Genomic DNA, 72,089 nt, shown 5'->3' with positions numbered 1-72,089 from the left:
AGGAAATGTCTGTTCATTTTTTCTCTTCATTTTTGGATGGGGTTAAATTATTTTTCTTTTTAATTTCTATCAGTGCCTTTTATATTTAAGATATTATCCTCTTTATCTGATGTGTATTGTGTGGAAACTTTCTCCCATTTTATCAGTAGTCTTTGTATTTTAGTCACTATTTCTTTTTTGGTGCAGAAATTCTCAATTTAATGTAGAACTATTTGTTTATCTTTGCTTCCACTTGCATGGTCAGTAGTGTTTCATCCTTTAAGATGCTTTTATCTTCACTGTCATGAAGCATTCTGACAATGTTTTCCTCTATGTACCTTATGCTTTTAGCTCTGATATCAAGGCCTTTAATCTATTTTGATTTGACCTTTGTGCAAGGTGCTAATGAGAGTTCAGAGTTAATTTTTTTTTTGCATGTAGCTGACCAGTTTACCAATACCACTTGTTGAAGAGACTTCCCTTGTTCCACTTTGCATTTCTTGCTACTTTACCAAATATTAATTGATCATAAACCTGTGAGTCTATCTCTAGATATTCAAGTCTATTCCATTGATCTAAAGGTCTATGTATATTCCAGTACCATGTTGTTTAATAACTACTGCTTTATATTACAGTTTAAAGTAGGAGAAAATTATTCCTCCCATCTTTTTTTTTTGCCAGCAATTGCTTTAACTATTCATGAATATTTATTTCTCCATATGAATTTCAGGCTTATTTGCTACTTTTCTTTGAAAAATGCCATGGGTATTCTCATAGGAATTGCATTAAATCTGTTCAATGTGTTAGGAAATATTGTCATTTTAATGATGTTAATCTTCTGATCCATATCCGTGCGTTCTCTTTTATTTCTTGAAACAGTTTTTTTGTAGTTTTGTTTATATAGATCTTTTACTTCTTTAGTTAATTTGACTCCAAGGTACTTGATTTTCTGAGGCACAATTGTGAATAAGATTTCTTTAAAATAACTTTTTCTTCTTTTAATTATTTGCCAGACACATACCTGTTATTGAGTAACACTGGGACCACTGTGAATGATACTGTGTGTGAATAGGGTGGTGGAATCCTATTCAGGACCTTATGTATATATTCTACCATTTGAGCTCTCTTACCTGGACTCACACTTTCTTCTGGTCTTCTAAAATATAGTTTTGTTTATTGAGTAGTATAATTCAGAATATTATCTTCCATAAATTACCCAAGCAAAACTATACTCTTAAATTGATGCCCAAAGAGTTGGTTAATATGAGATAGAATTCTCTAAGAGTTCTTGGGCTGTACTGGGAAGTGGCAGTATAAATTCAGAGTGGGACTGACTGGGCAGTACAGAAAGGGAAGTGGAGGGGGCATCTAAATCTTTTAACAAGAAGTCAGCTGATGTATTATGAATATGAAAAAGCCTCCTCCTCTTTGAACTGCCATGAATCTATGCATATTTCTGCTTTATGAATATAAAGCTGAAAATCTTTTTTATTTTTTTTTGGGCCACACCCGGTAATGCTCAGGGGCTACTCCTGGCTATGTGCTCAGAAATTGCTCCTGGCTTGGGGGACCATATGGGACACCGGGGGATCGAACCGCGGTCCGTCCAAGGCTAGCGCAGGCAAGGCAGGCACCTTACCTTTAGCGCCACCGCCCGGCCCCAATTATTGAAAATCTTTAAAGCTGGAGTTTTTAAAGCCTAGAAACACTTTTCCAATAAGTATCTTATATTTATAGATAATATTTTATATACATATTTATACTATAAAATCACATATAAATTATGGTAAATACTGTAAGGTTCTAAAGGTGATTTAAATTCTGTATGGTCAGAGATACATTCTCTCCCAAGACCTTTTACTTTCTCAAAACTGACATAGTGATCTATCAGGAAATTAGTAGTAACAAAGATAAAAGGTTTACCCAGACCTGAACCATGTATATTATTTTGCAACTCAAAATTTTACTAAGCCTGTGCTTTGTGTTTATGCTTCTGAGTTTGGTTCTATCCGATCACTTTGATCATAGGCATTTTAATGGTCTCATTGTCCAATGAAATCACACAGATGTTGAGTGTTTTTCAGATAACAATTTGTGAATGCTGGCTAGACAGTGTGGGCTATATTGTGACTTTGATTGAGAATATTCCCTATATTACATAAGGAAATTTTGAGAATAAAGTTATTATTTTTTAGATATTGATAAATGAGATATGATTATGGATATTTTCTTGACTTATTTATAAAATTTGTCTTGAATTAAAAAATTAGTGTGCCTAAAATGGGACTGAATTTAAATAAATAAAACTATTTACTCAATAAATAAAGTAAATATAAATAAGTAAAATTATTCACAATGCAAACAGTGCACTAATACAAAAAAGTCATCTACTCTCACAGGAAACAATTACTAATTGTCAAACCAGAGACTTGTTTGCTTATTAGTAAGCTCAGGTATCTTAACACTCTGAAATTTTATTTTAATTAATTGTGGAGGATTAAAATAGAAAATTTACATAAAATTCTTAACATATTATGCATAAAATAAGCATCATGACCAATGGCAACAGTACTATTAATTAAGTACTTTTTGTTTTTGGATCATATCCAGTGATTATCAGTGGTTCCTCCTAACAGAGCCAGAAATTACACTTGGCAGGTTCAGGAGTCCATATGGAATGCCATGGATCAATCACTGGTCAGCCTCATGCACGTGTTATAACTCCAGTCCCACAACAGTTTGTAAAATGACTTTTGTCTTTCAGTTTTAGGATCTTGCTCTTCCATGTATGTGTTTTATTAAATCTTGATGGATTCTGAAAAATTTATATTTTTACTATGCTTTTTATTAGTTAGAGATAATATACTTTCCTTTTCAATATATACATAGTTTCCCCTCAATTTATTTTACTTTTTTAATGTTTTTTCTTTATTTAAATATCTTGATTACAAATATGATTGTGATTAGGTTTCAGTCATGTAAAGAACATCCCCCTTCACCAGTGCAACATTCCCACCACCAATGTCCCAAATCTCCCTCCATCCCACCCCACCCCCACCTGTACTACAGACAGGCTTTTCAGTTCCCTCATTCATTCACATGATTATGGTAGTTCTCAGTGTAGTTATATCTATAACTGCACTCACCACTCTTTGTGGTGAGCTTCATGAAGTGAGCTGGAAGTTTCAGACCTCCTCTCATTGCCTCTAAGGATTGTTGCAAAAATGACTTTTATTTTTCTTAAATCCAAAGATGAATGAGACTATTCTGCATCTCTCTCTCCCTCTGACTTATTTCACTCAGCATGATAGACTCCATGTATATCCATATATAGGAAAATTTCATGACTTCATCTCTCCTGATGGCTGCATAATATTCCATTGTGTATATGCACCACAATTTTTTTTAACCATTCGTCTGTTTAAGGGCATCTTGGTTGTTTCCAGAACCTGGCTACTGTGAATAGTGCTGCAATAAATATAGGTGTGAGGAAGGGGTTTTTGTATTGTATTCTTGTATTCCTAGGGTATATCCCAAGTAGTGGAATAGCTGGGTTGAATGGGAGCTCAATTTCCAGATTTTGGAGGAATCTCCATATTGCTTTCCATAGAGGTTGAACTAGACGGCATTCCCACCAGCAGTGGATAAGAGTTCCTTTCTCTCCACATTCCTGCCAGCACTGATTGTTCTCATTCTTTGTGATGTATGCCAATCTCTGTGGTGTGAGATGGTATTTCATCATTGTTTTGATTTGCATCTCCCTGATGATTAGTGATGAGGAGCATTTTTTCATGTGCCTTTTGGCCATTTGTATTTCTTTTTTAGCAAAGTGTCTGTTCATATTTCTTCTCCCCATTTTTTGATGAGATTATATTTTTCTTTTTGTAAAATTCTGTCACTGCCCTTTATATTTTGGATCTTAACCCCTTATCTGATGAGTCTTGGGTGAATAGTTTCTCCCATATGATGGGTGGCTCTTGTATCCTGAGCACTATTTCTTTTGAGGCGCAGAAGCTTCTCAGCTTAATGTATACCCATCTGTTGATGTCTGCTTCCACTTGTTTGGAAAGTGCAGTTTCCTCCTTGAAGATGCCTTTAGTCTCAATGTCATGGAGTATTTTACCGATGTGTTATTCTATATACCTTATGGTATCAGGTCTGATATCAAGGTCTTTAATCCATTTGGATTTTAACTTTGTACATGATGTTAACTGGGGGTCGATGTTTGCTTTTTTGCAAGTGGCTAACCAGTTCTGCCAGCACCACTTGTTGAAGAAGTTTTCCCTAATCCACTTAGGATTTCTTGCTCCTTTGTTAAAAATTAGGTCATTGTATGTTTGGGGGACAATGACTGAGAGCTCACGCCTATTCCACTGATCTGAGGGTCTGTCTTTATTCCATTACCATGCTGTTTTGATAATTATTGCTTTGTAGTACAGTTTAAAGTTGGGGAAAGTAATGCCTCCCATTTTCCTTTTCCCTAGGAATGCTTTAGCTATTCAAGGGTGTTTATTGTTCCAGATGAACTTTATAAGTGTTTGTCCACTTCTTTGAAGAATGTCATGGGTATTTTTAAGGGAATCGCATTAAATCTGTATAATGCTTTGGGGAGTATTGCCATTTTAATGATGTTAATCCTGCCAATCCATGAGCAGGATATGTGTTTCCATTTCCGTGTGTCCTCTCTTATTTCTTGGAGCAGGGCTTTATAGTTTCTTTGTATTGGTCCTTCACGTCTTTGGTCAAGTTGACTCCAAGATATTTGAGTTTGTGTGGCACTAATGTGAATGAAATTGCCTTCTTGACGTTTTCCTCTTCCCTATCATTATTGGTGTATAAAAAGGCCATTGATTTCTGTGTATTAATTTTGTAGCCTGCCACCTTGCTATATGAGTCTATTGTTTCTAGAAGCTTTTTGGTATAGTCTTTAGGGCTTTCTAAGTAGAGTATCATGTCATCTGCAAACAATGAGAGCTTGACTTCTTCCTTTTCTATCTGGACTCCCTTGATATCTTCTTCTTGCCTGATCACTATAGCAAGCACTTCCAGTACTATATTGAAGAGGAGTGGTGAGAGCCGACAGCCTTGTCTTGTACCCAAATTTAGAAGAAAGGCTTTTAGTTTTTCTGCATTGAGGATAATATTTGCCATTGGCTTGTGGTAGATGGTTCAACTAGATTGAGAAAGGTTCCTTTCATTCCCATCTTGCTGAAATTTTTATCAAGAATGAGTGTTGGACATTATCAAATGCTTTCTCTGAGTCTATTGATATGATCATGTGATTTTATTCATCTTCTTGTTGATGTTGTGCATGATTCTGATAGATTTACAGATGTTAAACCATCCTTTATTCCTGGGATGAAACCTACTTGGTCGTAGTGCATGATCTTCTTGATGATGCATTGGATGGATCATATTTGCCAGAATTTTGTTGAAGATCTTTGCATCTGCATTCAGCAGGGATATTGTTCTGTAATTTTCTTTTTTGGCAGCATCTCTGTCTGGTTTTGGTATCAAGGCAATGTTGGCTTCATAAAAGCTATTGGGAGTGTTCCCGTTTTTTCAATTTCATGGAAGAGCCTGGCTAGGATAGGTATTAGCTCCTCTTGAAAGATTTAAAAGAATTCATTAGGAAATCCACCTGGTCCTGGGTTTTTCTTTTTTGGGAAGATGTTTGATTACAGTTTCAATTTCCTCAGTAGTGATGGGGGTGTTTAGATATGCTACATCGTCCTTACTTAACTGTGGAAGGTTATAAGTGTCAAAGAATTTTTTCATTTCTTCTAGGTTCTCATGTTTAGTAGCATAAAGTTTCTCAAAGTAGTCTCCGATTACCCTTTGAATCTCTGCAATATCTGTCGTCATCTCCCCCTTTTCATTTCTAATATTGGTTGTCCAGTACTCCAATTCTCTCTCAGCTGCTGTTATCCTACTGGCGAGGCCATCTATTGAGGTTTTCAGTTGAGCTACCTTGTTTTTCAGATCTGTTATTTCAGTTTGGAGTTTTCTGATTTCTGTCTTTGTGTTCTGTTCAGATCAATCTATGCTTTCTTTGAGTTCTACAGACATCTTCCATATTTCTATTTTAAATTCCTTATTTGAGAGGTTAATTAGATGGTTGGAATTTTTTAGGTCATCCGAGCTATTGTCTTCATTCTCTGTGAATGGTGTTTGCCTGCGAGGTTTCCCCATTGTCACGCTTGTAGTGTGGTTTTTCCTGCATGTTGTGCTGGGGTTCATTGGTTAGAAAGAGTGCGGGGTTGCAAAGCAAAGCGGAGTGGCCACACTCTTCTGCTGCCTCTAATTGACAGTTTTTTGGGGGTGCGCTCCCTATGCCTCTGACGAGACCTTCAGGTATTCAAGGAACACAGACAGGGACAGGAGAGATTTCCCTTGAAATCCTCAGAGGCTCCCTTCAATTTATTAACTCAGAAAGTATTTAATTGAACAGTAGTAAAATGATCCACAGTCTGAATAAAAATATTTCAGAATATCTGACCTCTTGTGGGTGTGTTGAAAATTATAAACTCAAATAATACTTAATAAGGCATCTAGTTAAAAATAGAGACCGAACAGATGCTTCCCTTTAGGGCTGCACATGCACATTTTTTTCTTTAATTCCTGCTTCAAAACACTTGAAATTATCTTTCAAATTACTTGAGTGTCCATGATGTCTTTTAGTTTGCATAGGTAGTTAAGGTATAACCAAGAATTAAGGATCAATAATTTGAATAAAAGTAATTGCTCTGTTGTGAAAACTCACAGAATGAATACAATATGAGATATAAAAAATAATTGAGGTCAGGAAAATAGTACAGTAGGTAGGTCAATTGCCTTGCACGTAGCTAATGCAGATTCCATACCTGGCATGCCATATGATTTCCTAGGCCCATCCAGGATTGATCCTTGATCATATTACCAGAGTAAATCCTGAAAAGCAGAGGGTGCATCCCCAAAACAAAGCAAAAATATAATTAAGTTTGTTTTGTTTTGAGATGGTGGTGCTCAGAGCTTACTCATGGCTTTGCACTCAGTGATCACTCTTAATGGGCTCAGCTGACCACTTAGGATGCTGAGGCCTGAATCAGATCAGTACATGCAAAGTAAGCACTTTACCCACTATTCTTTCTCACATACCTTAATTGAGTAATCTTTTTATATGCATCTTTTTCTGAGCAATACCCAACCAGTTTAAACTATCGTTTCTTGAAATAAATATCTGTTTATATTTTAATGTTATCAATAAGAGGATAATGAATACAAGCATGATGAGAATAAAGATTTAGATTATGCCAAATATTCTATAGATCATAAACCATGGGAAAAGGTACTAAGCAGTAAAGTAACGCTAATCAGTGAAGATTTTTTGTAATATATTTTATGTTAATTTGTAGCATTTAGAAATATGACATTATTCATTATTGATTAGGAATAGACATATATCCAACAAATATGACATAACAACATGAATTAAAACATTTTAAAACTAACAGTTATATCCTTTTTATAGACTGTGAATTCATTGTACTGGTGATTGCCAATTTCCTAATTAATGAAGGAAAAAGAAAATGAGAGAATAAAATGAAAGTTCAAGATGAGATAACTGTAAGTATAATCTCCAGCTGATAGTCAACTACAGTTAGCCTTTTGTGTTTGATCCCTGAAATCAAATAATCGAATGTATATATTTTTTTTTTGTTTTTTGTTTTTTTTGTTTTGGGGCCATATCCGGCTGTGCTCAGGGGTTACTCCTGGCTGTCTGCTCAGAAATAGCTCCTGGCAGGCACGGGAGACCATCTGGGACGCTGGGATTTGAACAAACCATCTTAGGCCCTGGGTCAGCTGCTTGCAAGGCAAAGGCCGCTGTGTTATCTCTCAGGCTCAAATGTATATATTTAAGTGAGTGAGAGATTATCTAGAAATTAATTACTAATGGTACATTAGTTAAGCATTAACTAGGTTTAACCAAGTAAGTCAACACTGTAGGGCACAAATGCATTCAGGTAGAGGAGAAGCAGATATTGGAAAAAGTTTGGGAATCTTTAATCATTCAAGGATACACAAATAAAATTGATGAAGAAGATAAAGGGATATATATTGACTTAAGTGAGATGAGATTCGTTGAAATCCGAATTAGCCTGGGAAGGCTGTTAAACCTAATTTGTTATAAGCAATAACAGACAGTATAGATTATATTTTAATTCAGAGTTACATTGTTATTTTTTTATTTTAACTGTAATGGAAGAAAAAAGTAAAAAGATTTTCAGTCCTAGGGTAGTTTAGTACTAGAATTTTATTAGGATTTCTTTGCAGAAGCTATCATAAAAACTTTGCATAGTAAGATCATAGAAATGTTTTGGGTCTGTGAAAGAGGATGGTAGAAAAAAAAAGAAACCTCTATCTCTATTTTTTCCCCTTGCTTGGTTATTTCTTCTAACAGAAAGGTGGAGATTGTAATAAACATCTATTGCTTTTTTATTGTTAGCCTAAAAATTAGGACTGTTTTATCAGCTTCCCCATAATCATGGATGTGACAGTAAAACTCAAATTTCCCATTGTGAGTATAGTATAATAGCTAGAAAGAAGATTTCAAAACCATTAAGGGCTATTTGTAACTACAAATAAATGGATGAATGAATTCATCAGGCTGGGGCAATTTTACAGTAGGTAGGGTATTTACCTTGCAAGTGGCTGACTGGGATTCAATTCTTTGCATTTCATATGGTTCCACGAAGAGTACCAGGAGTAATTATTGAGTGAAGATCCAGGAATAATCCCTGAGCATCCTCTGGTGTGACCTAAACAAAAAAACAAAACAAAGCAATTTATTGCTGTACAGGTCTCATTTTATGCCTACTGAGTATGTGATTTTGGTCCCCTACTAGTATGATTTTTATGAAGATTGCATTATTCTTTTACTGCTTTACCTACTTTCATCTTTACTTTTACAATCAGCAACTGAGATTTCATTTTTCAGAGATTGGAGAAGTATGCTATAATATGCAGATAAATAACTGGGGCCTGAGTGATAGCACAGCCAGTAGGACATCTGCCTAAAATGGGGCTGACCTGGGTTTGAGTCCTGGCATCCCATATTTTCCCCTGAGCCTGCCAGGAGTAATTTCTTATCACAGAACCAAAAAGTAACCCCTGAACATCTTCGCTGGTGTGGTTCAAGCCCAACTTAAAAAATAAAACACTGATCTATACACAGAAATACTGTATTTAACATGATTTTATTAAAGAAAGATGTTCAGTCTGATAGCATATTCTTGCTCTAAGATTTTATTTTACTTTCTTAAAAAATTAGTTTTGATTCATAATGCAAATATTTTCTCCTCAAAAGTGAATGTGTTGAATTATTTACATGGTATATCCTTTAAAATTGTAAATATAAATTAAGAGGTTTTGAAATTCAACCCATATTCAAATATACAAATTATTAAATACATCTGGTACCCAGGAGTGGGAAATATGAAAAACTTGTATTTAAATTTTTCTTTTTTTTTTTTTTTTTTTTTTAATTTTTTTTTTATTTAAACACCTTGATTACATACATGATTGTGTTTGGGTTTCAGTCATAAAAGGAACACCACCCATCACCAGTGCAACATTCCCATCACCCAAGTCCCAAATCACCCTCCTCCCCACCCAACCCCCGCCTGTACCCTAAACAGGCTCTACATTTCCCACATACATTCTCAATATTAGGACAGTTCAAAATGTAGTTATTTCTCTAACTAAACTCATCACTCTTTGTGGTGAGCTTCCTGAGGTGAGCTGGAACTTCCAGCTCTTTTCTCTTTTGTGTCTGAAAATTATTATTACAAGGGTGTCTTTCATTTTTCTTAAAACCCATAGATGAGTGAGACCATTCTGCGTTTTTCTCTCTCTCTCTGACTTATTTCACTCAGCATAATAGATTCCATGTACATCCATGTATAGGAAAATTTCATGACTTCATCTCTCCTGACAGCTGCATAATATTCCATTGTGTATATGTACCACAGTTTCTTTAGCCATTCATCTGTTGAAGGGCATCTTGGTTGTTTCCAGAGTCTTGCTATGGTAAATAGAGCTGCAATGAATATAGGTGTAAGGAAGGGGTTTTTGTATTGTATTTTTGTGTTCCTAGGGTATATTCCTAGGAGTGGTATAGCTGGATCGTATGGGAGCTCGATTTCCAGTTTTTGGAGGAATCTCCATATCGCTTTCCATAAAGGTTGAACTAGACAGCATTCCCACCAGCAGTGGATAAGAGTTCCTTTCTCTCCACATCCCCGCCAACACTGTTTATTCTCATTCTTTGTGATGTGTGCCATTCTCTGGGGTGTGAGGTGGTATCTCATCGTTGTTTTGATTTGCATCTCCCTGATGATTAGTGATGTGGAACATTTTTTCATGTGTCTTTTGGCCATGCGTATTTCTTCTTTGTCAAAGTGTCTGTTCATTTCTTCTCCCCATTTTTTGATGGGGTTAGATGTTTTTTTCTTGTAAAGTTCTGTCAGTGCCTTGTAGATTTTGGAGATTAGCCCCTTATCTGATGGGTATTGGGTGAATAGTTTCTCCCACTCAGTGGGTGGCTCTTGTATCCTGGGCACTATTTCCTTTGAGGTGCAGAAGCTTCTCAGCTTAATATATTCCCATCTGTTAATCTCTGCTTTCACTTGCTTGGAGAGTGCAGTTTCCTCCTTGAAGATGCCTGTAATGTCCTGTAGTGTTTTGCCTATGTGCTGTTCTATATATCTTATGGTTTTGGGGCTGATATCGAGGTCTTTAATCCATTTGGATTTTACCTTTGTACATGATGTTAGCTGGGGGTCTAAGTTTAATTTTTTGCAAGTGGCTATCCAATTGTGCCAACACCACTTGTTGAAGAGGCTTTCCCTGCTCCATTTAGGATTTCCTGCTCCTTTATCAAAAATTAGATGGTTGTATCTCTGGGGAACATTTTCTGAGTATTCAAGCCTATTCCACTGATCTGAGGACCTATCCTTATTCCAATACCATGCTGTTTTGATAACTGTTGCTTTGTAGTACAGTTTAAAGTTGGGAAAAGTAATTCCTCCCATATTCTTTTTCCCAATGATTGCTTTAGCTATTCGAGGGTGTTTATTGTTCCAAATGAATTTCAAAAGTGTCTGATCCACTTCTTTGAAGAATGTCATGGGTATCTTTAGAGGGATGGCATTAAATCTGTATAATGCCTTGGGGAGTATTGACATTTTGATGATGTTAATCCTGCCAATCCATGAGCAGGGTATGTGTTTCCATTTCCGTGTGTCCTCTCTTATTTCTTGGAGCAGAGTTTTATAGTTTTCTTTGTATAGGTCCTTCACATATTTAGTCAAGTTGATTCCAAGATATTTGAGTTTGTGTGGTACTATTGTGAATGGGGTTGTTTTCTTAATGTCCATTTCTTCTTTATTACTGTTGGTGTATAGAAAGGCCATTGATTTTTGTGTGTTAATTTTGTAGCCTGCCACCTTGCTATATGAGTCTATTGTTTCTAGAAGCTTTTTGATAGAGTCTTTAGGGTTTTCTAAGTAGAGTATCATGTCATCTGCAAACAGTGAGAGCTTGACTTCTTCCTTTCCTATCTGGATTCCCTTGATATCCTTTTCTTGCCTAATCGCTATAGCAAGTACTTCCAGTGCTATGTTGAATAGGAGTGGTGAGAGAGGACAGCCTTGTCTTGTGCCAGAATTTAGAGGGAAGGCTTTCAGTTTTTCTCCATTGAGGATAATATTTGCCACTGGCTTGTGGTAGATGGCCTTCACTATATTGAGAAAGGTTCCCTCCATTCCCATCTTGCTGAGAGTTTTGATCAAGAATGGGTGTTGGACCTTATCAAATGCTTTCTCTGCATCTATTGATATGATCATGTGGTTTTTATTTTTCTTGTTATTGATGTTGTGTATTATGTTGATAGATTTACGGATGTTAAACCAGCCTTGCATTCCTGGGATGAAACCTACTTGATCGTAGTGGATGATCTTCTTAATGAGGCATTGAATCCTATTTGCCAGGATTTTGTTGAGGATCTTTGCATCTGCATTCATCAGTGATATTGGTCTGTAATTTTCTTTTTTGGTAGCGTCTCTGTCTGGTTTAGGTATCAAGGTGATGTTGGCTTCATAAAAGCTATTTGGAAGTGTTTCTGTTTGTTCAATTTCATGAAAGAGTCTTGCCAAGATTGGCAGTAGTTCCTCTTGGAAAGTTTGATAGAATTCATTAGTGAATCCATCTGGACCTGGGCTTTTGTTTTTCGGCAGACATTTGATTACTGTTTTAATTTCATCAATGGTGATGGGGGTGTTTAGATATGCTACATCCTCTTCCTTCAACCGTGGAAGATTATAAGAGTCCAAGAATTTATCCATTTCTTCCAGGTTCTCATTTTTAGTGGCGTAGAGTTTTTCAAAGTAGTTTCTGATTACCCTTTGAATCTCTGTCATATCAGTAGTGATCTCTCCTTTTTCATTCCTGATACGAGTTATCAAGTTTCTCTCTCTCTCTTTCTTTGTTAGGTTTGCCAGTGGTCTATCAATCTTGTTTATTTTTTCAAAGAACCAACTTCTGCTTTCGTTGATCTTTCGGATTGTTTTTTGAGTTTCCACTTCGTTGATTTCTGCTCTCAGCTTTGTTATTTCCTTCTGTCTTCCTGTTCTTGGGTCCTTTTGTTGAGCATTTTCTAGTTCTATTAGCTGTGTCATTAAGCTACTCAGGTAAGCTCCTTCTTCCTTCCTGATGTGTGCTTGCAAAGCTATAAATTTTCCTCTCAGTACTGCTTTTGCTGTGTCCCATAAGTTCTGAGAGTTTGTGTCTTTATTGTCATTTGTTTCCAGGAACCTTTTTATTTCCTCCTTGATTTCATCTCGGACCCACTGGTTATTGAGCATGAGGCTGTTTAACTTCCAGGTGTTAAAGTGTTTCTTCTGAGTCCCTTTGGAGTTCACAAATAATTTCAGAGCCTTGTGGTCAGCGAAGGTAGTCTGCAAAATTTCTATCCTCTTGATCTTATGGAGGTATGTTTTATGTGCCAGCATGTAGTCTATCCTGGAGAATGTCCCATGTACATTGGAGAAGAATGTGTATCCAGGTTTCTGGGGATGGAGTGTCCTATATATATCCACTAGGCCTCTTTCTTCCATTTCTCTCCTCAGGTCTAGTATATTCTTGTTGGGTTTCAGTCTGGTTGACCTGTCCAGTGTTGACAAAGCCGTGTTTAGGTCCCCCACAATTATTGTGTTGTTGTTGATATTATTTTTCAGATTTGTCAGCAGTTGTATTAAATATTTTGCTGGCCCCTCATTCGGTGCATATATGTTTAGGAGAGTGAATTCTTCCTGCTCTACGTACCCCTTGATTAATATAAAATGTCCGTCTTTGTCCCTTACAACCTTCCTGAGTATAAAGTTTGCATTATCTGATATTAGTATGGCCACTCCAGCTTTTTTATGGGTGTTGTTTGCTTGGATAACTTTTCTCCAGCCTTTTATTTTGAGTCTATGTTTGTTCTGACTATTCAGGTGCGTTTCTTGTAGGCAGCAGAAGGTTGGATTGAGTTTTTTGATCCATTTAGCCACTCTGTGTCTCTTAACTGGTGCATTTAGTCCATTGACGTTGAGAGAAAGAATTGTCCTGGGATTTAACGCCATCTTTATTTCAAAATTTGGTGTGTCTTTTGGGTAGTCTTGTCTTAGATTAGGTCTTTCAGTTTTTCTCTTAAGACTGGTTTTGTGTCTGTGAAGTTTCTGAGCTGTTTTTTGTCTGTGAAACCATGTATTCTTCCATCAAACCGGAAAGTGAGTTTTGCTGGGTATAGTATTCTGGGTGAAGCATTCATTTCTTTCAGTCTTGTCACAATATCCCACCACTGCTTTCTGGCATTGAGCGTTTCTGGTGACAGGTCTGCTGTAAATCTCAGGGAAGCTTGCTTGAACATGATTTCCCCTTTTGATCTTGCTGTTTTCAGAATTCTGTCTCTATCTGTGGGATTTGTCATTGTGACTAGGATGTGTCTTGGGGTGGTTTTTCTGGGGTCTCTTTTGGTTGGTACTCTTCGGGCATGCAGGATTTGATCACATATATTCTTTAGCTCTGGAAGTTTCTCTTTAATGATGTTCTTGACCATTGATTCTTCCTGGAAATTTTCTTCCTGGGTCTCTGGGACTCCAATGATTCTTAAGTTGTTTCTGTTGATCTTATCATAGACTTCTATTTTCGTCTGTTCCCATTCTTTGACTAATTTTTCCATTGTCTGCTCATTTGCTTTAAGTTTTTTGTCCAATCTCTCCTGCTGTATGGAATTGTTATGTATCTCATCTTCCACAGCACCAAGTCTATTCTCAGCTTCTGATACCCTGTCCCAGAGCTTATCCATTTTGTCATTCACTTCGTTTACTGAGTTTTTCAGGCCTGTTAGTTGACATGTTATTTCAGTTTGGAGTTTTGTCATTTCTGCCTTCATATTTTCTTGGTTCTTATTAGTGTTCTGTTCAACTCGATCCATGGTTTCTTGGAGTCTGTTGAGCACCTTCCATATTGCTAGTCTAAAGTCCTTATCTGAGAGGTTGATTAGTTGTTCAGTCATTATCTGGTCCTCAGAATTGTCATCTTCATTCTCTATGTCTGATGCTGGCCTGCGCTGTTTCCCCATTGTCACATTTGTATTGTGGGTTTTTCTACGTGTTGTAGTGGTATTCATTGTCTATATGATGTAGGCAGCACACTCCTCTGGCTCCTCCCTTTCTGGATGGGCTGACTTGCCTCTAAGGGAGGGGAGTCCTCCGTGGATGAAGCCTCACACTGGGTCAAATCTTAGGCCCGAGCATGTAACAGAGAAGACAGTCCAGAGAGAAATGTTTGCTTCTGTGATATAGCGCCGTTCTTAGTGTGATTTTTCCTTCTTGTTGCAATGGAGTTCTTTCCTTAGAAAGAGTGCACGGCCGCGTAGCGAAGCAGACCGGCCGTGCTCCTCTGAGCCTCTTTTTGCCCCACTCGCAAGAGTTTCACGCAAGAGGACAGTAGACAGACATAGACAGGTCACACTCACAGTCTTTCACAGCTGAGCCCCACTGGGCCGGTGTACTTTCGCGGATTTTCCCCGCCTTGTGTCACACACAGGGAGCCAGCTTTTGCAAAGGATAGCCGGTTTTTATGCTCTGAAGTCCCTCCCTGAAAATGGCGTCTGGGCGAGCGAGGTTTCTGGAGGCTCTTTTTGCCCCACTCGCAAGAGTTTCACGCAAGAGGACAGTAGACAGACATAGACAGGTCACACTCACAGTCTTTCACAGCTGAGCCCCACTGGGCCGGTGTACTTTCGCGGATTTTCCCCGCCTGGTGTCACACACAGGGAGCCAGCTTTTGCAAAGGATAGCCGGTTTTTATGCTCTGAAGTCCCTCCCTCGTATTTAAATTTTTCAAATGTTTGTTCAGAAATTTTATTGTATAATATGTTATTGTCAATATAATTATTAGTTTCTGAAGAGTTTTTGAAGTAAGGTTTTTTATTTATCCTTCAAAAATATTATGAGAAAATATCACAATTCAAAGTATAAATGATGGTGATAAAAGACTAAAAATTTCATTCATCAAAGAACTTTGAGGCTTTTGGAATAGTCAAGAAATAAAACAAGCATAAAATATATCTTGTGGTGAATAGTGATTAGAACTGTGGAGACAGAAAATAAAGAAAGGCCCTGAGAGTTACAAGAAAGAATGTTTTGTAGGTCTATATTGGGCAGTCATGAAAGACAATAATTGACTTTAATTCCAGCACAGTTAAATTAATGAGCTATCTTTGAGCCTAAGGTGAAAGCAGTATAGACAGAAAGTTGGGCAGGCTAAAGACCCTTGAAGAGCCTGATCTAGAAATAGCAGCAGGCCATTTTTAAAATATACAATTAGAGGGAGAATATTAGATGCTGAGGTTGGAATAAGACCAAGGAGGCAGACTGTGTCTGGTATGATATAGAGCAAATTAAGAATCTTTACCCTTTTTACTGATTCAGGTTAGTTGGAGAGTTTTGACCAAAGGAGTATGCTGATTTGACTATGCTTGACTAAAAGTCATTCTGGATATTATTTGGAGACTAGCCTGCGAGGTCAAAGATGCCCCAAAATAAATACAATGGTGTCTTTGTCCAATGTTGCAGAAAAGATGATAAAAAGAAAGCTGGCTGAACATCCCGAAAATAAAATCTGCCAGTATATTAGGAATGGCACAGGAGGAAGTCAAGGACACTGCCACCCATTTAATTTGTGTAATTGAAAATAGAATTGCTTAATAGAATAAAAAGAAAGTATGAGAAGAACAATTCTGAAAGAAAGGTCAAATGATGTTGTATTTAAAATGCAGAAATGTCTGTTCTGTGTGCATGTGTCTGGAGTGCAGAAAGTCAGACTGGACATATAGTTGGCAGAATTCAGCATAACAATGGAAGAGATTATTGTGGAATTAAGGTTAGATCAGTATTTCGCAAAGTGGGTGGTACTGAGTGACCAGTAAGGATGTGATTGGGAGGGCAGGAGGGCACTAACTGTTCGCCTAAAGAAGTTAAATTTTCAGAAGGGGTGCTGAGTGGTTTGTTTGTTTGTTTGTTTTTAAGAAGAGAATGGTAAGCCATACATTTGGGAACCTTAGTCTGAATGATCTAAGTTAAAATTTTGTAATCTCTCTAATAAAACAGTTGGAAAAGGAAGGAATTGCAAGTATTAATGAGACATTAATACTAGCCAGTTAGTAAGAAGACTAGGGGACTATGAATTATTGTGGCAATCACCCAAAGGCTCCCAAACTCCTAACCAATGGTAACATAATAGTTGGAACAATTAATTAGTAATGATTCATTAGTATTAATGAATAATTAGAAAATTACAACATGTGGAGAGCATTGATGATGATTATTTTGCTGAAGTGATTTGACCAAAATATACCTTTGGCCCTTTCAAGAATTCCTGGTATTAAAAGTATGTGAAAGTGACTGAAACATGTAGTGTAACTTACCTGAGTCTTTTTTTCTGGTGTGTTCTCTGAAGTTAGTATGGCTTCCACAAACTTCTGAATAATTTTAGCTTATGATATTTTTGTACATCCACTTACCTGTAATCTTTTATATTTTATACATTTAAATGGATGTACTATATATGTTAAAATGTTATTCTGAAATCTTTTGACAATCTGTGTCATATACTTAGAATGTTTAGACCATTGATATTCAATCAACTAAAATGACTAGAGATATATAGTTGGGCTAGTGTAGACTCTTATTCTCTTACTGTTTCTTTACTTTCCTTGCTCAAAAGTTTTTTATTGTGTGTACTCACATTTTTTTCTTGTTGGTTTCAGTTGAGCATTTTACATTATTGACATTTTCCACTTTTATCATGTATGCTTTACCTTTCTACATATTTTGTCATCTAGAATTTGCAGTTATGTTTAAAGCTAGTTTATTTCTAATAGCAGTATACTATTTGGAGGTAAAATGAGTGCCTCATAATAAAAAAATAGTCCTAATTACTCCTTTATAACCACTATGTGGTTTGTGACATTTGTTTTTATGTGTATGTATATATATATATATGAATACATTATAAGATAATAAATTCTTGTTATTTTTTGAACAATTGTTAAGCTAGATTACTTCAATGTACAAAACACTTTTTTGTTTTATTTTTTGGCCACATCCAGTGATGCTCAGGGTTTACTCCTGGCTATGCACTTAGAAATTGCTCCTGGCTTGGGGACCATATGGGACACTGGGGGATCGAACCGCAATCTGTCCTATACTAGTGAGAGCAAAGCAGATGCCTATGGCCAGTGCCACCACTCTGGCCCCGGAACACTTTAATTTTATCTATATCTTTTATATTTGAATGCTTTTGTATTATGTAGATCGCAGTTTTTTAATCTATATTTTTCTTCTCTCTAAAATTTAGGTTTATTCTTCAATTTTTGCTAAAGAAATATTTTAATTTTTCTTGAGTATGATGAATTATTTTACAGGGTCCAGAATTGTAGATAGGTGGAGCTTTTTACCCTAAACACAAACTATTTTACTTTACTCTTTTCTCATTTGGTTTCTCAGAAGTTAGAATTCTTGCCATCATTTTTAAGATCAGTATTTTAAAGATTTTCCCCTCCATTCATTCAGAAAACTGTCTTCAATTTTTTCATATTTTAATGTGATATTACTAATTTTCTTTTTTGGTATTTACCCTGCTTTTTTTCTTTGAACTACCTGTAACTATGGTTTTGGTAACTGAGACCAAATTGGGAAAATTATTTGTCATTATAGTTCAAATAATTCGTGTTTATGATATAGCCATAAGCATTTATTATAATCTTTATAATTTCCCTTGTCCTGTTCTTTATTCAACGTGTTAGTCAGTGTTTATTTTATTTGCTTTTTACTTTACAAAACTTCTGATATAATCTCAAACCCTGATATCTCTCTCCTTTTATGTTCAGTTGTCTAATCAGTCTAATCAAAGCCATTTTTTAAATTTATGTTATATACTTTGGTTCTCAAGCATTTCTTCTAGGTTCTTAAGACCCCCCTTTCTCCTCTTATATTTTAGATTTTGCATACTTTTTATCCATTATAGTAATTTTATCATCTTAACTACAATTGCTTTAGATTACTAATAATTTTAACATCCTTTCCATGTTATTTCTTGGTCTGAATTACTAAATTGTGTTATTTGCCTTTTCCTCCCCTTAAAGCCAGGTATGATATATCTAATTAAAGAAATTGTATATATTTTTGATTATGTGATGGAGAGGTGAGTGGAGAGATGTTTTGCCCACTTTATAATTACATATCTTTTATGCTTACTACATTTAGCTGTGAACATTCCAAGTGATTTCCATTTTTTTCTACAGTCTTTACATTTGAGAGAGATGCTAGAATACCATGGATTTTAGTACATCCTATTTTTATGTGAAATGTCAGAGTTAATAATCTGGTTAGTTAGGCTAGGAGTATGATCTAGAAGCTCAGATTGTCTTTGATTAGTTTTTCATTACCGCCCCCAATAAATGAGTGGATTATTCCCTCCACATACGCTGGCAGAAAATTCAAGGGTATTTTGCTTTGATATTTATTTAAAAAAATCTAGTTCAGCTTTTGAATAACTTTGAAAACAGAAAAAAAGTGATGAGACCCTCTTTTTGTATTGTCCTCTATTATATTTATTTTCCTCTCGGACTTGGTTCTTATGAACCTCACAAAAAATTATTCAATCTGATCTGGTTCTATAACCTTAGCATTGACTGTCAAGGCACTTTCTCCCCCCTCCCCCGCGCACTCAGAAATTTCTCCTGGCATGCTCAGGGAACCATATGTGATGCCAGGAATGGAAGTCTGTAGTCCTGGGCAAGGCAACTGTGCTAACTCTCTGGCCTCCCTCAAGGCACTTTCTGACATGCTGTTGATCTGGTTATTACTGTTTGTATTTGCCTTTGTCACTCTCACATCTCAGGGACATGAATATTCTCTCTATTCATTCCTCAAGTATTGTTGAAAAGTTATTAGCTTATCAGTTTCTCAGTACTTAATTTTTTTCTTTAGCAAAAAGCAAAATTTCTGGGTTCATATTTAGCTTTGCATTTAATTTACTCCTTATATGCAAAACCAAGGACTAGAAATAGCATTTATTTACTTTTCTTTCTTAGACTCTCCATCTTTTGTTTACACTACCTTATGTTTCTGTTTGACTATTTACCATTAAAATTCTTAGCATATTCAGTATAATTTAAAAAACTCTTAAGCTGATAATTCTGATAATTTTTGATGTAGTTTTGTCTTGTTCTAAGGTTTATTATTGTTCTGAGGCTTATATTATTTAGACCCCTAGCTTTAAGTATGATTGTTAGATTTTGTTTAAAAAATACATGAAGGCCTGAGAAATAGCACAGAGGTAAGGTTTTTTTTGCCTTGCATGCAGCCGACCTAAGACAGACCTGGGTTTGATTCCCAATATATGATCCCCCGAGCCTGTATGAGCAATTTCTGAGCTCACATTCAGGAGTGACCCCCTGAGCGCTGCTGAATGTGGTCCTCAAACCTAATTAATTGATTAATTAATCAATTAAAATAAAGATATACATGGTAGGCTGATTAAAAAAATGGTAGTAATAGACCAGAATTCTGTAGTTCTATTATGTTATGAACCTGTACTCCTGAATTCTGCTTCATATATTATTTTGGGTAGATTTTGTTGTTGGCTTTTATTAATGTTGCATTAATTTTGGCGTGGTAGGAAGAGGCACACCTGATGATACTCAGAGGTTAAGTCTGCTCTGCACTCAGAGTCATTCTTTGTGATGCTCAGGGGACCAGATGGAATGTGGTCAAACCATGGTCTGCCATGTGCAAGGCAAGTACCTTACATGCTGCACTATCTTTCCACCTCAAATAAATTATTATCAACTTAGTTGCATTGTTAAGTAAGTTATATTCTAATTATATTCTAAACCTATTCTCACAGGTGAGTAAAATTCTGATAAAATTTCAACGTATAAAACCCTGGTAAATATTTTTTCCTGGAGGCATTCCTTGGGGTTAAGAACAAAATGTGATAGTGTAATGAGTGGCTGTCACATATTTTAAATCTGTGACCTAGTGCCTGTTCTGAATCCTTGGTTGAAGACCACTTCTCTGGTATATTGATTTATCCTCTTTTCCGTTTGCCATGAAAGGATTGGGTTCAGCGCTTTGCACATTGAAAGCTCTGCCATTGAGCTGCATTTCTGGACCTTGAATGTATTTTAATGTCATTTCTTACCCCTTGCCAGTATTCAGACTGAGGACTGGTGGAATTTATTAAGGTAAAAAAAATCACAGCAGGTATAGGCCACACACTACTTGGATACCACTATATTTTTTTTGACATTCACAACTGACAACATTTACTGTTAGTGATTTTCTCTATTTTTCACTTATGCTAACAATTTGGGAAATAATTGTTTGTTTTGGACCACATCTTTCCAGCAGATTATCAAAAAATGATTGATTTTTCAGGTTTTATATCTTTTAGTTGGATTAGACAGAGAGTTCTTAGCTCCTTCCCAAATTGACTGATAACCAGAAGTAAGAAGTTAGTTTTCTTTTCTCCTATACACATTCCATCCAAAATGTACCAAAATACGTTTAAGTATTTTTAGTTAGACATTTTGTTTATTCATAATTCCATATATTTTGAATTTTGTGATTGTTGAGATCACACCCTGCAGTGCTGTTTCCTATTTTTCTATATTTAAACTTATCTTATTTCTTTTATAAAAATGTTTAAAAAAATTTAAAAAGTTCCCTGGGCTTGCTCCTGGCTCTGTTCAGGAGTCACACCTGGTGGTGTTCAGAAGTCCCTGTAAGATGCTGGAATTGAACCCAGGTCAGTTGCAAGCAAGACAAGTGTGCTGCTCATTAAACTATTGTTCTGTCCCTAAACTTATTTTCTAAGAGAAAATCCTAAGAATCCAGTTTATTTAATGATTTTATTGATAAGTTAGATTTATGTTTATTAACCTCTTCTGACTTTGTTTTTTAATTATTGTTGTTGTTTATGGGCTATACCCTCTAATGTTTAGGATTTATTCCTGGCTCTGTGCTCAGAAATCACTCCAGGGGTAATCAGAGGACAATATGAAATTCCAGGGATCACACCCTACACCACATGCAAGGCATTTATCCACCCCCACTGTACAAAAAGAGGCTCGGCCTCTTTTGACTGTGTTTCCTTCTGGTGCTTCATACTTTCTACCTTACCTGGTGACCTGCTGCTTTCCTGTCATGGTTCCCTACATATAAGATTTTTACCTATGGCCTTGTTGGAATATTCTGGGGGTCTACAGCAGAGCATATTGAATTAGATGGCTGCAATCCCTACAGCTTTAAACAAATGTTGTAGATATAAAATATAATTTTTTCCAAGAAAATTTGCTTGTCAGTCCTTATTTCTTTATACACAGTTTTCATTTAGCTTCAAGACATCTACAGAAATATCTAGTTATCTTTCCTAAAATGGCATTCAACTTATGGATCCATTCCTTCATTAACATGAACTTTGCTCCATAATTTTCAGTAAGTAGTTCTTATAGTCCTTCTATTTTTTATCCTGAAAAAATATTTTTTAATTTTTTTATTGAGACAATTGCGAATTACAAGTCTTTCATAGTTGTATTTAAGGTATATAGTGACAGTGAATTAGGGCCATTCCCACCACCAGTGTTGACCTCCTCCACCAAAGTTCTCAGCATACATCCATTCCTCCAACTTTAGCCCCTTGGACTATTAGTGTAACAGGTTCATTTTGGGTTTAGTTTGTTATAGTTTGGGACTCTTGATTCTATTGTCATTGACTTTGAGTTGGTTATTTAAATCTGACAATCTTTTCCCAAATCAATGCTCCTGAGACCACTTAGCCCCTGAGTTCCATCTACATTTTTTTCTTTTCTCAATTTGTAGAAAGACAGAGAAATATGAGGCAGAACAAAATGATTCAAGTTCTAAGGTTATACGAAAAAGGCAGGATTCCCTATCTAGAAGATCTAAATAAAATTAAAAGTAAAAGAAAAAAGGGAGACAGATGTGGCAAGTTTTGTTTTGTTTTTGCATAGACACAATAAACATTGGTGGGATTAGAAAGGAAATTCCCTTGGCCTAAGACAGTGCTCGGCAACCTGCGGCTCCTGAGCCACATGTAGCTCTTTACACTTTTTTTTTTTTTTTTTTGTGGTTTTTGGGTCTTCTGTGTCCCGGACAGCTGCTCCAGGAGGCAGGACTCTGCTCCTAGCCTCTGTCAGTGCGCGCCCTGTGTGGCTCTCAAAATAAATCTCAATCATGGTTTTGGAGATATTTGGCTCAGTTGAAAAAAAAGGTTCCCAACCATTGTATAAACAATTGTGGTTGTTTCCATAGATGGTAACCATGGTTCAGGGGTGTATGGGCAATGCCCATTCTTCTAAGGTCTGAGCCAAGTCATTATGCCATTGTTCAGGGTAGAAGGCCAAACTGCATTACAAAATTTGTGTTCCCATTCTATCAGATAATTTCTTGTTTGCATATGTAATATTTTTCTATTTTAATGTGCCTATGCAAAAGAGGACAATGCCACAAGGTATTACTGGTGCATCTGTGGGCCAAGGGAACAAGTCCAACTTGGTTCTAACAGGAATGCTGAACAGAGAGACACTTCTATCAGAATTCCTTATTGAACAGATCACAAAGAAAAAAAATGCAGTGGGTAAAATTATCACTATATAAGAGGATATGCAATAACAGTTATAGCTGTTAAGGGAATACATTTAAGATATTCAAATAAAGAGAAAAAAATTTAAAAAAAGAAAATAGTGAAAAAATATTTTAGATATGTTAAAAAAATATTCAAAGGAGATATACACGTCCCTTTTATGTTTTTAGAAATGGTCAGGGGGGAAGGGTGTTGAATCCGGGACACCACTTTGGTCTGTGATTTGGCCTTCTGGAGTCTGCAAGGCAACTCCCAGCAGTCCCATCTCAGGACATGTCTTTGAGTGGGAACTTCTCAGAAATGAGTATGGTGCAAGCTCAGGTACACAGTGAAGGAAGGTGGAGGACAAGAGGCCTCTGATAGTAGATAAATAGGAAAAGAGTATTGATTTCTTCTCAGGCTGAGCGTCTATTTTTCCACTTTGGCAGTTGTTTGGCAGCTGGCTTGAGTGGGGATAATGATCTGCTTCATGAGGAACCAAGAACTGAGGGTAAAAAGGGTTAAATGTGGGGTAATAGGAGGTGGAGGTGAGGGAGTAAATGACTAGAAATGAGTTTGTAAGGTGGTGAGCCAAGGGGGAAGGAAAATATACAACACAGACCTCTGTATATTGCAAATATAGATTAAACCCTAGGATATCCTATTACACTATCTATACTTGCACTCTTGCGCACTTTGAAAATGGACACTGGTGGAATGAAAAGTTGACGGTGACTTCCCCAAGTCAGCCCCTCTTGTGCAGGGTGGGGGTTGGGGAAAGCCTGGGGTCACCTTTAAACTCCTCCCTGGCACACACCTTGCTGGCGCCCGGGGACAGCCCCAGAGTCCGGGAGGAAGGAGAGGGAAGGCTATTGGGGCAGCCCAAGCCCCGCAACACCCCCAGGCTTGGTATAAAGGACTTCAGCATGGAGCCTTGCCATTCCCCATGCTGGCAAAAGCTTCAGGATCCCAGACAGAAAAAAGTTACTTAATGAGATAGACGCTGAAAGTTCACCAGCCCTCTCCCCAAACCCACCCCTCCTGTGCAGGGTGGAAGTTGGGGTTGCGGAAAGCCAGGGTTCCCCTTTAAATTCCTCACTGGCACCCACCTCACTAGCCCCTTGTGTGGGCTATCAGGGATAGCCCCAAAATCTGTGCGGAGGACTTGATCATTTTCTTCCTGGCTCAATGTCCTCCTAAGACTAGGTCTGGCATAACAGAGCCAATACCTTCAGGGACTTTAGGGATGATTTTAGGAAGAAGCAGTCTAATGATCAAAGAAATAGTATTTCACTTGGGGATTAGAGATACCGACCATGTAGGGAAAATAATAGTTCTTGTCTCAGTACCCACAGTATGAACTTTTAAAAAAGGTAAAAGCATAGCTCAGATTTTACTGCTTCCTATTTTATGCCTGGAAAATTGGAATGCAGCAGGGAAGGAAGTCCTTTGGAAGTACTAACCCTGAGACTTCTGCTTAATGCATTTATAGCTTTTACTGCTAAGCTTAAAGAGAAAAATCCAAAGTTGACTCTTGAGATTCAGGGCAGGAAGCATGAAGGAAAGTTTGACTCTGGTGCAGTAGCATCTGTGATTTCTTGAAGAAATTGGCCCATAGGGACTGGAGAGATACCATGGAGGTAAGGCTTTTTCTTGAATGCAGAAGTATGGTGGTTCACATCCTGGCATCCCATATGGTCCCCCGAGCCTGCCAGGAGTTATTTCTGAGCGTAGGAGGAATCCCTGAGCACTGCTGGGTGTGATCCCCCTCCCAAAAAAAGAGAGATTGGCCCCTAAATTGGACCCCACAAGAAATCAAAACACTTTAGAAGGGATAGAAGGGGTCTTGCATTGATCTGAGGTTTCACAGCTAAGCAGTGGCAATGATGAGAACTGAATGCACCTTCCTTGTCCAATTGCTCAGTGGTAACTGCTGGGCCCTTCTGCCTCAGGAGAAGGGTGGTGTCTTGCTGCAGACTGTTTTATCCTGATGAGATAAAAAGTTCCTAAGCATAACCTTAGTGAGTTCATTTTCCCACTGGAAGTCAAGCGGAAGCACGAAGAGGCGAATATGAAATATGAAATATGAAATATGAAATGAATGAGACCACACAGAATGTATGGGGACTTGCGTCTAGAAAGTCGAAGACAAATTTATTTTTTGAGCTAGGTAACTTTTAAAGGTTGAGGTTTGGAATGCAGGGTGTAATTTTGGACATCAAAGGAAGTGGGAGATGGTTAGGGAAACAGAATGAAAGACCATGGCTAAAATTTGCATATTAAAGAACCGATACTAAAGTTGAAAAGAAGTTTTGTTTTGGGTTAGCTTTGTTTTGGGTAAGTAGGAGAAACCAGGTAATTTTCAGGGAAGTGGGAAGAGAGAGAAATATTTTAGAGTTTTGGGGGAAAACTGAAAATTGCTTTACTATGAGCTAAGCTTTTGGGAAAAACATGATCTTGGCGCCAAGGTAGCAAAGATCACAAGAGTTGGTTAGTGGGAGACTTTTGGCGGGATTTGTACTGTCCTTCTTAGTTAGAAAGAATTACTAAGGCCTGATTTTTAATAATGGTTAAAAATAAAGAGAGAGATAGTTACAGCCACTTATTAGAATTATGGCCAAACAATCCACGCAAAGGGTCAACTGATTTTGACTGTTCTAAGCGGGCCTTTTTGGCAAATAATTCTTTTTCAGGAGTGCAACACTTTTTTGATGTGTGCTTTTCCTGAGGGGGGTGTAACAGTGTCTCCCTGTCACACTGACCTGCACCCACACTGCAGCCCCTCTCTCCCTCTTAGTCCACTCTACTTGGTAATGTCAAGAATGGCTCCAGAAATCATAAGACTTTCATGCTTGGGCAGTAGATGAGGGGACACCCAGGAGAACGGGGCAAGCACATTTGTCACCAGTTCTAAGGGGAAGCAGCCCAAAAACAGCTTCCCAGCAGAGCCCCACATCCCATTGGATTCAGCTGCTCCCCACACCTTACAAAATAAGGTGACAGGGAAGGGTGTTGAAGGGTCTTGGAAGGGGCTGTCACCTGTGGGGATGCACCTGCTGAGGGTCTGGGTTCAGCAGATACACACAGGAGTACTGAGGACAAGGTTTTACCACAACTATAGCCACCAGGAAGACCCCATAGCCACTTCTGGAAAGGCCTGCGTGCATCGGGGAGACAAAAGAGGGAAGATCAGTCCAGAGGGCAGAGTTTGTGGGCAGGCAAACGGTAGGGGTATGGAGGGCAGCAGACCAATGGAAGCAGTGAGGGATGCAGTTATTTGGCCAAGGGATTGGAGAGATACTCTGGGAGGGGAGGACACTCGGGGTTATAGATGCAGGTGCTCAGGGGCTTCAGGTTTGAAAGTCAAGGCTGGGGTCTCAGGACAAGATCTCTTGGAACAAGAAAGTCGTGACCCATATAGGCACAAGACAGAAAGGTTCTGTGCATGGAAGAATGCACCTGTTTCTGACCCCATCATGGGGGGTTGTGGTGCAGGAAGGTCCAAGGTGGGGATGGGGTAGTCCTTCAGGGCACCCTGGGCATGGTGACTCAAGGGCACCTACAGGCACAGCCTTCATTGTGCTTTCAAGTCTCTGGGGTTCTAGATTTCTCTCTGGCCAATGGGCTTGGAGACACTGGGCCACACCCACAAGCCCCCCTATAAAGCCCGTGGCCCCACCTCTACGGCACCCTCTCCCAGCGACCCAGTTATTTCTGGAAAGAGTGAGATGTGAACCCCATTCCCTTTCCCCATCTTACCCCTTGAGAGTCAATGATTGTGGAAACTACAAATCAACAAAGTCACCATTAGAAGGCAGTCTGACGGCTTGCCAGCCTGGCCATGCTCCGCCAGTGGCCAGTGTGGGAGACCCTGAGGTCAGTGAATGAGCCCCTCAGCCCACGGCCTGCATTTGCCTAGTCAGGCATTTTCAACCCTCTCCAGGGACTTCCTGGGACTTTGTGCTGGTGACACCCCAGGTCGCCTCCTGGCCATGGAAGTGGACCTTCAGGTTTCAGGTTCCAAAGAACACAGGGTTGGCCCTCATGTCCCCTCCCCTGCTGTAGTGCAGCCACTTTGGCCTTGGGAGTGCGAGGAGTGAGGACTCTGCCTTCGTTGGTCCTGGTTGCCCAGAGCCTAGAGCCTTGAGCTGGTCCTTATACCCAAGGTCCGAACCCTGCAATCGCCTAGAGTTTCAGCCTCTTTTCTGTTTCTCTTGGTATCACCGTGTCCAGTTTGTAGGTGACTAGGAGCTGGGGTCCCATCTTTTCTGGGGTTCTGGCCCATTCTTGGACTTGGTAGTGCACCATGCTTTAACTCCATCCCTGGGCAAATGTTTTCCTTTTGGGGGCACTTCTTTTGCAGCTCCTTGAAGCCTATGCTGTGTTCAGGATCAAAGTGGGATCAGCCCAGACTGTCTAATCTGAATGACTCTCTTTGACCCCTAGAGGACAATTTTGTCACATTCATACCCAGCTTGGTCTCTAGAGCATTTCCAGTTTCGCCTGGTTTTTCATCTCACTCTCATTTCATGGACTCAGCCAGGGCACTGTGAGTCGTGTGTGGCCCAGATCCCTGGATAGTGAACTTTCCAAAGGTGCTAAGCCTAAAGCCTGAGCATAGGTCTAAAAGGGACTGCACTTGCCTTGCCTGGGGATGACTTGGATTCAATCACAGGCACTGTGTGCAGAGCCAAGAGTAAGTCCTGGGCATCGCTGGGTGTGGCACCCTGAAAAAATTACCAAACAAATAAAACCATAGTGCTCCACTTCTTCAAGTTAAGAAGAGAATTTGCTTTGGGAAGGGTTTGGAAATCTGAAGGAGACAGTCTGGAGGAGTGTTTCAGAGCGATTGGGAGAGGATGGAGGTTCATGAGCCACAGAGGAATGACCAGGACACACTCTGATCTCATTTCACAAGCCAGTAAGACACTCAGGCCTCCATAGTTGTGTCCATAGTCAGGGCCTGAGATAAAGGCCAGAAACCCTTTGGGGGATGGGCTGCCTTGCAGCATCCCAGATTCTCAGGTGAAGGGAGGGTACCTTTCGAGAGACAGTAGCCAGCAGGGGTGAAGAGCTCAGAGCCCCACACAGCAGGCATTCTAGCTGGGCTGTCCTGGGGTGGGGAGATGCCTCGGGCTATGAATTTCCACTTTTGTTGGAAATTGAGGCCAGGCAAGTGGAGGTCAGCTGGTGTGGGGAGATCAAGACCAGAAATATTCCTTAAGATTTAGGGACCTGGGAGGCTTTTGAAACAACCTGCCAATCTGCTGGTCTCCTGGAACTTGACAAACATTTATACATCTCTATTTAGACACTTGGCGCCCAGACCATGCCTGCAAGGACACCTCAGAGAGACTACCTTGCTGGGGAAAGAGCCTCCATGGTGAATATTTGTAAAATGACACTGAAAGTGAATGGGCTCAATTCTGTGGGACCAAAGACGCCAGGTCTCTGTGGAAGGGTGGAAAGAGGGCTGCAGAGAGGCTAAGCCAGAATCCCCTGGAGGCAGGGAAGAGTCTACAGTTTAGAGACAGGTGTGTTTAGTGAGCCATTCCCTCTCTCTGGGTGCAATGGGGAATGGAACAAATGTGTAAAGTTCTTAGGCCTAGACTCTGGTTGTCTAGACTCAGGGAGATAAATGTGGGAGGGAGACCGGGGAGGTGGGAGGAAAAGCCCAAGGAGTTGACCAGAGGTGTTTTCCAGTGGGAGGGATGAAGTGAGGGAGCCTGCAGGAGAAACAGCCTGCCTGGACTCTGTCCATCAGACTAGTGCGTGATGAGGCCTCTGTAAGCCTGGCACCCTGGAGGGACCAGCAGGGGAGGGATGGCTTCCCTGAGGGCACCCTACAAGCACACCACACCCTACATCTTGCACACAGATGCCAACAAAACCTGGCGCGGAGGCAGAGCCAGAGAGAGAACCCTGCACTTACCACCCAGCCTCCGAGGCAGCATGCCTCTGGGAGCCACCCTGGGAAGGCAGGCCACACTGAAGCCCGGGATATACCGCTGGCCCAGAAATGGGGCACAGGACAGGGCTGGGCTCTACCACCTGAATATATCCTCCCCCGTTCAGGTCTCCCTCATCTAACCCCACCCTGTCCTTCCTGCCCTCCTGCTCACCACCCTCCCCCACCCCTACCTTCCTCTTGTTCTTCTCCTTCCTTTCCTCCATCTCCCTTCTGGTCCAAGAAGGAACACCATAGCTCCTTGGGGACCACCCAAACCAAGGAGCACAGAATGAGACCCACACAACATCGCTGGGCCTCATTGGCTGCTTGATTGCAGGCCACCAAGTGCCCCAACACTGGGAGGCCACACGGACATTTTGTTAAAAAATGCCCCCAATGCTTTATGGACCACCCAGCGAGGGTTCCATGTGGATGTTGTTCTCCATGCCCGGGGTAACTGAAGGGGAAACTCTCCAATGTCCAGAGCCCTGGATGTCCTGCCAGGAAAGAAGGATGATGTCCTCAAACTCAGCTGGGAGAAGATTCTGCTGGCAGCTCGGGCCCTTGTACCACAGAAAACCCAGCTCATGTCCCACTAAGGTAAAAGGGGAAAGAAAAATAAAAGAAAACCCAGCTGAAGCCAGTGTCATCTCAGCCAGAAAGACTGGCTGTCCTGAAGTTGTCCAGCTGTTGCCGCTGGAGCCATTTTGACCCCTGGCCTCTTCCCTCAACAAATACAGACAGCTTTCTGGGAGCCGAGACTTTGGGTGGCTCCTGACCCCGGGGATGACCACCAGCCCCTCACAGAGGCATCAGAAATTCAGTAGCCAACGATGGCTCTGTGAAAGACTCTCCTCTGCACTCTGTGGACATTGCCATCCCTTGTAACAACGACCAAGTGGGGCCATGGCACTCAGCTCACAAGCCCCCAGTAATTGTCCATCAGAGAGCCCATCGCCAAAATGTCATACTTGTCCACATGGGTGCCCACGATCTTTAGCCAAATGTCATCTTCCTGCTGAATCACCATGTCCTCATCCAGAGTCTTGTATCACGGAGGATTGGAATTAGGATCAAACTCCATCTCTGATGGGATGGAATGTTACGAGATGAAGCTGGACATGGGTCCAATTTCAGTGAAGACTCCGACCTTGTTAACTTGGGTGATGACAATGGCATTCACCACCTCCCCTTTAAAAGGCTGGAAAACAAGGCCTTGTACTTGACTGGAGACAAAGCCTCTGCCCGGCTGGATCACACCAGCACCAATGTCATCGAAGGGAGTGACGGCGACCATAAAGCCATACTTGCCCATGCAGGTGCCCTCCACTTTGGTGAAAAGCTTCTGCTTCACGGTGTTGGGCAGGTTGGGGCCGAAGTAGCTCGGGTGCAGCAGGATGTCGTGTTCCAAGGAGATGTGCTAGAACATTTTTGCAAAGGCCCCAGCAAGGCCCCTGGGTCTGTCTCATAACCTGTCCTTTATAGGCCAAATAGAATTCACGTGGACATGAGTTTCTAAAAAAAAAAAATTCCCAAGACTTAAGAAGAACCTTGGCATTTGAACGGGGGGGACAAGTGTCCCCCACAAGCTATAACTTATTCAGGGGACAGAAGTGTCCCCCAAAGTGCATGCCAAACCAGAGCCAGAAATATTTCCTAAACTGAACTTTATCTGGGGGACAGTAATGTCCCCCTATGGTGGCTCCCTAATCAGAGGACAACAGTGTCCCCACAAGCTGCACATTGTATCCTGGGACAGAAAATGTCCCCCAAACGACATGCCAAACCAGAGGCTGAAATATTTCCTAAAGTGAACTTTTTCTGGGGGACAGTAGTGTCTCCGTATGGTGGCTTCCTAATCAGGGGACAAGAGTGTCCCCTTAAGCTTCACATTATATCAGGGGACAAAAAGTGTCCCCCAAACCGAACAGGAAAATGGGCAGAAATAACTTAACTGAGCTTTATTGTAGCTTCATAATCAGGGAACAATAGTGTTCCTCCACAAGCTGCACATTATATCGGGGACAGAAAGTGTTCCCCAAAGCGAAAAAAAAAAAAACAGGGGCAGAAATATGTTAACTGAGCTTTATCTGAGGGACAGTAATGACCTGTATTGTGGCTTCCTAATCAGGGGATAACAGTGTCCCCCCCCAGAAGCTGCACATTATATTGGGGGACAGAAAGTGTCCCCAATAGCAAACAGGAAACCAGGAGCAGAAGTACCTTAACTGATCTTTATCTGGGGGACTGTACTGTCCCCCATTGTTGGCAATTGAATTGAGGGACAACTATACTCCATAGATTATAGCTTATATTGGGGGGCAGAAATTGTCCTCCAAAGGGCACACTAAACGAGGGGCATCAATATCTCCCAAACTGAGCTTTATCTGGGGGACTGTAATGTCCCCCAATGGTGGCTTTTTAATCAGGGGACAACTGTTTCCCCAAGCAGCACCTTAGATTGGGGGACAGAAAGTGTCCCCCATACCAAACACTGAACCATGGGGTTGAAAACTCTTTCCAAGGGAGTATTTTTCTGGGTGGCAATATGTCCATCACTGGTAGCATCTAAATTGGGGGATAACAGTGTCCCTCAATTGCAGCACCTTAAATTGGGGACAGAAAGTGTCCCCCAAACTGGTCACTGACACGGGGAGAAATATCTCCCCAACTGAGCATATTAACTAGGGGACTATAATGCTCCCCAGTGCTGGCTTCGAAATAGGGGACAACAGTATCCCCCAAAAGCAGCACCATAAAGGGGGGGACAGAAAATGTCCCCCAAACTGGGCACTGATGCAGGAGACAGAAATATCTCCCCAACTGAGCATATTATCTAGGGAACAGTAATGTCACCCAATGCGGCATCTGGATTGGGGACGACAAAAATGTTCCCCTATTTTAGCATTTTAGACTGCACATTTCCATTGGCTGCTCCATGTTAGGATGATGGGAAATGCCCAGGGTGTAGCAGGGTGTGGGTTCTGCTGGACTTGGGCCAGGCATTCCCCCTCAGATTTTACTTCAGATGTGTCCAGAATTCTGGTCCAGGGAAGAGGCGCCATTGACAAATGCAGGCCTGCCTACATGAGGTCCTGTCCTTTCTCTGGCACCACATGGGTCACTGAAAAGCATACCAAATGAGAAATCTAGCAGACCTCTCTCCAGGCCCTGAGGCTCAGTGAAACACTTCCGAGGGGTTCATGAAAGAACTCAATTCTTCAAGGAAACCCTTGTGGAGAGGGTCTTACATGCAGAATCAGACACTTTGTGTGCAAACATGCCAATCTCTTGGCTCCTCCAAAACCTAGTCACACTCAACCCTTAACTGTAGGAGCTCCCAAAGCCAAATAAAAGTCAGAACTGCCATAGCACACATTGCATGTTTCTGGGAGACACCATGGCAGCATCACTGCTACAGTTGGCTCTGCGACTGAATTCCAACACTCTTTGCTTTGACTGGAGCATCGCGGATCATTGGAGGCAGAGGAGAGAGGAAGGGAAAGAAATTATCTGACATCCTCTGTTCTGTTTCCTCCCTTGTTCAAATAAATGGCAATGGATCTGCACCAGGCTATGTGCGTGTGTGTCACTGAACAGGGCACAAAGCTCTTTTGCCAGCACAAAAGTCTGCTTCTGGATTGTGGAGAATTTGTCTTAGAGGCCTCTCTATGTCCAAGATATCACCTGCACCCCCAGATGAGGCCTGACAGTGGGACCCAGAAAAGTCCCCCCTATTGGTTAACAGCCTCACCAACTTTTCCTCCCAGCCAGGAACTTCCACGGTTTCTCCTTTTCCCTGTTCTTTTGTGGCCCCTCTATAGGGCCCACCAGGACAATCCATACCTGCCCACTGTCACAGCTGTCTGTTGCTGACCCTCTTGTGTCTAGATAAAGTCCTGCATATATATATATATAAATTATTTATATTACATATTTTTATTATTTATATTTATTTTATTATTTATTATTATATTATATATTTATATTATTTGCATAAATATATATTTATATGCACATACTCATATATATAGGATCTACCACAGCACTGGGCCCCATTAATGAGGCCCTTCATTTTCCACTGAGCACCCCAAATAACCCAAACCAGCAGGCACATTTGTTTGCCATCATTCCAAATTGCCTTCGATTCTCAGCCAAGTGCCTGCAACAAGAAGAGGGTAAGTGACTCAGAAAGCAGCTGCATAGCAGAGGCTGTACACAGGGCAGGGAGGACAGGGATGAGTGGGGCTAGGCACACTCCCCATTCATGTGTGGGTGGGTACACACTTGAAGATGGCGATGTGGCATATTTGGGTACCTTGTCATCAGGCCACAGGACATCTAGAGGGTACCAAGAAAAAAACCAGATAAACTGAGAGAAGGTGCGAGCTTCCCCAACACCACACTTGGGTGTCCTGCTAAGCACGAGGATGGTCCAAGTCACAGGGAAATGGGGACAGGATTTCAAGGCTGGGGACTTGCTTTGGAGTCATGGAAGAGCCTTCCTGGGGAGCTCAGGAAGGGCAGACAGAGGTGGCATGGGCAGGGGGCTCTAAGGTCCAGTAGACTTGCTGCCAGCAGTGGGAGGAAGCAGAGAGTGAGAAGAGGAGACACACAGAGGGAGCATCTGGGACAGGAGCAGGAGAACATAAGAGGGGAGGTCCTGGGAAGGGTTCTGGAAATGAGAGAAAAAGAGGGGCCATGGGGCTGGGACACTCTCCTCCCTCTCATACTGGCCTCTCAGTACCAGCAGGTTCCGCATGCCTCCAGCCCTGCTCTGCTTCATCTGCCAGCACTCTTCTCCTTTTGAGCCCTCCCACCCAGGCCTAGGTCGATGATGCTTGGGTGCCATTTGGAAGGACAGAGTCAGGTGAGAGAAGATACTGTTTGACCCTGGAGGGGCTCAGCTAGGAGGAAGGTTGGAGATGGTGGGGCCACCCAAGACCCCTCAGACTGCAGGAAAGCTGGGCTCCTCACCAGGCAGCCTGAGCAGGTAGGCTGGTCCTTGTGAGTCAGCAGCTGGCCATCATGGTCACAGGGTGTATGACTGAGAGGGGGGGCTCTGCTGGTCAACCTCATCACTGAACTGTTAGATAAAATTATAAGACACCACCCTTTGATCTGTGCAAAAACCAAAATTACTAACCTCAGAAGACTGACTTTGACATCCACGACTTAACAGAAATTTTCCTGAAACCAATAAGAAAGAACCTAGCTTAGGCTTCAGCCTACAATTTGTACAAAACCCAAGATCTCTAATTCAGAGGTCTGACAACACGATTGAGCAGAACTTCTGGAACCGTAATGAATGACTTCATCATAGGTTTCATCCTAGGATCTCTGCAAAAACCAAGATCACTAAGTACAGATGATTGTCTATAAGTATAAAGTAACAGAACTTCTAGATCCATAAAGACTCTATTTTAGACTTAGTCCTGACCTGTGCAAACACCAAGATCTTTAATTACAAAGAAAGAATTGTGGCAACCACAACTAAGCACAAACTTGATAATGAGCATGTCAGGTGCCTCTAGTTGTTTCCATGATGGTATGCTTCAAGAGTGAAGAAACCCTATATTTCTTAGGCCGAGGAAATTTTCTTTTCAATTCCCCCAATTCTTTTTTTTTGGGGGGGGGGGCGGTCACACCTTGCAGCGCTCAGGGGTTACTCCTGGCTGTGTGCTCAGAAATCACTCCTGGCAGGCTCGGGGGACCATATGGGATGCCGAGGGGTTGGAACCACCATCCTTCTGCATGCAAGGCAAATGCCTTACCTCCATGCTATCTCTTCGTTCCCTCAATTTCCCCAATTCTTACAGTGCCTATGCAAACAAAAAACAACAAAAAGTCACATAACCTTGCCATACCAACCCTCCTTCCTTTTATTTTTTCTCTTATTTTTGTTGCTTAGTTGTTGTTTTTCGCTTGTTTGGGTTTTTTATTTATTTTTATTTTCCCTTTATTCCTAAATCAAAATAGCTCCTAGATGGACTCCTTTCAGCTCCCCCCCCATTTCTCTCTCTCTCTCTCTCTCTCTTTTTATTTTCCCAAATAACCACAGAACTTTTATTTGTTTGTTTTTGGGCCACACCTGGTGATGCTCATGGGTTACTCTGGCTATGCACTCAGAAGTCGCTCTTGGCTTGGGGACCATATGGGACGCTGGGGGATCAAACTGCAGTCCATCCTAGGCTAGCGCTGGCAAGGCACACCTTACCTCTAGTGCCACCACGCTGGCATAATCACAGAACTTGAATCATCTTGTTCTGCCTCATCACTTGAGGGGAAAAAAATAAATGGATAATACCAGAAGCAGAAGTTACATGAACATTGAGTGGAAATAAAAAATGATCAGACCTAAATATCGAACCTGAAGTCAACAAGAGAATTAAGATACCCAACCTACAACAAGTTATATACAAAGGAGACTTACACTAGCAGTCCAGGGGACAAATGGTGGAGGTTTGAGATGATTGCTGGGAACGGCTGGAGAAAAGAAAACAATGGTGGTAGGAATGGCCCAATTCACTATCACTATGTACCTTACATATAATTGTGAAAGACTTGTAATTCACATTTGTCACAATAAAAATAAAAAAAAAATGAATGTGTAAACAATGGTCGTAGCTTATTTCCAGGGTGAGACATGGAGAGCTGGGAGGGTGTCCTTTCACTTTGGGAGTTGGCTGGCAGTTTGCTGGTGTAGGAGGAAGGTTCCTTTTCTGAGGTGTTAAGAACTGAGGGTAGAGGATTAAATAGGTGGGAGATAACAGATCAGGTTTGAGGGGATGAGAGGATAAAAGAGGTTTTGTAAAGTGGTAGATGAAGAGTAGGATATTAAATAATAGAAAACATATAATTTAGACAGGGATTATGTACAATACAGTTTAAACAAACAATGGAGTCCAACATGTATACACTCACACATACATAGACAATGAAATATATTTATAGGTTACAGTTGAAGCCTGATGACCCTTATGGAATGGGTAATAGCACTTTAAAAAAATGTAGCTGGTACTTGGGGAGGGGTTACACGAATTTTCTAGGCAATTCATCGATGGTGAGGATAAAAGCTTCTGCATTTAAACTATGCATGAAGCATTCTTAGAACAATCATAATTTTTATGTCTAGGGTACTAAGCAATATGATAGTGGCTCTGTGAGAGGAGTCTACCCCATGGTGTATTGTGTACCATGACTTGAGCATCCAGATTCCTTTCCTGGAAGCAAACTGACAATGTGGGCATTAATTTAAAAAATATATATATAAAGTGGTAAAATATCCATAGAATGTGATTTTTTTGAATGTACAATTGTGGAAATAATTCATTTGAATTCTTTAAATTCAGGGTTTGTCAAGATGTTTTATCAAAATACAATAGTTTTATTCCTAAATTCATTGACATAGAATGCACATAGTAGTGGTATCGAAGAGTAATAATATATTCCTCTTTATATTTTTTGAAGCTTTAGTAAGTTTAGTTATTTTTCACATTGATCAGCTCTTGCCATTTGAATGAAGTGCAAATTACAAGAGCTAATGAAACTGCCAGAGAAAGAGACCAGGCATCCACTGCTTGTGATAACATAATATAGTTATAAGTGAATTAACTTGACTTCAATCAATAATGTAAATCAGAGATTTTGAAGAAGAAAGGATAAAAAGATAAAGCCCAATACTTATAGCACAACAAAACTATGATTAAAAGCTAATACCAAAAGAAAGTAGAGAGTAATTTTAAGCAAAGGAGGCATTAGGCCACCAGAAGGAAATTATTTAAATATAGTCCAAATGGTTGGCTAGCAATTTGTTAGCAATCTCAATTCACAGCTGTTACTTTGCTTTTGCCAGAGTGCCTATTAATACTTGTCCTTCTAAAAGAAAAAAAAGTGGATTAATCTTTCAAATTTTTTGAAGTAAACTGCTTTGTAAAGGTAAAGAAACAGGTAAAATTGGTGTATTGAATGAGTAAAATTTTCCAGATAAAATAAATTATTGATAGATAATTTACATTTGTTAACTATAGCAAAATAATTACACATTATGATTTAAAAGTAATGAGTGATTTTCACAATTTATGTAATTTTTAATTTAAATTTCTTACAAAGATGATCTATTTTTTACAACTTTATTTTAGGAGCTGTGTTTACAATACTGTTAATAATTGGGCTTCATGTATACTCTGATCCCTCTCTACGCCTCCCAAAGTGTTCACTTCCCTCCACCATCTCAGTGTCTCCCCATTACTATCTTAGTCCCCTCCTTCCCTGTTCCCATAGCTACCTATCAATTTTCAATTCCTGTTGCTTTTGGGTATTTGGTATTTCTTTATATCTACATATATCTATATATGAGAGAGATCATATATCTATATCTAGCTATAGATCTATATCTCTATATATGAGAGATCATTCTATGCCTGCCACTCTGCTGCCTAACTTCACTCAGCCTGACACACTCCAGACCCCATCCACTTAGCTATTTCTTCAAATAGTCGCAAAGTCCTTGTTGTGTTTCAAATTCTACAAATTCACATCTAACTGTAACCACCACTATAGGTAATACACAGAATATTTATTTCCCTTAAACTTTACTAGTAACTTCCTTTTTCTTTCAATACACCATCCCAATCCACTGTCAATTATTGTCAATTTTGAGGAAAACCAATGAAATACAGGTGCCATTTAATCTATTTCATATTCTTTTTTAAGGGGAAGCAGGATGAGATGAGGGTATACTTGGAAGTTCTCTACTAAGGGAAAAGTGAAGTACTAGGGATTGAACCTAGGCTCCCTCCATATGCAATATTTTTGGTTAATATTGTTGACTGTTATATAACATTTATTAATGTGGTTAATTTTTTCAAAAATTATATTTTCTAACTATACTATTATACTACTTTCTGAAATCAAGCAATGTAAGAATCATTGTGCCTGATCATGATCCAGTTTTTAAATTTTGCATCTATTTGTTGCTATTAGTATTTTTTAATCACATTTAGCATTTAACTGTGGCTACTCTTGGTTCTGTATTGAAGTGTCACTTTAGGTAATGCTCTGGAGACCATGATGTACAAGGGATCAAACCACCTGCCAAGCATTCATTCATCCTGTTGAGTTATTTCTTTATTGCCTTAAATTTTGTATTATAACTTGAGACTAACTGGATCCATGTTTTAATTTATTCTCATTAGGGTACGATACTTGCCTCTCTTTTATTTTTCTCAAGTATTTAATATTCTATTTATGATGCCATGTCTGACAATAGTACCTGCTCACGGGTTTTTTTTTTCTGGTATAATATTTTTAATTGAACTTAGATTTTATAGTATTGTATTATACATGCTTAGTGTCTGTTAGAAATATTATGTTATATTCAACATGTTGCTTATTAGATAAATAGTTCTACATCAAAGTATTGGAGTAGTATCTAAAATATGCTTAGCTGGATCTTAGATAGAAAAATCCAATACTCAATTAGTCAATTAAAAAAATACAGAGCTTTGTTAGAATTCAGTATGCTAGTAAAAATTTCATTGAATGAGAGGTGGATCAGCACAGAAAAAATATGGCTCAAAATTATGTACCTTGATAACTTTTCTCACTAGTTAACACATTAAAAATGCATCAGTTCTTTTGAGAGAGAGAGAGCCACCTGAGAATTTAAAAGTAACATTAGCACATTTTAACTTTCCTTGTTTTCAAATATATGTTTTCTTTGTAACAGAGAATGTAATAAAGATTCCTTTTGACCTCGGATCACATATAATAAAACATTTTTCTTGAATTCAAAATAACTTTTCTCCCATTATTTAATAGATTGTGGGAAAGCATGAAACTCATTTTGTCTATTTTGTAACATTGTCAAGAACTTTTAGTGGCAAGTATCAGAAAGACAATAATATTAAATGGTGGTGAGCCAAGGCAATGGATACAGGAAATGGATTTCTGCTCTCTAGCAGTAGTAGGCTATAACTGAACCTATTTTAGAGCCTGTAAAAAGGGCTGCTGGAAGGAATACAAATCATGACTTCCACAAAAGTGACATGTACTGATTGATGTATTCTATAGAAGGGAATTTGTGAGAAAGGTGGTATGTTAGGGACATTAAAATCATTTTTCTTGTCAGAAATAAATGGTTCAAAGTCTTCTTTGCCCTTGCCAACGTGTTGTAGGCTTTGTTTGTCAAGATATTTGTCTTTTATAATGCTGTATATGAGACAAGTTTTGAAACTTTTAAAGTAAATATCATCCACAAAATAAATCAATGGAAAAAATCAGAGATCTGTCATTAATTATTCCCAGGACCACTGAATATAAAGTAGCTCTTCTCTAGGCTAAGATGCAAACTTTATTTTTGGATACATATCAAGTCAAAGCTGGTTATTCTGTTTAGCCATAAAATTGAAACCCCTTTTTGGTGCACGCTTTTCTGTGATCAACCAGAATTCAAATACAGCAAAAGATAAAAGTATACAATGAAAGTATGCATTGTATACTTTCTTCATAAATGTAAGTTTAATAGATAAAATGGTAGGGATGAGCTTAAGTCTGGTTTTCCTTTATATTTCTTGAATATCAAATGATTAAACATAGTAATCTAGGACAAAATATTTGATTCATTTTCAAACCATTTATTTTCATGATAAAATTTTTTTGTTGGCTGATTATTACTTCTTGCTTCCTGCTGTAATCATCTGCAATGCTTTCAGATATATGAACATTCACACAGATTTTTTTCTCTGTTTGCATCATTTGTTCTCTTTAGACCCTTGCTATTCTCAGTGTACAAGTATATGTGGGAGGATGAATAATAGCCCCACACAGATGCCATATTCTAGTCCCTAAGCATTGATATATTACCATTTATGATATAAAGGTTAGTGTGGTGAAATAAATTATGGATCTGACTTAGGAAATTATCTTGTTTTATCCTGGTGAGCCCAGAATAATAAAGAAGTTTCATTCATGATATGAGAAGGTAGCCAGACTTAGATAAAATGTGCTAGTTAATGCAGAGGCAAGGTGATGTTATGATTGGCTTTGACTATAGTGGACTGGACCATAAGCCAAGGAATGCGGGTGATTTCTGTAAATTAGAAAATACAAAGGGCTGGATTTTATTCTAGAACTATCATATGGGAGCACCATTTTACCAACAATATGCCTTTAATTCAACAAAACCTATTTATTTATTTAGTCTTTTCATACCTTGAATTAGAAGGTATAAAACTTTTTATGATTTAATGAGCCAAAAATAGTTGTCATTCACATGTTGGAGATCCACTGTTGATCAGTTAGTTATTTGGTCCCTAACATCTGTATTATATTTTCTGCATGATATGAATCTCTTGCACCATATTGTCCCCTGGACCCTCCAGGAGTGATGCCTAGGCATAGAGACAGGAATAAATCCTGAACACTTCATGAATGGCTCCATATCCAAAACATACAAACAAAATAAACTGAATAAGTATATTTAGATAGTTCTCTATAAATATTTATTAATAATCTGTACTATAAAATTTATCTTGGAAAATTATTTTTAAAAATGTTTTCTAAATAAAATTTATTTTATCATATAGAAGAAAATTTAGATGAAGAAATTTAGTAATTGCCTTCAGCTTATAATAAACAGAATGAATTTTAGAAAACCTTCCAAAAGAATGAAATGTTTCTCCTAAAGGTGAAGAATTTAAAATATTATTCTGTTTTAAATTTGATAATACTATATCCTGAAATTAAATTTTAAAAGATTCTTAATACTGATTCTATTTCAGACAGTAATATAATTAGGGCTAAGTGTTTTAGTACAACTTTGCATTTACATATTTTATAAGCTAAATATAGAAGTCTTACTCTTCAAAATATATTTTAAGTGTATTGTAAATATATTAGAATGCAAGAAGGTTAGAAGTAAACTATGGAAGATATTTTCCAAATTTTTCTTAACTTATGAAAACTATGAATTCATAATTTGTAAAATATAATTTATTAAAATAGATACATGAACCATTCCTTCTCTGAAAAAGTATGGTCTAATGCTACTTCTGGTGAGCATTAAATAATTTTATTTGTATTTGTAATTAAAGTTTAATAAGGTCTGTCAATAAGTTGAGTGAAGAGTTAAGTACTTTTGAATCAGACAGTGTAATTAATTAGCATTTTGCAATATAAAAATTCAAAATTATAACTTGTTTCTATATGCTTTTCACTTATAATTTTAAATAGACTCATAGAAGATTAGGGGATTTTTAGAAATAACTCAGAAAACACTAAATTCCTCCACCAAAGTGCAAACAGATATTTTTTCAGAAGACATCAATCAAATATGTACAATTCAATTAAACATTATTCATAGAGGAAATACTCTCATTTTCACAGAAGTATTATTTTAGGTATAGAAAAATTTATAAATATATATTTTTAATTCTTTGTCACATATTATATAGCCCAAATAAGTAAAAAATATTTGAAATGATGCTAGAAACAGAGGAATGTTTATCATTAGTTTAATTCACAAATTCCAAACTTTATTAAAAAATTCAGAAACACAGTAGTACAATATTGGCACTTTTGTACATTTGCTCTTTAAATATTATTTCAAATAGAAGCCAAGGTGTTCTACTTAAATAACAATGCTCAAAATTTTGGAGATTTACCAATCAACCTTTGACCAAGTTCAAATCTCTAACTGTTGCATTTAAAATTTTACATGTTGACCCCTAACAGAATTTGTTTTTTATGTCATCCCTTTATCCCTTCTCCATTCATCTAGAGTTGATGAAATTATCACAAGCAGATAATGTTTTATAAATCTAGAAAGTTGTCCTTTGGATATTTTTGTAATTTTTCTATAACTTCTTACTAACAGCTATTCAAATATCAATATATAAGATGCTTTCTCTGACCTCATACCACTCCCCTTATACTAAATAATTATTCATGCTTAGACTTAATTTTCTCATTTTCTTTGTTTGTTAATTTTTGGTCACACCTGGCTGTGCTCAGGGATAACTTCTTGAAGGTTTAAGGGACTTTAAAAAAATACTGGGAATTGATCCTAGATTTTACTATTTTTCTAACCCTGGATTTTATCCTCTCATACATTTTCCTAGTTTTTTCTACTAATAATTTGTAGTTACTCATTATAGCTTTCATTCTCTATCTCTGATTATTATTTAACATCCACAAAATTAAGTTTGAATTTATTTTTATTCAATAATGAGAGCCCATGACACATACTGAATATTGATTTTTAAGTTTTATCATTTAGTCATATATTAAATGGTCTAGAGGTTTTATCTTTTGATATCTAAGCAGATATCTTTTGATATTTTAAAGGGTTAGTTATAAATAAATCAGTTTGCAAAAGTCACTTTAGAATTTTTGAATGTTATATTGAAATTTATGATGGGATTTGTTTGGGCCACACACAGTGATGTACAGAACTTACTCCTGGCTTCGTGCTCTAGAATAAATCCTGGAAATGCCTGGGGATCAAATGGTGTGCCAAGTCTGTAAAGTGCTTTTACCACTGAGTTATATCTTTAGCATAAACTTTTTCTCATTCTGTTTATAATGAACCATATAGTGCAGTGGTGTTGTTTCAGTACAGATGATCAAATCCCATAGCATCATACAAACAAAACAAGTGTTTTGCTTTGTGAACAACATCTCTGACCATTCATTGTGTATTTTACTTACAGGCATATATATTTATAGGTTTTCTCAGTAATAAAATCGGAAAAATGAGAAAATGAAATAAAAGAAATACTTTTTGGGAGGGGGGTTCACACCAGCAGCGCTCAGGGGTTACTTATGGCTCTAGCTCAGAAATCGCTCCTGGCAGGCTCGGGGGACCATATGGGATGCCGGATTTGAACCACCGACCTTCTGCATGCAAAGCAAACACCTTACCTCCATGCTATCTCTCAGGCCCCCAAAGAAACTCTTTAATTGAATTATTCAAGACAATTCTAGTTAAATCTGTGGAGACTCTGATATAATGCAACAGTTAAATTATATTAGCTTTGATAAATAAAATTAAGTATTTGGTAATTTAGACAATCATGGCTATTAAGTATAAAAATTGATTTAAAGTGACTTCAGTCTTTTCTAGTATGCCTTTCCCTTCAAATGCTTTTTTTTTTTAATTTTCACTTCTGCCAAGTTTTTATGGTGGGGCAGATCTGGTGGTACTCAGGGTTACTCCTGGCTCTATGCTCAGAAATCACTCCTGGCAGGGTTGGAGGACCATATGGGATACGGGGTATCAAACCAAAGTCCATTCTGGATTGGCTGAGATTTATTGCTATGCTATTGCTCTGATGCCATCAAATGCTTTTTGTTGTTTTGGTCTTTGGGCCTCACCTGGTGATGCTCAGAGGTTACTCCTGGCTCTGCGCTCAAAAATCGATCATGGTTTTGGGGGCCATATGGGACATCAAGGATTGAACCAAGGTCCATCCCGGGTCAGCAGCAAGCAAGGCAAACACGTTATCACTGGGCTACTGCTCCTACCCTTATCAAATGCTTTTTTAATTCTAGCATTTAAATATTCAGTTAATTACTCAATTCATCCAAATTTAAATTATTAAAATACTGCTATTTTAGATCTATTATATATATATTTTATTGTATGAAAAATATACAATATTGTTACTGTATACTATAGACAAATATTGAAAGACAAGGGAATGTTTATATTATATCATTTTAAGTATACTTTTGAGTATCCTAGCAAAATAAAGATTAGTGTTATTTTATTTCTCCTGAAAATTACTTTCAAAAGACATATTAGTCATTTAAAATATTTTGTAAGTTATTTTAGCCGAGTTATATATAATTTTATGTATTTAATATAATTATTAAAGCATTATACTACAAATTAATTGAAAGAACTAAATATTAATAGAATTTAAGATAATATACCTGAAATCAGTAGTAATTTTTGTTAATGGTCTCACATCAAATGTTTCTCACAATCAGGTCAATATAGCATTTTAAATGATATCTTCCCAAAGCATAGCAATCTTTGTTAGAGTACACATACATTGAAAAACTCTCTCCTCTTGGTTCTAATGCCGAATTAAAACTGTTAGTTTTTTGAAGAACCATAATACAACTATGTGTTATGTATTAATTAATATTAATACAATTAATAGTTGTGTCGGATAGTACTATTATATAATAACTGGCATGTTAAAACTTATTTAAGTCTGACATGTTAAGATTATTTGATTTCTAGATCAGCTATGTATACCACTATTGTATAGCACTCCTTGTATGCTGGTGAGATAATAGGTCAATTCTCACCATGCTGATATTTTTAATTTCACAGACCAACAACACACACTTGAATTATTCAATTTGTGTTTTTTTTGGGGGGGGCCATACCTAACAGTACTCAAAATTTATTCCTGAATATGTACTCAGGCATTATTCCTATGGTGCTCTGGAGACCATATGTGATTGAACCCAGGTCAGCCATGAGCAAAGCAAGCATCCTACCTTCTCTATCTGTACTGTCACTCTGGCTCCTGAATCTGTGTCTTTGAAGGAGCAAAGAAATTATTCTTTTATTTTCTAGGAGAGATGATTGAGTTCAAGTCAAGAGCTAGTGAAATTCTTGTATAGATTTATAATTGCTATTGATATTAACTCTTGTATGAATCTTCTTGAGTCATTTCTGGAATGGAAATGTATAATGCATTTTCTCCCACCATAAAAATGAGCAAGTCTTAAGCCTTGTTCCTTTGGTTCACAGGTCTTCATATCATGAACAAGATTAAGAAAGGTAAGTGCCCAAAGTGATGAGATCTAATTTAGCTTAGAATTACCTGAGTAATAAATATGAGCTTGATGCTATATTGGCATGAGACTTTTGTTTGCAGACAGGGGGATTAGTGTATATTTCATTTGAAATGAAACAATTCACTGCCCCGGGAAAGGATTTAGCTGCTTAAAGATTTAACCATAAGTACTCACCTGTTATTAAGAGGTGGTACTTAGCTCCTCAGAGTCCCCCAAACCACACATTAAAGCAAGCAAAAAGGCTTGTGGCATATTTGAAAACTTAAATGAAACACTATGACTTCCACTATTATGTTACACTTTTCCGAGTGTTTCACTATCAAATTAATATTTTGGGGCCCAAGTACAGCAAGTGGGGTATTTATCTTGCATGGGGTACCTGGGTTTGATCTCCAGTATCCCGTATGGTACACTGAGCCTGCCAGGAGTGATCCTTGAGCACAGAGCCAGGAGTAAGCCTGAGCTTACTGTGCATTGTCCAGTGTGGTCAAGAAAAATTTTTTTTTGTTTTGTTGCTTAGTGCCAACATGTGGAGAAGGGATTCTGGTAGTTTGAGCAGCATTGGCAATGGGAATTTTCTCACCCGGAGAAGTTGATTTTTCTAACAGTTAGTGAGTACTTACTGAACTATTTGTAATTTATGGAATAATTTACAGAGCCACTTATTTGGTTCTTTTAAGCCTTCTTGAAAATTATAGGCAAGTATGAATTAGCTTTTTCTTTAAAGTTTATCCTTTATACCTCATCTCACTGTTTTTGCTTATTACTGAGTGAGAAATTTTACAGGTGTAGCAGCAGCAACCTATTTTCTGATTGTTCCATATTTGAAAAATCTCTTAATTCCATTTGATCCTTAGAATTTTTGCATTCAAACTATTTTCTTTGCTAAGTCTCATGTATTTAAAGCCATATGGATACTAAATATTAGTAGCAGTCTCCAGGGAACATTCAGACAAATTTCTGGAGCAATCTATCCATCTTTCTCTGCAAAATTGCTTCATTTAGCAAATTTCTGTAGCTTCAGTTTCTCTTAACTCCTATCTTGCCTCAGTTCAGCAGAAGTCTCTAGGCACTTCTTGAATTTCCTAGTACAGTGGATTGGAAAATGTTTCCATGAAGATAATCAGGCTAATTGTCAGCCTGAACTCACTAGCCACCCTCTTTTCCTCTTTTCAAGGTCTAGCAGCCAGTGTTTTCCAGTATATAAATAGTTGCCTAGGTTTCCAGCTATTTTCTATACCAATGGTTGTTCAGTTGCAGGTACACACTCATTCTTAGAAACAAAATTATCCATCTGTATTTTATATAATTTTCTTTAGCACATGTGTCAGAGAACTTAAAGAGAGGATTCCCAAATGTACTTAATGATGAAATAATAATACTGAAAATTATTTTTGTAAAATATTTTTATAGGTTTAATTATTTATCAAACATTAACAATAAAATAACTGAAAGCAAGAAATGTTTTATATGCACTATCCTGTATTGTGTATGTAAACATTTTAATGGGATTATTAAGTTACTGACCCTACTCTGATCAGTGATTGTGCCCTAACGTAGGGTGTGACCTGGCATTCTGCTCCCACCCTAGGGTGGTACCTGATTCTGCTCTCACTATTGAGTGGTACCTGATCCCACCATTGGGTAGTACCTCATTCGGGGGCATAAAAGCAAGGGTATGTGGAAGGCAAGAGGCTTGTTTCCTGGGTCCTATTCTTAGGCCTTTTGGCTTCAGCCTCTTCACAGAATAAAGAGCTGTTTTCTTCGGAAGCCTGACTGCCTGTTGGCTTTCTTCCCACCGCATTCACCTCAGAATTGCCGACTGAACAGGGTAACAGACGTGTGATCCGAGCTGGAGGAGAAAGGCCTCATCCTCCATCCCTCCATCAGTCAACCTCTTCAGGGGCTGACTTGCAACATCATGCAATATACTACCTATTCCAATAATTCCACTAATTTTATTCTTATACCAATAATTTTAAAAGTTTTTACATTTCACAATGAATTTAATGTAAGAAATAACTCAAAAATTCAAGTACTTAGGCCATATTTAATATAGACTTCAAATTGAAAAATTTTTTTTTTTGGTTTTTGGGTCACACCCGGCAGTGCTCAGGGGTTATTCCTGGCTCCAGGCTCAGAAATTGCTCCTGGCAGGCACGGGGGACCATATGGGATGCTGGGATTTGAACCGATGACCTCCTGCATGAAAGGCAAAATGCCTTACCTCCATGCTATCTCTCCAGCCCCCAAATTGAAATTTTAGCTCATGGAAAAGCATTTCTTGGAGCTGGGCGGTGGCGCTAAAGGTAAGGTGCCTGCCTTGCCTGCGCTAGCCTTGGACGGACCGCGGTTCAATCCCCCGGTGTCCCATATGGTCCCCCAAGCCAGGAGCAACTTCTGAGCACATAGCCAGGAGTAACCCCTGAGCATTACCGGGTGTGGCCCAAAAAGAAAAAAAAAGAAAAGCATTTCTTACAGGTTTTCAGAAAGAAACTATGACTTGGTGAGTTATGCTCTTGAAAAAACAAGAGGGGGAGAGAAAGCTGACTTAGATTTAAAATTGAGATCTTATTTTATATTACTCATGATTGTCTTTGACAATACAACAATATTTCACTCTTGTCATAAGTATTGTTCTACTTAAGCTTTATACCTTTTTTGAGGTAAAATCTATCATATTTGCAGAGTCACATTTGGAGAACCTGTCTATAAGGTCAATTCTAGGGCCAGAGTAATAGCACAGTGGTGGGGCATTTGGCTTCCATGCTGTTGACCCGGAACACACCCAGGTTTGATTCCTGGTGTTCTATACGGTCCTCCAAGCCTGTCAGGAGAGATTTCTGAGAGCATAGCAAGGAGTAACCCCTGAGAGATGCTGGGTGTGGCCCAAAACAAAAACAAACAGAAAACCCCACTCAAAAACACCTCACAAAACAATAAAACAGTTGTAGTAAGTCTGCCATAAAGTGATGATAAATTCTGCCATAAAGTCTCTAAGAAGATTAAGGAATTCTGTATTTAAATTGATCAATTTTAAAAACATCATCCCAAGTATACCTGACACTTCTCACAAAGCCCTGAATCTTTCTTAATTCTTGTGGGCTGCCTACTACAAATCTGAATTAGTATTTTGGTTTAAAAGTGCTTTATTTTTTAAATCTTCCACTATATTTTATTCCTTGCTTATTTAGATAATTTCAAAGAACGCTCATAACAGAGCTGTCAGTACTAAAAACTAAATAGAACATGACAAAATAAAATGAAATAAAAATCATCAATAAAATGCAGTGCAGTCAGGCTTTCAGGAAAGTATTTAGCCACTAAAGAATTATTCAGAAAACAGAGCTTTCTTGGGGCCGGCGAGGTGGCGCTAGACGTAAGGTGTTTGCCTTGCAAGTGCTAGCTAAGGAAGGACTGCTATTCGATCCTCCAGCATCAAATATGGGCCCCCAAGCCAGGGGGCAATTTCTCAGTGCTTAGCATCAAACAGGTGAGGCCCGAATCCCCCCCCCCCCCAAAAAAAACACCAAAAAAATAGAGTTTTCTCACCATGGAAATATAGTAGTTTTTCCTTAACACAGGCACACTTCTAAAACAAATCCTGTTCAGAATTGTTTGACTTCTATAAGAGATTCGAGTATAATGTCTGTTGATTAGAATATTTTGTTCAGAATCAAGAAAAAATTATCCAGGTTAAACCCATCTCTTGGCAGGTTGAGGCAGTAGAGAAATAAGGATGAAGAGCAATTGCCATTCAAAATTATTTGGTGCTCTATTCTGTATACCATGGAACCCCTTTCTGCTGAAATTTGATGTCCAAACTTAAAGTTTTCACTATCACTAAGGATTCTGATCTCCAAAGACACAGGAGCAACCAAGGAAATCCATTGCCCCATATTCAGTGAGAGACTGAATACTAACATGATATTTTCATTTTAATAGACAAAAAAGTCTTAGCTACAGAACAATTCATTTCTGATAGCAAATTTCTATGTAAAGTTCATAATTTTGAGATATGGGTGTCTTGTGTCAGAGAGCTATTAGGAGTTCTGAAGTCAAGACTTTTCTTTTCATATAAACTGACTCCTTCCAGCTATCAACGTAGACTTTTTAAAATGCAACGGACGTTGCACTTGACTAGAGAATATCACCACTGCAGTGATTATTATTGCTAATGGCAAGGGGTTATCTTCCACTTTGCTGTTGCTGCACTAAACTATTTCCAGGTCTGTCTGGTTTACCATTAGAGACCAGTAGTTAAGCACCTATCCTGCTATTCTGGATGCAGACTGGTTATATTATTTATCCTTTGAGTGCCTCAGTTTCTCTTTCTGCCAATCCCACCTCATCCCCGCCAAAGGCCGAGGTTATAACAGCAGAAGGGAATCAGTCGGCCTCGGTGGGTTTTCTAAAAGGCCTCCTTCACCGAGGCTAGTGCAGAGCAGCACCTGCAAGCTCCTGAGCCCTCCAAGGCTTTGCTCCTGCGCTGGGGCTCCGCAGCGTTTAGGCTCAGCGTCGCAGAGTTCCTGCCTGCCTCGTCCTGCTGGCGAACGGAGACGCCGCAGAACAAAATCTCGCAGGAGCACCTTGAACTTGGCGGTTCCCGGCCGGACCGCCCGCCGACCGAAGAGCCTGCGAGAGCCCCGCACGCCGCGCGCGGGCCTGACGCGGGCACCCGGCTGGGGTCGGGGTGCGGCGCCGCGTCTCCTGCCCTGCCTCCGCGCGCCCGGGCGCGCATGCTCAGTGCCGCTCGGCCCGCGCCTCCGCAGGCTGGCTGGCGGGGCTGCCGCAGCGACCCGGCCGGGCCGGGCGGGGGGCCGCGGGATGGGCTTCGCAGCCCCGGGAGCTGCAGCGGCGTCCGCGGCGCGGTGAGGAGCAGGAGCAGCCCGGGCGGGGCGGGGCGGGCGGGGCGCGGGCGGCGGCCGCTCGCCGGAGGGTGCGTCATCCGGGCGCGGCGCCACCATGGCGTTCCGGAAGAAGGGCAGCAAGAACCCCCCGGTCCTGAGCCACGAGTTCATCGTGCAGAACCACGCGGACCTCGTGGCCTGCGTCGGCATGTTCTTCGTGCTGGGGCTCATGTTCGAAGGCACCGCGGAGGCCTCGATCGTGTTCATCACGCTGCAGCACGGCGTGGCCTCGCCGGCAGCGCGGGACGCGGCGGAGCCCGCGGCGGCCAGGTTCCTCTACCACTACGGCGTCAAAGACCTGGCCACGGTCTTCTTCTACATGCTCGTGGCCATCATCCTGCACGCCACGTTCCAGGACTACGTGCTGGACCGCTTCAACCGGCGGATGCAGTTCCCCAAAGCCAAGCAGAGCCGGTTCAACGAATCGGGCCAGTTCAGCGCCTTCTACCTGGTGTCTTGCGTCTGGGGCACCTTCATCCTCATCTCGGAAAACTGCCTCTCGGAGCCCAGCGTCATTTGGCAGGCGCAGCCGCAGAACATGATGACGTTCCAGATGAAGTTTTTCTACATCTCGCAGTTGGCGTACTGGTTCCACGCCTTCCCCGAACTCTACTTCCAGAGAACCAAGAAGCAAGAGCTCCCTCGCCAGCTGGTCTACATAGGCCTTCACCTCTTCCACATTGCCGGGGCGTATCTCTTGTATCTGAACCACCTGGGCCTGGTTCTCCTCATGTTGCATTACTTTGTGGAGTTCCTCTCCCACCTCTGCGACCTCTGCTACTTCAGCGATGAGAAATTCCGCAAAGAGATTTCCTTGTGGGCCGTGGTGTTCATTGTGGGCCGGCTGGTGACTCTCCTGGTGTCTGTGGTCACCGTTGGCTTTCACCTGAGTGGAGAAAAGAGCCAGGATCCAGATGCTCTCTCTGGGAACGTGAACGTGTTAGCTGCCAAAATCGCCGTCCTGTCCTCCAGTTTCACTATCCAGGCTTATATAACGTGGAATTTATTTAGTGTCCAACTGCAAAGGTGGCTCGAGGGCGAGACTAGTCTGCAGATCCCGGGTGTGAAGAAGAAAAGAACTAAAGGCAAGACTTTGAAGAAAGGAACAGAGAATGGCCTGGCAACGTACATTCGAATTGACCCCCCTTATAAGAAGAAAGAGAAATATTCACAATGAGTTACAAGCGGGTGGCCTGATGTCCCCCAAAGAAGTAGTTCTCTAAGATAACGTCTTCACTAGTGATCTCTTTGAGTTCTTAAAAATAGTTTGTGCTGTTTTGATTTTTTTTTTTTTTTTGCGGTTGTACTGTACCATATTTTTAAAAGCGTTTGTGGGGTAGATAACTTCTGGTTACCACGCGTGGGGAGGTTGGTGTTAGTCTGAGCTACTTGTCATCTAAATGGTTTATGGATCACCCCCATCTTTCATTATTGACCTCGGGACATTTTCCTACTAATTTGTAGGGAGAACTGCAAAGATCCATTATACATCAGTGACACAATGTCATGTTTCTACCCATCCTTTAGGATATCAGCAGTGTGTCCAGTTTTCAACAAAAAACATATTCTCTGTGTTTCCTTTGAGAATAAAGTGGCAATATGCAGATGGATGTCCACGTGAATAAGGGATTTTATTGTTTCCTAATTTTTTAGGATTGTTTTTAGACTTTAACACGTAATAAAATTGTAAAGTCACCAAAATGATGGCTGTATTTTATAGATAGACGTTGTTAGTGTTGCATCCCAATTAAAAAAATACTAATGGATAACCACTGTATATTGTATCTGAATATCTGTAGTTAATGTAAAAAAAAGTATTATTAAAGAGGCAAAAAAATCCTTGTTCATTTTAGACACTTGTAAACAGGAATTAAGAATATTAAATACTTGTTACAAAAAGTGATCTCTAAGTCATTTTAGATATTTTATTTAGAAATACTTTATGTAGTAACTTTGCTATCTTCAAAAACTTGGAAAACATTGTTTTAACTTGTAAGACTTCTTGAAAAGTAATGTATCATTTTTGGAGGTGGAGTGTTCAGTTATTAATTCTGTTAGGCTTGGGGAACTCTGGGGAATGAAACTGGTCTGCCACATGCAAGGCAAGAGCTCTATCCACAGTACTATCACTCTAGTCCCTAAAAGATACTGTGTCTTAAGTCTTAACTCTATAAGAAAGAATATTGACTAAGTACATATAAAATACATTTAATAATGCACAAACCTAAAATGATTTTAAAATCAAGTGGATCCTATGCACAAATTAAAAAATGTTTCAATCAGGCGCTATTGATAGCAGGAAGGGAAAGCATTGGACTTGCATGCAGCTAACCCACGTTCACACACCAGCATCCTGGAACCTGTTTAAATCATACTGGTTTTTACATTGGGAAATAACTGATTCAGATGTCTTTGGGAAATGTACATGAATCTATGCAGCCACCAGTAGAAACAGTGGGCTGTGGTGTTGAGAAGTCATTATATGTTTTTTTTTCTCCCAACCTTATGATTGATTTAATATTCATAATAGGAATGTTTATAGTTTTTATTTCCCCAGAAGTTAATGTATGCAAAGTTCAGGCTACAGGTTTCCTTCTACTCCTTATTTTTCCCTTACTATATAACTCAGGTTTCTGGATTTTTGTTGTTGTTGTTGTTTTGTTTTAGGGCCATTCTCGGTGACACTCAGGGGTCACTCCTGACTATGTGATCAAAAATCACTCCTGGCTTGGGAGACCATATAAGACACTGGGGGATCGAATCAAGGTCCGTCCTAGGTCAGCCATATGCAAGGCAAACAAGTTAACACTGTGCCATTGCTTGGGCCCCATGTTTCTGTTTTTGATAGTTTTTGATGTGTTTTAGGTACCTTTGCAATCAGAGATCCACGAACATTAAAGGTGTAGACTTGTAAGTATTGTAAGTATTGCAGATCAAAGAAAAGACACCTCTCTTGGCATTGTTTTCTTTTCTGTTCTTTCTATAACTTTGAGAAGTTTATAACACATTTGTTCCTCATTTGACTGTATATTCCACCACCCTACAGCATTTACTTTTTCATTTGATAAATGCCATAATGTTGAAAGTACATGAACTGAAGTATAGTCAGTGATTCCATTAGGACATCAACTTTACAAGTTTTTCAACAGCTCATCTGAGAGAGTGGGCTTTCTCACTTTCCTTACCTTTAAATAATTATTCTTGATACTTATAATTTTATTCCTGGAAAAAAAAACTTCTCATCTCCTGTATACCTTTTTCAGAAGCGAAAGAAAATTATCTTAAGTGACTCAAAGGTAAGAGTTAAAGTGGACTTTGAGATTCATATGATTAAGACCCAAATGAATTTTTCTCTGAGTTTCTGTCCATCTGTGATGGCCTTTATCCTGGGAGAAAATGACTGGACATTTTCTATACTTCAACCCATGTTTCTAGAAGGAGAATTTAAAATCCAATTTCTAAATTCCTAGAACACTGACTTTTCTTTAATTTGCTCTTTTGATTAAGGTATGTGCTGTGCTGTTCAGTTAATATGTTACGTGCTGTAATGAAGAAAGGGAAAGATGTCTTCTTCTTTAAAATATTTTTCACAGAGTTAACAATTATTGAGGAAATATAAGGGAGTAAGATATGGGTAAATTTCACCAACAGTAATAGTTAAATCAATCTTGCTGGAAGATAAATATATGACAAGTAAATTACAAATGCAATGCTTTAAATGTAATACAGCACAACACATATTTCTAAGTCTATTAAAGTTCTATAAAATTATATCTTGTTATAGTAAACCTCAGTTGGCAATTTTATTTCTGCCAAAATGGGCCCTATGGGAAGCAAAATTTAGAGCATGATTCTTCAAGATTTAAATAAGGCTCACATAACTAATCATCAAATGTTCAAAAAAACATAAAAACTTATTTTGTTGAATTTACAAATGTTCATCAAACTTTACTCAAGTAAATCTATAGGTCCAGATTGTCTAGAATGGCTCATATGACAGTCTAAACTTTGCTATATAAATTTCTATAGCAAAAGACTTTCTGCTCTGTACTGTCTCTACTATTTGCAATGTGAAGTGAAGTTCAGAAAACTCTTTTACCTACTTCTGACTTGTTTCCTTTTTCTTGGCTGGACACATAATTATGTCTGGGACTATTGTATTATTTGGGCTAATCTTTTTTATTGAAAAGATTATGAAAAGATTGTTGAAAAAGAGATGCATCAAAAGATACATTAAAATCTAAAACAATCTCTCCAGAGAACAACTGATTTAATTTAGCAAATGGCAGTGGAATGTGGGAAGTGTATTTAAAGGTTTGCTTGAAATAATAAAATAGAAGAGAGTTTATGTCCTTGCCTTGCTTCTCTTTATATAAAAATAAGTGTTAAAATGTAGTACATAAACTTCAATATCTTTTAAAAATATGTTTTTAATTATGTACTGCAAATTTGGCACAAGTGATATCATTAAAATAATAGCCTCAAAAAGTCAGGGTTCAGCCCTTCACATGGCTTTTAAACATGAGGACATTTGATGACATGTCATGTTCTATTTTTGCCTTTTCAGTAGAATGGCAAAGATTCTTATCTCAGATGCTGCTATGAGCATTGGAGTATATGCTTTTATAGTGTCATAATGTTTGCATATGCACTGTATAAATTTATTTGTGAGTATGCTTGAATATTATTTTATATAGTCCATTTTATACACAGAGAATAGGAATTCTGGAGACAGAGGGATAGAGCAATAGCTAAAATGCTTGCCTTGCATGCAGCCAATCTGGGTTTGATTCCTAGCATTCCATATGGCTCAAGGAGCACCACCAGGAGTGATCTTTGAGTACAATTTATTTTAAGTGTTATTTTAGAATGAGGGAATAATATTTCAATGTTTGAGTACAATAAATGATATGATGGGAGGAGAGATGAAATCCACATGATAAAAGGTTAAATCATAAAACCTCAGCCATAAAACAAAGCCAGAAGTAACCCCTGAGCATCACTAGTGTGGCCAAAAAACCAAAAAATTAAAAATGAGTAAATTGAAAAAACAAAAATCTCAAGCCAAACTAATTCTGAAGTTAATGAACAGAATGTTCAACAGTACATTCATAGCCACCACGGCACTTTTAGCTATTTGAAGTTTTGTAGAAGAGAATTTTGAATGTGCATTTTCATGTGAAAGGGCCCCCAAATTTTACTTTTTTAGTTAAGAATGGCATCAGTTTTATATATCCTATATGTATACACTTAGAGAATAAATGTGTGATAATAGCTGAGGACTTAAATTTGGGAATCCAACAAAAAGACAGCATTTAGATAAGGCATCAAATGAGTTTATCTAAAGAGAGGCCACTTCTAGGGAAGAGAGGTCCTATACCTAGCTTTGGAGCATTCCAGTCAATGGAAATGAGGCAGTGGAATAAATGCTGCTAAGGAATGAACTCACCGAAGGTTGATTGGGGAAGAGGATGACCAAAAAGATTCAGGGGCAAGTGGTTCACAGAACCTAGATCCCAGTGATGGTTGTTGAGGTAAGCAAAAAATGGTTAATGCATATCATAGAATAAAGAGGTAAATTGAAGAATATACAGCTATCAGTTATACCCAATACTACTTATTTTAAATTCATATTCACTAAACTTAGCAATAACTTATATTTGATCATGGCAATATATAGATCACAGGAGTGTTGGAGGAGATTGTTTTCAGTAGTGTTACAAAGATAAAAATTCTAAAGGAATTGATGGAGGAAAGGATCATACAGTGAGGACACGAGATACATGATGAATTGTTTACACGTGCCTCAGTGAAGTTAAGCACATATGGTAGAAAGGAAATGCAGGTCCTTATAAAACAAAGGGTTGTGGAGGCAAATTTATTTTTATTGTTATTTTAGGATTAGAAAATAATATTTCAATGTTTGAGTCCAATAAATGATATGATGAGAGGAAAAATGAGATCCACACGAGAAAAGGTTAAATCATATAACCTCAGAAATGCTTATCCTTTCTAATTTGAGAAATAAGTACCTTTGAATTCTATTTAATTCTCAAGTTTTTCTAATATCAGTAACCTTTGAAACATTTGTATACAAATACACTTAAATAGAGATGAATTATCTATATGTTAATACTTATTATTGACTTCTTATAGCAGATTAAATTGTTTGTATTATTAGTGTCATTAAAAGCCAACCAGAATTACAAGTATGCCACATTTGCAAAGATCATATTGTTTCTTATTCTGTCTTTGTTCTATCTTAACAATAAACCTGTTTTTTCTCTCTCAAAAAAATGTGTAAGATCTCAAAAAGACATTGATGGTGATATTTAACTCTCCCAAATAGTCTACTCCAGGCTGCAAACTCTGGCTCTTCTCAGACTGTGTAGGAGAAAATTCCCCTTTTTTGCCTGAAGCCACAGAAACCTACAGCCAAACCCAACATCATTCATCAGAAATGGTCCAGCTCCATAATTTAAGTTTATTAAGCTGCCAAGCCACCAGCATTTGATCCAAATCTATAGAGCCTGAACTGTTTTGTCACTTGCATGGAATTTTGACACCTCAAAATTTCATAGCAGAAACAGATAAGTAGTATCACAGCAAAGTTGATGGGAAGTTACATAAAAGACAACCAAACACAGTGAGCTAAACAGTAACATGGAAATGCTCAACTAGCACGCACCACAATGTAATAATGATTAAATTATTTTAGTAATGACATTGAATGCTATATAAGTATTTCAAATTTATCCTCATTAATCTACATTTTTATAATTATATCTGCCTTTGTATAGTAACAAATATATGAAATAAATTTGATTGTGTCTTCCAGGGTGCAGGCAAGAATGATGGAAGGGAAATTGTGGACACTGGTGGAGAGAAGGTCACATGGGTGGGTGAAGGAATTATTGATTCAATACTTAATGCCTGAAATGAGTGCATTGTTAATTACTTGGTAAATCACAGTGTTATTATAAAATTTAAAGTCTAGAAAGACTTAAAATAATAAAGTTTATTGGAAAGGAAACATACTGAATTTAATACTTGTATTTTGCCTCTCTTCAGTAAACATAATGGTAATTTATGCCATCCTGTAGGGGTTAACTGCATGCTTATCCCAGTCAATTAAAAGATTTGTCAACTCTAACAGAGTGATTGTTCTATCTGAATGTCATCAAAATATTATCAAATTACATTCAAATATAATTATTTTTATATTGTATTCCATAGTTATTCTATTATAGAAACATTTAGTATTTCTATATTATATATAACTAAGCAAATCTCATCACAGCTTTTAGCATATATAATATTCTTCATGAATCCTAAAGAATTCTTTTAGAAACTACTTTTCTTAATATTTTCCAATAGTGCAGCATTTAGCTGTTATTCAGTAAAATAAAAAATCTGGCACAATAGAAAAATGTAAAGATACTTTCATAGTATAATTCCAGGCTTTAACTTGTATAACACTTTGTTTAGCTGTGCCATTTGTTTGGAGAAATTCTAGTACCCAAATAGCAGCTACTTTTCAAATTCTTATCAGAAGTCGTCCAACCGAAGCACCTACCCATAACCTGTAAAACTACTTTTTACTACAGAATTAAGGTTAAAGTCTTATATACTATCACCAAATTCTGAATTAGAAATGGCAGGTCATGATATAGCTCATAGGACTAGAAGATAGAATTTGTAGACAGGAGGCCTGGTTTAGTCTCTAGAACCACATGGCCTTTGGAATAGCTCTTGAAAGTGACCCCTAGGCACTAAACACATGACAAACAGATTTTGTACCCAAACCCAAATTTATTTTAAACAAAAAATTGTTATTATTCTAAAGGAAATTAGAAGAACAAGTAATGTTGCTGATCATAAATTTTAAGTCTTCATATTAGTGCCAAAATTTATATAGAATATATAGTCACAAGAGATTTTGTTTAGATCTTCATCTCTTTAAATCATGCTAAAATGTTGGGGGACAGAGAGTTGGGTTACAGAGAGTAGGGAGTTTATCTTGCATGTGGCCAATCTGGGTTCGATCCCCAGAATCCTATATGGTCCCCTAATCATCAACAGGAGTAATTTCTGAGGCCAGATCCAGGAGTAATTCCTGAGCAATACCTTGTAATTCCCAGAAACCAAAAAGCAAATAAAAATATTAGAAAATTTGATATCTAACCTCAATAGTAGCAATTAAATAAAGCAATACTTTGACTCTTAAAAAATAAGTTACATACATAATTATTAAAATATAGGAAGGCAGAATTTCATCAAATATTCTATGAATTTGCATATCATATCAGTAAAATCTATCTCTAGCTATAATGCATGTATATCTTCTATTGATTTATCTTATCACTTGGATTTCTTTTTTCTCCTTCCAATCTTACTTTCAAATAAATATAATGCTATAATGGATTTCAAAAGCACCAGATGTTCATTAAATTCTGAGAAAATAGGAGAGCTTAGCTTTTATTTTTAATTGTAGTTTTTCTCTTTCCATTCTAATTTTCATATGTAGAACTAAACAGAGCTAATGACATTTTTTTAAAGCAAGAAAAGGAAAGTATGCTTTATGGAGAACCCCAAGCCAAGAAGAAAAGCCCTGCTGATTTTTTAATCAGTTTAATTATCTATGTCAATAATGCTAATTCATAATAAGACATCCAAAAGATTCTAAAATTCATTAACACCACTTAAATGCCTAATTATGCCATGTTTGAAAGGCTTGATTTTTAATACTACTCAGTGTTATCCAAAAAGAAATGTTTTGAATGTGATTTCTCCCATTTGACAATAGCTTAGAAATCACTATGTCCTGTTACACATACATGTAATTAAAAAAGTAAAACATTCTTTATATATAACTGAAGTTTAAATCTACACAGTATGTCTGATAATTCATGGTCTTATGCACAGAGAGAAAGTGGTCCATGAGGTGAGAAGAAATCAGTTGGGATTGCTTTAGGGCATCTTTATAAAAAGGTTGGGTGTGACATATATGTATATATACACATATATATTTACATACATATATAAAGAAAAATAAATGATAAATCTGACAATCTTATTGGATGCTTAATATCCTGTAAGCATGGCAATAAGTATCCAAAGGCTAGTCCTTTGTCCTGTGGCAGGTGGCGTCAAGAATCAAGGACAGTTCGCAAATCAACCAGAGCCCAATAATGAGTTTCTGTCCCTAAAGAAGCAAGTCGGTGACGTTGGAAAGGCAGACGCAATAGCAGAGTGTGCTAAAGGTCGCCATTAACCTATGTACCCATACAGTAGTGAGCAGCATGGCACAAGTAATGCCTCTATTTCACCAGTCTTGACTTGTTTAGAAGAACATAGTTGATATGTTTGCAGTTTCTGCAGGGGGATTTCAGCACCAGAATACAGGAATGACTGTGTCAAGAACACCACAAGAATGTATCCTATTATTAAAGAAGTATGCTTGATCCCAATTTTAGATCATGGAGACAAGCAACTTGGAATAACTCAAAGGGAGATGCTGACCAGAGAGAAATTCTAACAGGGAATGTGAAAGAGCCAGCTCTTCGCCACAGGGAAGTGGTAGAGGAATGACCCTGCTCTCATTCAACACCATTTTAAATGTGCAGCACTGCTGGTCAGCAACACGGAGCTTGTGAAGATTGATTTTGCTTCCCGGGGAAATGCTATTTATTTGCATCTGTTTCCAACATTGTTAAGAAGAAAAACACCTTCCTCCAGACTGCCCACGGGAAGGATCAGAGATTGACATTACTATGCTTCTTTGTTCTAAGATATTCTAAAAAGAAATAAGAGCTTTCACTGGGGGACCGTTTTACAGAAAGGTGGAACCTCAGTATCAACTTTGAAATTATTTAAAGCTATGCTTTTAGTTTTAAACAATAAGACATGAGATTTTTTTCTTTGTTATCGCCATCTAGATTTCTATACTGTAACTCTGCTAGTGTTTTCTTTCGTGTTTTTGCTGTTTTGGCCCACAACTGACAGTACTCAGGGATTACTCCTTTGGGGAACTGGGGTACCAAAGTGCTTGTAGATTATGAACATACCAAATTAAGTTTAATTATTATATCTAGTCTAATTATATTAATGTTATCCATCCAATTCTTTAAAATTTTATAACAAATTTTCCCAAATGTGTCGAAATTTATTTATTTATTTATTACAACATATTTTTTGGTTATAAGCAATACTCAGCAGTGCTCAGGTCTTACTATGAGCTCTGTGCTCAGGCATGACTCATTGCAAGGTATGGAGGACCATTTGGTTACTAATACACCTTATCAAAGTGCTTCCCAGAGCATTTTATTTGCTATATATTAACAGTAAACAAGTCTCTCAGGTGTACTAGTCAAGTTATGAGATTAAATATCCTAAAAATATACCTCAACGAACAGATTACTTTTGGGGGGAGGTATTGGGGTTGCAGCCCAAGGCCTCACATATGCAAGGATGTCCTCTATCTACCATTGTGCCATATCCATGGCTTTTGAATAGCTGACTACAGTGAAAAATGATAAAAAAAGAAGATAGTAGATAACCTTAAGAATGATCTATATGTTTTTAAGACAGTGTTGTATACATAAAAGGCAAAATTGAGAAAACATATGATGGTCTGAAGCACTAAATATATTACTAAAATAGAGAGCACAAGTGAGGGAGAAAAGAATGACATTAAATAATACAGTAAGAAATGTCTGCTTACCTAAGATCAGTAAGAGTTCACTGAGCTGTTTCATCTAAAATGACATGATAACATATTTGTTTGGAAATGTCATTATTAGCAGTATGAAGAGTGAAATGAGAGGACGGAGCATTCAATTGAATAAATGTTTTGTTCAATGTTATAAAGAAATAATGATATTCCAAATGAAAGTAGTGATAAGAAGAAAAGCCAGTGCAGGCTTAAGTTCTATTAACTGTAGTCTGTGGAAATTCTGATAGAGACTTTTCAAGAAACATTCTTAAGGATTTATAACATTTTTAAGGATTTGTGACCTTTCAACTCTATGGCTGGTGATACTGTTTTCTAAGATTGAGAATAAAGAAGAAATAACTTTATTAAGATCAATGAACGGGGCCAGCGAGGTGGTGCTAGAGGTAAGGTGTCTGCCTTGCAAGCGCTAGCCAAGGAAGGACCGCGGTTCGATTCCCTGGTGTCCCATATGGTCCCCCCAAGCCAGGGGCAATTTCTGAGCACTTAGCCAGGAGTAACCCCTGAGCATCAAATGGGTGTGGCCCCCCCGAAAAAAAGATCAATGAAGACACTACAGCAAAGTAACAATAAAAATAAATAAAAGGAAAAGATAAAAAGAAATAAAAAATAGTTTATATTATTGTAAAATTAAGGTTTTAGTATAGTTATATTAGATCATCTACCATCACAAAAATATGAAACTAAAGAGTAAAAACACTTTTAAAAGTGGTTGAACTTAGTCTTGTTTCTCCAATTTCAGGCAAGACAAAGAGTGCTTTACAGGTAAAAAAAAATATTGATTTAAAAAGGTATATTACCACATTTTGGGGAGGGTGCATGACAGTTGGGAAATGGGGAGAAATGCTTTCATTCAACCCTGCAGGCATGGACAGGGTCAATGGCCACAGTACCTTGCACACTCACGTACTTCTGAGGACACGGTTGCCGTCCCAATGCCAGCCACATTGCTGGACATGCTTGGGGGTGTCACTTCTTCTACTCTTATTCCTTGCTTTCTATGCTACTTGTTTATAGCAGGTCTTGAGTTAGAGCAAGCAAAGATCCCTCTGTTTTCTTCTTCTTTTCACTTAAAATTAAATTGATTTACCACAGTAAATGTAATATTATGTAATGTTAGTGTTTTCCATTTTATAAATATTATAAATTCTGTTTTGAATAAGGTTAAGATGAAGAGCTTTAAATATTAGAAACACAAGTATTTATTTTCTGAGATACAAAATGCCATATTTTTCTCTGAAATATTGGCCCACGTAGGTTATTTTCTGGGACTCTGTGTGTTTTAGAATGGGGAAAGTATTAAAAACACATTGTATGTGAATTTCATTTTATGTTCTTACTATTCATACTAACACATACACAATAGCAGTGCTGCACAATAAAAAATAAGTTCAAGTCTTAAAACTAAGATATCCAGGGCAGAATAAAGGACTGTGATCTAATGGTGGAGGGACTGATATAATAACACTTCAGTAATTAATACAGCCTCTGTAATATTGTAAACTATGATAAAGCCATCAAAAACAATTAAAAAAAGATAACCAATACTTCAAGATTAAAAAAATTCATGGAAAATATTTGTATATTTAAGCCTACATTTGCATGGCTAAATTTTAATTTAAATTTGAATGTTTAAAATTCCTAAACTATTGAGTAATTTATAAGATATATTCTCCAAATATTTGTAATAATTAAGAAACTGAAATGAACTAAATGACAATGAACTTATCCTGCAACTTATCTCATACCAGTCCTAAAGTATTTGTACATGCATACACATATAATCTATGTCACATGATATTGTGTTTTTGACAAGAAATCACTTTATCTAAATTCATCATGTTGAACCACTTTCATCTTCTCAGGAAAGAAAAGTTGAAAAGTTCCCATCAAATATCAAATTCTGCTGTGTTTTCTTTGTCAATTAAGATTTGACATTTATTGTTAAGAGCACCTTCCCACAGGTTATGAACAATAAAAACAGCAGCTACAGACCTGGCTTAGTCTTATTTAATGCTGAAAACATACCTGTTTCCTAAAGGTAAAATTATTTTAAGAAAAGCATCACTGCCCTACTTCAGAAAGATTGACAGCACTAAAAATAACAGATTTTCACTACTTGAAGATAGTTTTTTGGCTCAGAGAAAAGAAAAAAATAACACTTAATATAAAAATTGTATCAAACATTTTTTGGGGGGGGTTTGGGCCACCCCCGGTGACGTTCAGGGGTTACTCCTGGCTATGCACTCAGAAGTCGCTCCTGGCTAAGGGGACCATATGGGACACCGGGGGATCGAACTGTGGTCCATCCAAGGCTAGCGCAGGCAAGGCAGGCACCTTACCTCTAGCGCCACCGCCCGGCCCCTTATCAAACATTTTTATTAACTTAATTACTAGCTCGAATAGAATGATATTCTGTGTGTTTTTATTACTCATGTATATGCATACATAATATAGATAAAATATAAGTACATCATAGAGCATTGTCATGTTGTGCCTTAGAGATTATTTTTAATATTGAAAAATAAGGGCTTGGCAACTGCTTATGAATAAAAGATACTACATCTTAATTTTACAGAAAAAATGTACTTTATATCTATGGGTATGTTTATTTATATTTATAGTATCTATCCATTTATATGTAGTTTTGGACAACAGTACCAAAGTCTTACTACTGGCTCTACACTCAGGGATCACTCCTAGCAGGGTGCTGGAGATCCTCCAGATTGCTTGAGATCAAATTTACTGTACTATTGCTCTAACCCAAGTATATTTTTAAAATAGAATCATTAGCATACACTGAATATTTATTTATCATATTAGCACTTTAATCAAAGATTGATCTTATTTAAATTTCATCAACAGATGGGAAATGTTTTTGGAAAATAACCTCCTATTTCAGCATACCCTGTTTTCAGAGTATTAAATTGTACTAACAAATGAAGAGTTAATATCGTTATCATTTCTATAGTTTCAAACTAGTCTGATTAGAAGCACTATGGCTAAATTTAGCATAATCACAGTATTTGCTCCCATCAAAAGACATCAAGTGACAATGTCTCAGGGTAGCAAATATTCTGAAATAATGCTTATCTTATAATTATTTAAGATTCCAATTATTTTTCCTGTGCTAGTAGTAAACGATATTTATTACTATCCAGGTTCTACATTTATTTTAATTTCTTCTATCAGCATTTGCAGGCAGATATTTTCAAATGATCATATAGAGCAGATGTCAGGAGCAGTTTGCCATCCATTATCCTCTGGTGAGGTCCTGGTAGCTAAACATGATGTTGACCTAGATTTCTCTGCGACATCAAGCTTTTATACTTCAGGATGAGCTCCCAGCTTGCAGTGATCCAAGACAATTGCGAATTGTGGCATCTTTACAGGAACCCATTGAGCCCCCCCTTTTTTTTCTGTTGTCCAGACTGATCTTTCCTATGAGGGCTTCCCTAATTTTCCAGCAATATCTTTATGATATTTGAGTTTCCTGTTCAGACCATCTACACTAGTTCTAGTTCTTTTATTGAATCCTTTGTATTACGTTACTCAGAGTGGATTTATTTACAAGACAGAATGTAGAATGATGGCTTTTACTAAAAAGATAGATTGATTGGACTACTTTAATGTCTTACATTGAATGCTTCTAACTATGATGAGATGAAAGTGGTTATTGAATATTCTGATACATAGGCAATCTTGACTCATTTTAAAGAATTAAAATAAAAATTTTCAAGTTATACCCATGATAGTATACTTCAAGGGTGGAGAAACCCTGTATCTCTTAGGCCAGGAGTATTCCCTTTCTAATCTCCCCAATTTCTACTGTGCCTCTGCAAAAAAAAAAAAAAAAAAAACATAGCACATTAAATTATTTTTTAAAAATTTTTTATAATTGTTGTTGCTTTTTTTCTTTTTCTTCCCCCTGTGCTTTGATTCATCTTTATTTATAGACCATGGTATTATTTGGATTTATCTTTATTGCTATAGTGCTTTTCAGGGTTTTTTGTTTATTTGTTTGTATGTTTTTGTTTTATTTTTTGAGGGTTTGATTTTTTTGTATTATTTTTATGTTTGCCTTTCTTTTTTCATTTCTTGTCTTAAATTGATTTTTATAATTTCTAAAAGAACTCATCCTGTTTTTTGCTTGTTTGGACTCACCCCCTTTTTTCTTTTCTCTCTCTCTTTTTTCTTACCTTCAAACAGAACTACATAACTTGAACCATCTTGTTCTGCCTCACAAATTGAGGGGGAAATAATGGAGGGCACCAAGACCAAACAGTTGTATGAACATTGAGTAGGAATTAAACATCAAATCCAAAGCCAACTACAACAGAATTGGTACTCAATCTGCAACAAGCTAGACACAGAAGGGACCACTTAGAAGGGAGGAGGTTGCAAAAGAGGGGCAAAATAGGATGCATTCTGGGAACAGGGGTGGAGGGAGGACAACATTGGTGGTGGAAATGCCCCTGATTTAATGTCACTATGTACCTAAAATACTACTGAAAATGATTTGCAGTCCACTTTGTCAAAATAAAAATTATTAATAATAATATTTTTCAGTCATAGAGATTGTATACTTTGTTATTTTTAACACCATATGCACTTGTAATATCATGTGGCATTGTTCCTTTTTGCATAGGCACATTAAAATGGGGAAATTTTACATATAGAAAGTTCTTATCTAATAAATATACAAACTAATAAAATATATATTGCAGGAAAGCCTTTCATCCTGAACATTTGTCACAGTGACTTGACTTACACTTCAGTCAATTGGATATCGGAAGTTCACCCCGGATCCTCCCTTTGGAATCCGATGGCTTTCTGCACCAGCACCAGGAATAGAATTTCTACCGGGGAAGCTCCTAATACTGTCCTGGCCTTGATGTGCTCCAGAGTGGGTTTAAATGACAATTTGATTACGTGGAAATAGCCCCAACTTGCTCTCAGTGCAGGTTTCCCTGCCTCACCACCTAACAGTGAGATGGAAGTAGAAGACGCCCCATGACACCCTGACTTCGACATAGTATCTGCGCAAAAACCAAGTTCTCTAATTACAGAAACCTGACTGTGACAACTGTGTTTGAGGAGAAATGTTACTGGGCCATGAAGAAAGACTTTGGGGTTAAACAACTTAGTAAGTAGCCTGTAGTTGGTCTTAGGGCAGACTTCTTCGTAGGTAGGGTCTCCCTGTTTTTTTTTTTGGGGGGGGGGTTTCCCTTTTTTATTTTTTTTGCATAGACACAGTAAACAATGGGAAAATTAGAAAGAAAATTTCCTTGGCCTAAGAGATACAGTGTGTCTCTACCCTTGATGTATACTGTCACAGATCAACTACAGATTCCAGGAATGTTAGTTGTCAAACCCCAAGGATTTTCTTTATGGTCCCAGGTAAAGATCTGGTTGGTTGTGGTTGTCAAAGTCAGTCTTCTGTCTATAGAGATTTTGGTTTTTGCACAGATCCTAGGGCTAAGAGTCTTCTGATTTCATCGCACCATTAGTTGGTGAGATAGGGCAACTTGCCCTAAGATCATGTTGTTGCTGGTTCCTTTTTGTTAGGGTGTCATACAAACCTACCCTGGAGAAATTTTGTGACAGAGTGGTATTAGGGCCTCCCCTCATGGGTGGAGCTTGATTCCTGGTGCTGGTTCTAAGGTTAGGAAAATACTGAAAAACCTTGTACCTGACAAAGAGTAAACATCCAAAGTTTAGAAGGAATACTTCAAATTCTGGAGCAAATAGATCAGTAGCCAAAAGAACAAATTGAATAGACACTTTTCTAAAGAAGGAATTCAAATGGCCAACAGGCAAAGTACAAAGTTCAAACAACATAAGAGAAATGCAAATCAATACCACAATATAGTTCAAAATCAACAAGCATGTAGAGAAAAGAACTTTTGGTTGAAATGTAAATTGGTATATTTCTTATACAAATCATGTCTATTGCTCAACATATTAAAAGCCCAAGTATCTTATGACCAAGTAACCCCATTTTGAGTACAAATTTCAAGAAAATGAAATAGGTATTTTGAGGGATATTTGCAGTCTCACATTCAATTGCAGCACTATTTGTAGGAGCCAAGTTGTCGAAGAAGTCTTGTTGTCAATAACTATATTAATGGAAATTTGATATAAAAATAGAATCACAAAAAGGAAAATCTTGCCAATTGCAACAACATTGATAAAACTGGTGCATTATGCTAAATGAAACAAGACAGATACAGAAAGACAAAAGCTGCATGACCTTACTGCTATGTGGAATTTGAAACAGTCAGAGTCACAGAGCAGAGAGCAGAATGATGATTTCCAGGGGCTGGGTGAAGGGGAAAATGGAATTAAAATGTTGGTCAAAGGACGATGAGTAAATTCTGGAGATTTCATGTCCAGCTTGGAGATAACAATGCAGTTATTGTATTCTTGAAATGTACTGATAAGTTAATTTCATGCTGTTGCAACAGAACATAAAGAAAGTAAAATATCTGTGAGGTCATATTCTCTTGGCTGGGATCATTTAATAATGATACATATAACATGTGCATCTAAAATATGTACAATTTTCACTTGACAATATATCTCAGTTAAGTTGGGCTAGACCTGAAGGAAGAATGGCCAGATTTGTAGCTCAACAGTAGAGAGACGGCATATGTGTGAGACCCTGGGTTTGATCCCTGGTCTGGGAAGAGACACACACACAGACAGACACACACACATACAGAAAAATGCCAAGAATCGTTACTCTGTTCAACACAATGCAGGTGTCACAGGTCTTGGAAGGAACTGATTCTATCTTTACCGAAGTCACTCCACTTTGACCACGTTTACCCCTAATTATCAAAAGTTCACATACATATTTCCAAATTAGAGAATTAACTGGCTCCAAGCACCACCTCAGAAATTATTTTCTAAACTGTTCACCAGCAAAATTTATCTGAGATAGGGGACAGAAAAGAAGTCAAGTCACTGAAAATAAACAATTAAATTAGTTGCCATGATTTTGCCTGTGAGGTAATTATGGTGCAAAGCAGTGTGGTGGATCAAGGCAAACAGATAAAGTGAAAATAGTTAAGAGCTACATTCTTGAAATTGGGAACGTTTGAGTGATTTCTGTCTCAAAATAATCAACCCCTAATTGTCATGGACATTGGAAAACTAACCTTTGATATTTCTGTCCTGCCACATATTTGCTACCTCTCAGTCCTTCCAATATGCCAATCATGTCTATCTTTTTGTTTGTTTGGGGGCCACATTCAGCTGAACTCAGGGCTTATTTAGGGCTCTGCACTCAGGGCTCACTTTTGTTTGGTTTGGGGGACCATACTGAATGCCAGGGATGGGATGTTGCAGTCAAACCCGCATTGGCCATGTGCAAGGCTGGTGCTCTACCTTCTATACTGTCGCTCTGACCCCATGCCAATAATTTTGAGTTGATGATAAAAATCCTCTGTCTTGTTTGTACCACAGAATTTGACCGAGGCTCAGGTAAAATATAATCCAGCTAAGGAAACTTAGGTGTTTACAGATTATGTACAGCATCATTATTATGGTCCAACAGTTATCTCTCTTAAGCTCTGTTTTTTTTTAATATAATTTTTATTTTGATCATAGTGGCTTACATATTGTTGACAATAATATTTTAGGTACATATTTACATAAAATCAGTGGGGCTTCCCATCCCCAAATTGTCCTCCCTACCCCTCCGTTTTTGTCCTACCTCCCATTTCCTCTTCCCTCACCCTCAGGGCGGCTAGAATATGTGGTCCCCTCTGTACCTAACCTACTACTTAGTAGTCTTGCATCAGTTTGGTCTTGGTGCCTCCCTTATTTCCCCCTGTAAGTGGGGGCAGGGCTAGCTAGTTCAAGTTGCATGGTTTTGCCTGAAAAAGAGAAAGTAAATAAACTGGGGTAAGGGTCTAATACCCCGAAAATGGGCAGAATCCTTCTAGAGGTTCTCATCATTGATTTGGGAAGTGAATGAGAACAAGAAGGTAAAACACTCCACCAGTACCAAATGAAGTGTCAAATATCCAGTGAGGACTCCGGTTATATCGATAGGCACCACAAAAAAAACAGATTAAAAAAAAACAGAAACAAACAAACAAAAAAAAACAAAAAAAATCAAACAAACAAAAAAAAACACGCCATGGTCTTGAAATAAGAAACATGGCGTAGCACAAAACGAAAGAAGAGAAAGGAAGAGAGAAAAAAATAAGAATAATTGGGGACAACAATTTCAATAATCACATCCAAAGAGAGCAATCGACCAAAATAGCTAGGTAAATAAAAATAATAATAACAATAATAAATGAAGGTAAGATATATATATATAAAAAATGTCCAAGGTTTTGTGTTTTTTGTATTTTTGTTTTTTTCCCTCCTGCCCTGGCATAGTAAATATTGGGGTCATTCGAAAAGGAATTCACTTGCCCTATGCGATATGGGGTTTCTCCGTCCTTGGAGTATAGTGTCATGGGATCAGCTCTTTGCTCAGGATCATTACTCTCCCGGTGGTGTTTTTTTTTTTTTGTTTGTTTTTTTTTTGGTGTGTGGAAGACTTCTGCTCTGTCCAGGGTGATACAATCAGAGCTCTGTGTTTAGAGGTCTCAGTATCTGTATAGATCCTGAGGTGGGACTTATGGTGAAGTCAGTCTTTGTGAATCTAGAGGTTCTGTTACTTCAGTGCCATTTTAATCCATCTTCTGTGGTTGGTGGTCTTGGTCTTTGCACTGAACCTAGGATGGCATCTAGAATAGCATCTTTCTTTGTGCTTCCAGAAGCCCCTTTCCATTACAATTGTCTCTACCGGACCTTTGGAATTGGAGATCATGCTTATTGTGCAGGTCTTAGCTCAAGCCCTAGACTAGGGCTTTTTTTTATTGGTCCCAAGATGTATACAGTCTGGTCGTGGTTCTAGCAGCCAGTCATCTGTAAATCACGATCTTGGCTTTTTGGACCTACCAAAGGGTGCCACGTCTTCTGGTTTTGTCTTGTCGTTAGCTGGTAAGGTAGGCTAAACTGCTCTAAGGTCAAGTTGTTCACATTTTCCTCATTGTCGGGATATCATGTTAGAGCTGGCCCTTGTTGTTGACCCTGCAGTATTAAGGCTGTCCCAGATGGAGTTTGTTTCTTGCAGCTGTTGTGAAGAGCTGTGCCGTTTCTATGTCTGGGATCCAGGGTTCAAGGCTGGATGAATGGTATCTAATCACCTGAGGTCTAAGTTGATTCCACATGACATATTTTCAAGGTAGGAGATATCCCTGTATTATAAACAACTATGAGTTTCTATCTCTAGTAGATAAGAGCTCTTTTTTTTTGTATGTAAGATTTCCCCTTTATTTAGTGTGCCTTTGCCTGGGGAAGTGGTGCTCCTTTATATTGTCGGTGTATTTGGGGTGGACAGAGTGGGTAACAGAAATAGATTGCATACCCAAAAACGATTAAAAAAAAAAGAAATAAAAGTATATGTGCCCACAAATGTATATGTAGGACAAACATTTAAAAAAATTAATTAATTGAATAAATTACAACAACAACAACAACAACAAAAAAATAAAATAAAATGAGTTAGCAAAGTTTTTAAAGGACCAAAGTGGTGCAAAAGACTACTTTACAATTGGGGGAGAACAGGTAAAGAGGTAGTGTATTACAGGTCTTATTCCTATGTTGGAAGAACAGTTTTTCCCATTGTCTTTTGGATTTTCTTGTGGTGTGTGGGTTTGTAGACATCTTCCAATCACACCCCCTGACCTTCTTCAGATTGGTAAAAATTTTGCGGCAGGGAGGTCTTGGAAGAGTTCTTACATTGGGGATACTATTGGACCTAAGTCCGGTTTCAAGAAACAGTCCACGTTATGGGGAGTTGGTAGGGAGGGTCTCGCAGCATGAGTCCACAGGGGAGTTGGCTGTCTTTTCTTGCAGGAGACATGGTGCGGGTTTGGCTAGGTGTCCCCTCACCTGGGTGCTGGGTACTGGTTCATTGGGTGGGAGGTCGATCTTGATGCCTAAAAGATTAAGGGCTGAGGGTGGAGAGTTTTAATATGGTGGGAGACCTGGATGGGATTGAGGGGTGAAGGGATAGTTGGATTTCTGGGGGGGAGAAAGGGGAAGGTATATGGGAGGGGTATGAAGGAAGAGAAAAGAGAAAATTTCGAAGAAAGAAAGGGAGAAGAGAAAGGGAAAATGTAAATAGAAGAATAGAAGAGAAAAAAGAAGGAAAAAAAAGTAGTGAGAAGAACGAAGAGAATTGCAAGGGAATGCTGGTTTGGTTGAATGTGTTCGATGACTAGAGCCTGTGGTTTAGGTCCCTACGTCGCAGGTACTGCTTTGGTGGACTGACTGGTCGCGTGCTTCAATTCCTAAATGAAGGTTTAACCTAGATATAAAGTGTATGTTAAAGAGTTTTCGCGTGGCCATCTCGTAGTGCAGGCAAGGTATGGTATCTCGTGTGGTATCCCAAGTTGCCATCTTAGTTTGTCCGCCCTTTGTATCTAAGGGCGCCTGTGAACAGAAAAGCTGAGAGGTTATTTAAAATATAGTAAGGTAAAGGGATTAAAATGTAGTGTTATGGTATGTTGCCCTTGCAGTCCGTGAATTCCCGTGGTGTTCTATACTTGTGTTCCTGTTAACGATCTCTAAGGGATTATTGTGGGCCTTTGTTGTAGGAGTCTAATTACATACCTGTTCTCTCTATGTTGCTGTTTCTGTTTTCATGTGGTATAATGTGTTGTCAAGAGTTTGCGTTGTTCGTTTTTCATATATTTTGGACACTGCTTCCACGTATATGTTGACTATTACAGTGTTCGGAGTTTCTACCCTATTGAACCCTGTTATATGATTGTTAGGTATTAGTTGTGTGTAAAATGTATGTTCTAGGTATTTCAGAATAGTGCTACCATTCTGTATTTATCTTTTGTCTTCTGACTTACTTCGTTTAACATAACATGATCTAGGTCCATCCACGTTGCTGCAAAGTCTGTGATTGTATCATTTCTAACTGCCATGTAATATTCCATTGTGTATATGTACAACATCTTAATGATCCATTCATCCGTTGTTGGACATCTAGGTTGGTTCCAAGATTTGGCTATTACACTGAGTGCTGCGATAAATAGTGGGGTGCATACGTATTTTGGAATGAATGTCCTTCCATCTTGTGGGTATATGCCTAGGAGAGCAATTGCTGGGTCAAATGGCAGCTCAATTCTGAGTTCTTTGAGCACTCTCCAGACTTTCCTCCATAGGTGTTGGACTAGGGGGCATTCCCACCAGCAGTGGATGAGAGTTCCTTTCATACCGCATCCCCGCCAGCAAAGGTTGTTTCCATTATTTTTGATATGAGCCATCCTCACTGGTGTAAGGTGGTATCTCATTGTTGTCTTGATTTGCATCTCCCTGATGATGAGTGAAGGTGAGCATGTTTTCATGTGTTTGTTGGCCATCCTTCTGTCTTCCTCAGAGA

At 38.3% G+C, this 72,089-nt stretch overlaps 1 protein-coding gene and 1 pseudogene across 1 annotated transcript; one reads left to right on the top strand and one right to left on the bottom strand.

Moving 5' to 3' along the window:
* Window positions 1-30,077: 30,077 nt before the first annotated feature.
* LOC126027927 (DNA-directed RNA polymerase II subunit RPB7-like) lies at window positions 30,078-30,593 on the bottom strand (annotated as a pseudogene).
* Window positions 30,594-49,932: 19,339 nt separating this feature from the next.
* TRAM1L1 (translocation associated membrane protein 1 like 1) lies at window positions 49,933-51,491 on the top strand. The gene has a single exon (XM_049786937.1). It carries the CDS (start codon window positions 49,949-49,951, stop codon window positions 51,068-51,070), a length of 1,122 nt encoding a protein of 373 aa, XP_049642894.1. The 5' UTR covers window positions 49,933-49,948; the 3' UTR covers window positions 51,071-51,491.
* Window positions 51,492-72,089: the final 20,598 nt, after the last annotated feature.

This window comes from Suncus etruscus, chromosome 14 (genome assembly GCF_024139225.1).
Source record: "Suncus etruscus isolate mSunEtr1 chromosome 14, mSunEtr1.pri.cur, whole genome shotgun sequence".
Classification (NCBI taxonomy): Eukaryota; Metazoa; Chordata; class Mammalia; order Eulipotyphla; family Soricidae; genus Suncus; species Suncus etruscus.
Note: the sequence above shows the minus strand (reverse complement) of the source record. Positions and strands in the feature narration are given on the sequence as shown.

Bases quoted from the DNA above. Each gene is read 5' to 3' on its own strand.
- TRAM1L1 (XM_049786937.1), top strand. From the start codon at position 49,949: ATGGCGTTCCGGAAGAAGGGCAGCAAGAACCCCCCGGTCCTGAGCCAC.